This window comes from Helianthus annuus, chromosome 12 (assembly GCF_002127325.2).
Source record: "Helianthus annuus cultivar XRQ/B chromosome 12, HanXRQr2.0-SUNRISE, whole genome shotgun sequence".
NCBI lineage: Eukaryota > Viridiplantae > Streptophyta > Magnoliopsida > Asterales > Asteraceae > Helianthus > Helianthus annuus.
The window spans coordinates 50,289,781-50,361,869 of record NC_035444.2 but is presented as its reverse complement, the minus strand read 5'-3'; the positions used below and the strand labels follow the sequence as shown (position 1 = coordinate 50,361,869).

Genomic DNA, 72,089 nt, shown 5'->3' with positions numbered 1-72,089 from the left:
GATACTGTACCTAGGCGTGTACGAGCCTTGCAGCTTACTATTCAGTCTAGTCTTCCTGATCAGATACGAGATGCTCAGGTAGAAGCATTGAAACCAGAAAATGTCAAGGCTGAAGCCTTACGCGGTTCAAGGCAGCGATTAGAACAAAAGGAAGACGGCGCCTACTATGTAACGGGGCGTATTTGGGTCCCACTATATGGCGGTTTACGAGAACTTGTGATGGATGAAGCGCACAAGTCTCGCTACTCGGTACATCCTGGTTCGGATAAGATGTACCACGATCTTAAAACTACGTATTGGTGGCCAAGCATGAAAGCTCTCATCGCAACGTACGTCAGCAAATGTTTGACCTGTGCAAGGGTCAAAGTTGAATATCAGAAACCATCAGGCCTACTTCTGCAACCTAAGATACCACAGTGGAAATGGGAGGAAATTTCCATGGATTTTGTTACTGGCCTGCCTAGATCCCAGCGTGGGAATGATACCATTTGGATGATCGTGGATCGACTCACAAAGTCTGCTCACTTCCTAGCTATTAAGGAAATGGATAAGTTCTCCACTCTCGCAGACATATATCTTAAGGAAGTTGTTTCAAGGCACGGAGTGCCAACCTCCATTATTTCGGATCGGGATGCACGATTCACTTCAGAACTGTGAAAAGCAATGCACAAATCTTTTGGCTCTCGATTAGATATGAGCACAGCTTATCACCCTCATACGGATGGGCAGTCTGAGCGCACGATTCAAACCTTAGAAGACATGCTTCGGGCATGTGTTATCGATTTTGGTAACAGCTGGGAAAAGCATCTCCCTTTAGTGGAGTTTTCGTACAATAACAGTTACCACACCAGCATTCAAGCCACTCCATTCGAGGCATTGTACGGACGTAAATGCCGGTCACCTCTCTATTGGGCAGAGGTGGGGGATAGTCAAATCACAGGTCTAGAACTTGTAGTTGATGCTACTGAACGAATAGCACAGATACGACAACGCATGGCGGCAGCTCGTGATCGCCAGAAAAGTTACGCTGATAAGCGCAGGAAACCGCTCGAGTTCCAAGTTGGGGATCGAGTGCTACTCAAAGTCTCACCCTGGAAGGGTGTGGTTCGTTTTGGTAAAAGAGGCAAGCTCAATCCGCGGTATGTTGGACCGTTCGAAATCATCGAGAAAATAGGCAAAGTGGCCTACAAACTGAACCTACCAGCTGAACTCGGTGCAGTTCACAATGTTTTCCACGTGTCGAATCTGAAGAAATGTCTGTCAGATGAGACCCTTATAGTTCCTTTGAAGGAACTCACTATCGACGAGCGGTTGCAGTTCGTCGAGGAACCAGTTGAAATCACAGACCGGGATGTTAAGGTCCTCAAGCACACTAGAATACCTCTTGTTCGAGTTCGTTGGAACTCCCGTCGTGGCCCAGAGTTTACCTGGGAACGAGAAGACCAAATGAAACTCAAGTATCCCCAGTTATTCGAAAACCGTGCAACCACTACTGAGGCCGAAGCTACTACTGCAGAATTTCGGGACGAAATTCCAAATCAACGGGGGGATGATGTGACACCCCAGGAAAACCAGTAAACGATACAACTTACCTAGCTTCCTCAGTAACCGCATGCTAAATTTCATAAAGATTTCCTTTAAATTGGGGATAATGTGACAACTCGAGTTTCCGAGATTCCACTTTCGCATTTATTGCACGTTCACTGTTTGCTTAGTTGTTTACTTGCATAATTAGTTTGCTATGAAACTATATACGTTTTGATTCAATAAAGTGTATTGTGTTATGCATGGTTATATGTTAAAGATTTGACAAATACATGAACTTGGTGATGAAACTGTAAATTATATTGTGATGGGTGTTTTATGTAAAAGATAATACTTAGGGATGAGTAGAGTAGTTAGTGAAATTTTAATGACTCTTAACCCTAATCTCCTTCACTAATCATTCACACAATCATCATACGTACTTTCACCATTCCTCTACAATTCTCTCTACAATCATCCTCTTGGCACAAGCTCTCAATTCATCACTCTTGATTCCTCTTTCTATCTAGAATCAATCCAAGGTAATTGTTTAATGATTGTTGTTGTTATTAATTCTTGATTATGTGATTCATGTAAACCCTAGTTCTTCACATAATAGTTCTGTGATTATTGATTGAATTCTGATTATTGTGAAATGATGTTGTTTAGTTGTGTAATCGTTTGCCTGATGTCAAGATACATGACATGTTAGAATTGTGATTGATAATTGGATTACAACAATGGCCAGTGTATGAAATTAGGGTTTTGATCGTAGTATGTAACTGTTCCATTGATCCTGTAAACTGGTTTTGGAATTCACGCTTGACTGATAACTCTGAGTTTTACCCTAGTCCGAACTTTATGAATGATATAAAGGGCCCGAAGTTTGTAAATATGTTTTGTCTGAGTTTTGTAATGAAAGCATTAGATCCGAGTTTGTTATGATGAATACTAGTCCGACTTTCTTGAATAATATATGAGGTCCGAGCTTGAGGTGTTATGTTAGTCCGAGTTTAATTGTAAACATAAAGGTCCGAATTTTTATATAGACAACAAAGAGGTCCGAGTTTTGGTTATGGTATATGTCCGACTTTTATATGGAAGGGATAAGTCCGAATTTTTAAGTGATGTTTAACCTTGTCCGACTTTTGGGTAACACAAGGGAGTCCGACCTTTGTGATGTTATCTTGTCCGAGTTTTGCTTGTTATAGTGTTGTCCGAATTTTTTGTAAGGTTTGTAATTGTCCGACTTTTCTATGTTAAGAGACATGGTCCAACTTTTAAGGGAGTGTTATGTCCGAACTTATGTTGGTTTGGGGTTGTCCGAAGTTTATAAAGGGATAGGCTTGTCCGACTTTTAAAGAGACAAGGGAAGGTCCGAATATTATACACATCACAAGGGGGATCCGACTTTTGTCAAGGGTAGTATGGTCCGACTTTTTGTGACTAGTATAATCAGGGTTTCGTGATTATTAACCTAGTCCGACTTTTTGAGAAGCACAACATGGTCCAACCTTTAGCTAGGGATGTTTGCCTTGTCCGAGTTTTAATGTATGCACACATGATCCGAATTTTAGTAATGTTACATGTTCTGAGTTCTGTAAATGTTTGAAAAGACTAAGTTTATATTGATGCCAAGTTCAGAACCCTGTGTGAGGAACAACACGCTATTGTATGCTACTGTATGTGATTATGTGATACTGTATGTCATGTCACTGCATGTTATTGTACGTATATGCAATCTATGCCATGCTGATCTGTTAGAACATTAAGGAATTGAAAACCCTAATTGAATGTAGATACTTACATCGAGTTTATATGCAATGTACCCTAGGTCGTGTGTAACGGACCTAATCATTTATTTACATTAGAAGCAATAACATACCTAGCAAACCAAGGTGAGTTCACACCCTTACCAAGGCATGGGATTCCCGAGGTTGGGAATGGGATTGAAGGAATATATTTGTACTTACACTGTTACTAGACTATCTACCATCGTCCTCGGATGTGCAGGACACATACGTAAAACCTACGTATACTTGTATTCATCACTGTCCCTAGGTTGCGAAGGACACTCACGTAAAACCTACGTGAACTTATACTTACTACTTCCTCGGTTGTGTCAGGCACTTACGTAAATCCTACGTAAACCCCCGCGTACCCCTGTCCTCGGTTGTGAAGGGCACTTACGTAATACCTACGTAAACTTTGTACGCACTACTGTTCTCGGTGAGAAGAACACTTATGGTTACAAATAGTCTAGTGTATATGCAACATGGGAAGCCCCCACCAATAGAACATACTATCGGCCCAGTAGAGCCACACGTTACAAACGAACTTACTATTACGCACTTACTTTCTGTGAACTCGCTCAACTAGTTGTTGACTCTCTGTTACATGCCTTGCAGGTCGTTAGGTATACATGGAGCTTGCATGGGGAGGCGCGGTCGTTGTGGACAAGGATCGTGATTGCTTTGATTAAACTCTATGACTTTACATACTTTATTTACATTGGGCTTTTACTCAATTGCTTCCGCTAAACTTTGTTATTACACTTATGTTTTGGAACACCTTTCATATGGATTGCTTTGGTTTAAATACAATTACTTTTACTATATACATTGTTCTATATAATTGGTGGCTTGATCCTGGTCAGTCACGCTCCCAAGCGGTGATACTCCGCAGGTGGATTTTGGGGGTGTGACAGTTTTGACTTCTTTGACTATAGTTAGTCTATTTTTATGTGTGTACGTTGGTTGTATTATGTGGAGTAATTATTAAAATCGAAGTAATCGAATGTTTATCACTACGAAACGCTTTACGGCTGTGAATAATAGGAAGTAACAATGCGATAAAGTCAGTTAACCAATAATCAAGTTAATCAAATCATCATCAAACTCGAACCTCGAATTGTGCAACTTTGGTGGTATTATACGTGTGTGTGTGCCTTATGTGTTACTTGTGCGTGTTTACTTTAAGTTATGTGTGGTAATCAATCGAATCGAAACTCAAAACTCAAACGACTCAATCAAAATCGAATCATGATAATTGGTGGAGAAGGGATAGTGCAAGATATAGATGCTTGTATGTTGATATAGTAGTTGGGATTAAAAGTAATTTGAGTAGGAAACTTTATCGTACTCGCATCGTCCTCAATTGAAATCGAAATATCAAAAATCGTCGCACCGAACACTCGAATCAGGCAGCTGAACGATCAGGCTGCCAGCCGATCGAACAGCTAGCCGATCGGACTGCTGTTCGATCGGACAGGCTGTCCGATCGTGCTGCCTGACCGATCGGCTAGCTCTTTCCCCATTTGGCATCCTATAAATACCCCTGTCATTGTCATCTTTTCTACTTTTGGAAACCTCTGTCCGACCAACACGCTTAGCTCATCCTTTCCTTAGATTTCTCTCGATTTCGGTAAAATTTCATCCTAAATCTTGTACTTTCTTGATCTACACACGCGCTCCTACACCTTTCTATCTTTCAAATCTTAACTTTTAACCGTGAAAACATCAAGATTCAAGTGTTCTAGGATGATGTCATCATGGTGCTCTTGAAGAACTTCATGTTTTGGCCTTAATCCACCAAGAATAACTTGGATCTAGCCAATGTCCACATAAACAAACAAAGATCTGTTATAGATCTAAACATATACACGGTGAAAAGGATTGAAAGATGGCTTTCCAACTTTCTTTCAACTCTTTTACACTCAATGCCTTCAAACCGATAGAAACGGAGCTTGAGCCGACTTGCTAATCAACTTGGTGGCTGCATGGTTCCAGATCCGGATTCTATCCACGAGGTTCACCGATTTCGGGTTCAACATTAAACAACCGTCTCAAACAGTTCACTGACCGGGTTGGGTGATTCCTGTCCGATCAGGAGAACCAAGTAAAGACGAGTATATTTTTTCTATTGTTCAACTCGTTCTCAAAATACCTCAATAAAACGACAGAAATCAGAACAGCCAAGTGTTAGACGAACAAGTCGTCCAGGTCAGGATGCTGACCGATCGGACTGCTGTCAGTCCGATCGGACTGCTGTCCGATGACAGTCAGCCGATCGACCGGCCAGCCGATCGGCTAGCACAAGGTCCCACACCTAATTTATTTTGAAGCCTAGTATTGAACGAACTTCTGTTTGATCGGACTACCGCCCGATTGAATTACTCTTTAAATCATGAGATACTATGCTTCAACACTTAATCGATTTTCAACATGTTCAACGCATTTGGAGTGCCACCCGATCGAACAGCCGTCCGATCAGGTGACACCCTGCTAAGGACTTGCTTGCTGAAGTACCTAGCCGATCGGGTTGTCGGCCGATCGAACGACCGTTTGATCGACCGACCTGAAAGGTAAAGATGCTTCAATGTTTTCAAATGCTACAACGAAAACTTCAAAAGACAAACCATCATACACAAACACATCTTACTCAAAGGAAGAAACAATCCACTCGAACAGCCATCCGATCGGCCTACCGACCGACCGGACAGCTGTCCGAACGGTCAAGCCGTCCGACATCCGATCGACCTGTTGTCCGAGACTCCAACACTTGTTTCCGTTTTACGCGTTGCTTATCATTATGCTATCGAACTATTCAGGCTAACCCTACTCTCAAGCGCTCCCTTCAATCCATCAACCGCTGTGAGTATACTCGAACCCCTTTTGCTTTAGCACTTTTGGGTGTTACATACGTTACTTATTCTAAATCACAATCGAACACACTACGCAATTACTTTAAACGCTAACGGTTACCGCATGTATTACGTGACTAAATGAATGCTTGTTGTTATGTTTACACGTGGAATGATGTCTACCTGCCTTAACGGCGATAGTATTATAGTTTGGACTCAGCACCCGTTCACACGGGGGTTAAGGCCAATTACTTGCATGGATTATGGTGGTAATCATGTATTGCGAACTGTCTCGGGCAGTGAACCCGCAGTCGTTGGTAACGATAGATCCATGTCGATTGATGTGGGGTAAAATACACATATTTGTCCCATGTAAATTGTATAATTTTTGTATAGTTTTTATTTGTTCTTTTTAGCTTTTAGTATTATATTATATTGTTTTGTGTTTTGCTAGGTCCTGGTGCAAATGGAGCGAAAACGAGTAATATGGAAATAACCAGCCAGTTGGGTAGAGTGAGATGCCAGAGACCGAATAAAAATTAGCATTTTTTCTTGAGTGAGCCGAGCCCGCTATCTCTAAATCAGCTATTAGAAAACTGCCACACATATATATATATATATATATATTTCTCTTTGGTTGGCTAAGATAATTTATTAGAGAAGGAGCTGGGCCGTGAGAGGTGATTATGTCCAATAGAATAGTGAATTTTGGTGTATTAAAGGGAATTCGCAAAAGGAAAACTACTGCAATTATTAAATCGTTGAAGGGTGTTTCATATTAGAAGAAAGAAACAAAAGGGAATATATGCATACATATGCAGCTAAGGGAGGCCGCTATTTTGCTGGTTGGGCCGAAGCCCATGTTTTGGGGAACGAATTAAAGGAGGCGGCCATATTATTTTAAGGTAGAGGAGTTAAAAGAAAGTCAGACGCGTCGATTAAAAAAGGAGGCTAAGAGCAGATCAGAGAGGAGACGATCGGAGATATCAACTGGGACGAATTGTGAAGCAACTTTTGAAGGTTACGGAATCTACGGGATCGAGCGAGAAGCTTGGAGAGCAAGGAATAAACGGGTTTTTATACTCGATTTCTTTAGTTTTCTATTTTTCTCCGCTCGTTGTCGATGAATTCTTGTTTTAAACCTTGTTTATTTGCTTTTAAAGTTATGATTATTGGCTAACATTTAAGCCACCTAGATTTGATGAATGGATTAAAATGAAGTTTTTACCGTTCTTGTTAATTGCATGAATTTTATGGATTGATTGTGTTTAGTAAAGAGTTTGTTTTATTGATTTGATGTACATGTGTACTTTAACTTGGTTTATTATTGTCATTTGCTTCTTATGATTCTTAGTGACGGTCTATATCACAATACAGAGTTGTTAGGGTTTTGATCTTGGTGAGTGTCTATATCACGTAATAGATCTTAATTCTTTAGGAAGAATCGGCCGATAACCTCTAGAAGTAATTGTTAGTAATTTGCTAGGTTTTAGTGTTCTGCTAGTCCTAATACCTGAAAAGTGAGGGGTTATTGGTAGGTCTTACCCGACGAATTGCTTTAGATAGTTCTTGGAAAAGGTTGTGTCTTAGTTGCCCCGTCAGTTTTATTAGTCTATCAAGTCAAGTTAATTAATTCAAACTACCCTAGATCTATGATTGGAAAAGAGTAGGTCAACATTAGGGTACTTACACAATAATTAGACAATTAGGAAGGCGTCTAATAACTGGTAGGATTAACAGCATAGGTAGTTCCACAGGTTTCTCCTTGAGAAGGGTCGAGGGGCTTAGTTGGTTCTTAATAGGTTTAGTACCTTAAGATCCCGGTTCCATAATTCATGCACTTAACTTAAATGGTAATTCTTTAAAGTCAATCCAGGATTCTAGTCTAGGTGGTCTCGTCTCTCATATAAGAATCGTCTTTGTTTTCTTTCGTATTTAGTCTAGTTTTAGTTAATTAATTAGTTTAAATAGATTTCCTTAGTTTTTTCAGTAACCCCCCCTCCCCAACCAATTAAACAGTTAGAGTCTGTGTCAGTTTAGGTCTAGATAGAGGCTAATTAGCGTAATTAGAGAGTCTCGTGGGTTCGATACTCGGACTTACTGTAGCTATACTGCATTGATCGGTACACTTGCTGGTTGCGTGGTTTAGTTTTAGATCGAGTCTAAGTTTATAAATTTAAAGCTTAGAGTGTCTAGATTAGGTTAATTTAAGTAGTTTTTATTTAACCACTTTTAGCACATCATCGATAATTAACACGCTTCGTTTTCCTCTGTATACGTGTTGGTTATGCTATTATGCTATTATCAAACTTGTATGCTCACCTTTACATTTTATGTATTGAATTTATTTTAACGTATGTGATCGGTGTTTAAGATGCTTATCTTGTAGGAAAGCGAGGCTAGAATAAAGCTCTAGAGCCCAACAAATAGTTGTCGGTAGTGGTCTAGTTATGGGTCTCTAGAAGCAGATAAACAATTGCTGTATTTAAAATCTGAGTTGTCGGAACAGAAACATTTGCCTGGATTTTATCTGTAATAATTGGTTTGCTGTTTGAGATACGGTATGAGACGTATTATTTAATTGAATAGTATTGATAATTGTTATGGAAACTTCTGGACAATTTGTTTCGCTCAGTGCCATGCCCCGATGATTCCGCCATCGGTTGGGGTGTGACACTAGGTCTCTCTGGAGGTCGTCGATCCAAAACCGAGCCGAATCAGGCTTTACAGCAGTGGGCCTTCGGACGGACGTGTTTTCCCCGGAACCCTTGACCGTTAAAAAAACATATATTTCAAATCTTTTGATACGGTCAGCTTTACTCATAGTTCAGCACTTATTATATTTTTATTTCATGCATTAGTCATTAGTGGGTAGTTAAAATTACTTTAATGAAGATGTAACATGTCCGCGTTCAATTCTAAACAAAACCAGATTATGGAATAAAAACATAAGGGAGTAACATAATATGTTTATACGTGGTGGTGCACAAATATAACGTGTGTTACAAAAAGAGTGAGACAACCTGTTACATAATCTTTTTATGTGTTTATGTATTGTTATAGTTAAAGTCAATTTTATAAGTGTTTATATGATTATAATAACTTTCTACTTAAAGTTACTTCTGAATTTAATTATAGTTAAAGTCAATTTTATAAGTGTTTATATGATTACTAGATTAAGCCCCCGTGTTGCAGTGGTTGTCGTAAAACTGTGTCAAATAGTACCAATGGTATACCACTATCAGCGATCACTAACATTGGAAAAGCTCGTAAAAACAAAATAAATAAAAACGGAAAAAAATAAAGGCGAGCAAAAAGCAGACATAAAATATTTGAATCACGCACACTCGTTGCAGAGAAGTTAAACTGAAACATAGAACATAGAAAAAATAACTAAGTCAATCGAGGACTCGTGTGTTGCGAGGAACTTGGCAAATGGAGAAATATTGATTTGTTGTGACGGGCCAAACAGGAAAAAATACACGAAAAAATGTTGAACCATACACGCACGTTGCAGTGCATTAACTCACAAAATTTAGAATGAAACGAAAACTTGGGAATGATGAAAAGTATGGTGGACCAAAATTAAAAAATAAAAAAAGTTGGGATTAAATTGCAAAAGATAAAAAACTTAAGGTTAAAAGTAAAAAGCAAAGATTCTAAATTGCAAAAAAAAAAAAAAAAAAAGTAAAAGTTTTGGGTTAGAAATGAAAAAAGAAAAAAAAAACCTATACATGAGGTAAAACAACATAAATTAAAAAAAAATAAAAATATTATTTTTGTAAAACTTGAATAAACTATTATATTAATAGAGTAAACTCTAGTTAATGGTTAAATACTTATTTATTATCTGCATAGTACACCGATATGATTTCAAATTATTTATTATTCTTTAATTAGTTTAATATTTATGAATTAATTATTTTCATATTAGTTTAAGAGATATTAATAATTTATTAGATATTAGATTTAGATATTTATAATATTATTAAATATTAATTGTATTTATTAATATTAAAATAAAGATAAGGATAAAGATAAAGATAAGTAATATTATATATTGGTTATTAATATTAATATAAATATCAATAAAATTTATGAGATTGAAGGAAAGAATGTCATATGGCATTATTTGTAGTCTTTTATTAATATTTAGATTAGATTATAACTTTCTACTTAAAGTTGTTTCTGAATTTAAAGTGTGTATAAATTAATGGAAAATCACAAAACTAGACATCGAACGAAGTTATTTGCGGAAATGAACATTGGATGCGTCTAGGGTAGACACGTCACTGAAATAAATTGCACTAGATGCGTCTAAGGTAGACTCTTCAGGTAAGCCAATCAAAATTCGATGCGTGTCATTAACCTTACGCGTTTTTTTTTTTTTTTACTTTTCCATCAAGATTTTAAACAGGCATAGTTTTTTCTTACGTTAATATTTAAAAAAAAACACGTACTCTAATTAAAGAGAAATTATTATCTTTATTATGGTGTATTTTTTTAAATACTATCGTATGAAAATATTATGTCCGTCTAAAAATCGTGGTGGAAAAGAAAGAAGGAAACACATAAATTAAGCCATGGTACGTTTTTCGACAAATCAGACATTTTTAGACGCACGCATCATATGTTTATATTAGATGCATCCTCTACACTTTTAGAAGCATCAGACAATTTTAGACGCATCTAGTGTTCATCTTACACAAATCCTCTACATTTATAGATGCATCCTTTACACGTGTCAAATTTTTATTAACTTACCTGAAGAGTCAACCTTAGACGCATCAAGTGTATCTATTTCAGTGATGCGTCTACTACGTTGTACGCATCACACGTTTATTTTCGCATACTCGTTTGATCAATGTATATTTTTGTGATTTTCCCATAAATTAATGTGTGTGTACACACATAAAGTATCATAAATTTATGTCATAGGCCAATCAGGTTGAGTATTGGTGATTGTCACTGCCTATGACATAAATATCTTGAAGATGAGTGAAACTATATCTTATTTCTTACTTGGCGGGAGAATTACCTAATATTCTTCTGGTTGTTTGAGTAAAAATAGCAAGTGAATTGAAAGCTATATTTGTCCAGAAATTAAATACAGAAGTAGAAAATAACAATTATTTAAGAGTTATGAAACGAAATCATAATAGTTATAGTAATCGACTATTTATTTGATGAATGATCAGAGAGGTAAAGTTTGTGTGCTCTCGATTGATGGCGGAGGAATGCGGTGTATTCTCGCCGGAAAAGCATTAGCTCACCTCGAAAACGCTTTGAAAGAGAAATCCGGTGATCCAGATGCAAGAATCGTGAATTATATCGATGTTGCCGCGGGTACCGGTGTCGGAGGTGTTTTCACGGCGATGTTGTTTGGAAGCGAGAATAAGACGGTTCCGATTTTTAAAGCGGAGGACACGTGGCGGTTTTTGGTGAAGGAAGGGAAGCGGTGGTATAATGGTGGTGGTGGTGGTTTGTTAACAAGGATCTTTCGTGGTAGAGGCGGAGGCGGGGGTGGTTTACGGCATGCCACGGTAGCATTTGAAAAGTCAATGAAAGAAGCGTTTGTGGTCAATGGACGGAGTTTGACTTTAAAAGACACGTTGAAGCCGGTCTTAATCCCTTGCTATGACCTCGCCAGCTCGGGCCCATTTGTTTTTTCCCGAGCTGACGCTTTGGAAACGGACAGGTTCGACTTCCGGCTCTGGGAGATCTGTCGTGCCACGTCAGCCGAGCCAGAAGTATTCAAACCTGTTCTCATAAAGTCTGTGGATGGGAAAACCAGATGTATCGCGGTTGACGGGGGGTTAGCAATGTGTAACCCCACCGCAGCCGCGATAACTCACGTGCTACACAACAAGCACGAGTTTCCACACACTCGTGGAGTGGAGGACCTTTTGGTACTTTCACTAGGAAGCTTTCAACCTCTTGAAGGAAAATTAGATTATGAGCAAGTGAAAAGGTGGAAGGCTAGAGGCTGGACTCGACCGATGGCTCGAATTAGTGGTGATTGTTTGGGGGACATGGTGGATGATGCCGTGGCGATGTCGTTCGGTCAGAATCGTTGTAGTAACTATGTTCGTATCCAAGTGTATTCAAACAAAGGTCCGAATGTTGATGCGGATCCTAGTGTTAGCAATTTGATAGAAATTGCTAATGAAATGCTGAAGCAAAAGAATGTTGAATCTGTGATGTTTGGTGGTAAGAAGATAGGAGACCACACCAACTTTGAAAAACTTGAGTGGTTTGCCGGTGAATTGGTGTCGGAACATCGGAGGAGGAGTGGTCGATTTGTTCCCACTATTGCATTCAAGCAAACCACAACATAAATAAACAAAACAAAAAAGGTATGAAACTAAAATTTAACTTTATATATATATAATATATATATATATATATATATATATAGGTAAAGGATCCTGTACAAAGTCCAACTTTTGTAAGAAGTGTGAGAAATAATGTGAGAATGACAAGTGTCCCTAATCTTAATTAATTCAAAAGGGTATATTAGTAATTGTCCATTCTTATCAATTAATTGATTTCCTAGATAATTGCTAAAAAAAATAACCGCTGATGAGTTTTTTTAGGATGGTGATCGTAAATTCTCATCATAAAATCGCCATTAATTCTCAGATCATCTTCTCCGACCATCGTCTGCATCTCCGACCATCGTCACCAATTTCTTTCGTCTCCACAAATCATTCACCGTCATGGTGTTTTTGTATTTATAAAACACCACGCCATGAATAATGTCTCCTGGTAAAACACCATGACTTGAATCATAGATGTTTAAAACACCACACTATGAACAAGGTCTCCAGATAAAACACCATGACTTGAATCCTAGTCATGGTGTTTTAAAATCTGGGAATGTTTTGTATTTGATTGCCCAGATGTAAAAACACTATGACTTGAATCATAGTCATGGTGTTTTAAAATATGGGAATGTTTTTGTATTGATAAAACACCACGCCATGAATAATGTCTCCTGATAAAACACCATGACTTGAATCATAGATGTTTAAAACACCACACTATGAACAAGGTCTCCAGATAAAACACCATGACTTGAATCCTAGTCATGGTGTTTTAAAATCTGGGAATGTTTTGTATTTATAAAACACTACGCCATGAACAATGTCTCCAGATAAAACACCACGCCATCAACAATGTCTCCAGATAAAACACCATTACTTGAATCTGCGATTACGTTTTAAAAATCTGGGAATGTTTTAAAGTATGAAGAAATTCGCTGATTTTTTTTGGAGATTGATGGCGGTTACATATAATTCGCTGATCTTTAGGAGTTTGATGGGTGGTTTTGAAACGGTTACCATATTTGAAATGTTGGAAAAGTCACTATTGCCCTTCAATTTTTACATAAGGTCCTTCTAATTAAAACACAATTTACATTTTATATCCTATTGATCTCAACCATTAGATCAAATATCCAATGGTTTAAAACACTTCTTACCCTTCTTACATTTTAGACACTTTTTACCATATCCCTACCCTATATATATATATATATAGGATAAGGATCATGTGAGAAGTGATAGGCTAGTTGAGAAACTTGAGAAGCATTCTGGACCACACATTTTTCTAAGCCTTTCGTAATATACACATATGTATAGTTTAAAATTGACTATATACATATGTGTATAACTCAATATACATATATGTATATAGTCAATTTTAAACTATACATATGTGTATATTACGAAAGGCTTAAAAAAATGTATGGTCCAGAATGCTTCTCAAGTTTCTCATATAGGGTGGACTTCTCTTAGGATCCCTACCCTATATATATATATATATATATATATATATATATATATATATATATATATATATATATATATATATATATATATATATATATATATGATGAGAATCATTACAGAACACTAACTATTGCGAGAACAAAAAGAACAACACTAAAATACTAAATTTTGGGATTTAAGTTTCATGTTATTTTAAATTTTATGTTTTTATATTCATATGTATATTATATATACTTAAAAAACCATGTTTTTTTATCTACATGTAGCGTACATACATGTTTGTAATTTAACCTATACATAACCTACATATGTGTAGGTTATAGAAAAAGTGAAAATTTTCCATATTTTGTTTTGAATTATGGTGTAAGAAACAATAAATCTTACATTTGCAACATTTTCATTTACTTTTTAGGGTTTTAGAATTAAAAAAAAAATAGGTGATTCATTGTGTTCTGCGAGTTCTCGCAATATTTTGTATTCTGCATAGAACCTTCCCCTATATATATATATATATATATATATATATATATATATATATAGAGGAAGGTGAACGTACATTATGGCTTAACGTACATCACGTACGACAGGTAATTACGCACGTTCATTTTAAAATCACGCACGTTATAACTCAAAAATCCAAAATCACGCATGCTGAAACACAATAATCACGCATATAGAAAACATTAATCGCGCATGTTATAGAACAAATCACGCACGTTGTTGTACGTAAAGTACGTTAAGCCGTAATGTACGAAATATTTTATATATATATATATATATATATATATATATAGGGAAAGGTTAACATACAAAAGTCCTTATCCTACTTCACGTATGCGACGCGCTCAACCATCAGATCTGGGCAATAATCACGCATGGGAGCCCTAATAACGCATGGGAGCAGTTTTTGGGTGATAATCACGCATGGGAGGTGATAATCACGCATGGAGGTGATAATCACGCACGTTATAATGGTGAAAAAAATAATTACGCACGTTATAAATTCTGTCGCGTATGTTAATGTAGATTAAGCCATTTTGTACATTATACTTTCTCTCTCTCTCTCTCTCTCTCTCTATATATATATATATATATATATATATATAGGGTAGGGATCCTAAGAGAAGTCCACCCTATATGAGAAACTTGAGAAGCATTCTGGACCACATATTTTTCTAAGCCTTTCGTAATATACACATATGTATAGTTTAAAATTGACTATATACATATATGTATATTGAGTTATACACATATGTATATAGTCAATTTTAAACTATACATATGTGTATATTACGAAAGGCTTAGAAAAATGTATGGTCCAGAATGCTTCTCAAGTTTCTCAACTAGCCTATCACTTCTCACATGATCCTTATCCTATATAGGGTATATATATATATATATATATATATATATATATATATATATATAGGGGCTGCTAGAATGAAAACCACCCCGAGTTATAAGAACCGCGAGAACTACACCCCACGGAGCGCCGTTCGCCATGAGTTTTTTTTACAAGTAGATGTGTGTATTATAAACACAGCCGTAAAAAATCATGGCGAACGGCGCTCCGTGGGGTGTAGTTTTTTACACCACAAGTTTGGTGTTTTTATTTTTTTTTTCTTTTTTCTTTTTTTTTTCAACAAACTTGTGGTGTAAAAAACTACACCCCACGGAGCGCCGTTCGCCATGATTTTTTACGGCTGTGTTTATAATACACACATCTACTTGTAAAAAAAAATCATGGCGAACGGCGCTCCGTGGGGTGTAGTTCTCGCGGTTCTTACAACTCGAGGTGGTTTTCATTCTAGCGGCTCCCTATATATATATATATAAACCTAAACACGACATGAGTATTTATAGGTTGATACGAACACTACCAGTGTAGTTTAATCTGGAAATAAAATTTAACTATTATTTATATGTTCTTGGAGTAATTATGTTAGACAAGTTTAACACATTTAGTTGGTCAGCCCCTAACTTGCTTAACTAAATTTATAACACCCGTTTAAAGTTTAAACCCCTTATTACATAACTTTTTTGAATTTTTACTTTTTTTTTATTATTTTTGTAATTATCACTACTTAAGTGTTGTTTAATCGTTAAATTCACATTTTCAGAAAAAAAAAAAATTTAAAAATTTTTACTTTGCCACGCAAAACATAAATATGCTGTATTTTAATATACACAGAGTTAATGCATTTGCGAGGTAATCGTACCTTGAAAATATATATTTCACTATTTGGAAACTTTATTTAAAAACATGATTTTACTTGTGAACCAACCAACTAGAGGTCATGTAGATTTGAGATGGTGACAAAGTGTCATATGACTCATATGTGCATGGCTTTAAAATACATAACAAGTGTAATAAAACCGGATGTAACATGTTTGTTAATACATTTGTATCGTTCTTCCTTAATCGAATAATCGGCACCCTTGACCACCTATCACAAGTTCCCTCGACCGCCATCGGACCCTGTCAAGATTCAAAGACCACCACCACCTTTGAGGTCACCTTAACACACAAAACCACTATCAAACACAAAGAAAAGCTAAGATTCTAAGAAAAACACAAAACCCTAATAAAACTTGTTCCAATATTCATTTTGTTTCCATATAATGATTATGATCAGATTACCTAAAAGTCATCGCCTTTTAATAACATAAATTCAATATGAATGAATGCAGGGTGATACAAAGTAGCTAAGCATGAAAAAGCTTGCATCAAGAATCAGCACGTGTTGTCACACCCCCAAAATCTACCCGCGGAATACCACCGCTTGGAGGCGTGACATGACCAGGATCAAGCCACCAATCATATTGAACATGTAAATAAGTAGTAATCGTTATTCAACAATACGAAAGGTGTTTTCAAGACCAACATAATCAAGTGTAGCGGAAGCATAAATGTAAAAACCCAAACATAAGTATCAAGTGTGTAATGTCATAAACGTTTAACAAGCATTCACGATCCATTGCCCACAACGACCTGCTCCTCCTTGTGCAAGCTCCATAAGTACCTAAGATCCTGCAAGGCATGCAGCAGAGAGTCAACAACTAGTTGAGCGAGTTCACAGTGTACAGTTCAGTAATTGTAGTAGTATGAGTAGCATTATGTTCGTTCGTTAAGTCATGTTTCGTATTAGTTTCCATCGCGGCCCTCTCGGCATGTATGCGAAGATTAGGGGAAATATTCCCTAATATTCTAGACTAGGTATGTTTGTATCGCGGCCACCCTGGCATGTATGCGAAGTTTAGAGTATAGTTCGCGGCCTTCCTAGGCATGTGTGCGAAGATTAGTCATAATATCGCGGCCAACCCTGGCGTGTGTGCGAAGATCAGTTCAATTTAGTACCATTAGTCTAGTTGTATCTTATCAATAACCCTTCCTCACCCGAGGACCATATAACTAAGTTCCATGTGCTAGGTAATCACAAATAAATAATCCAACCCATTCCCACCCTGGGAACCCATGCCTTGACTGTGTGAACTCACCTTGGTTTGCTCGGTAAGACCAGTTACTTGTTTAACAGTCGGTCACAAACGTCCGGCGACCCGAATTGCGTTTTGGCTGGGTAAAAGAGCGGTGACGATGGATGCCAGTAGGGTTGGGAGGTGACTGCCGTGAAGTTGGGAGGGAGGTTAGGGTTGGATAATTTTCTATGGTTGGAATATCTATCAATAGACATGCACATACGTATATAACAAAGAGGGTGGATGTGGCGGTTGGGATTTAGCATGGGCCAAGAACTTGGGCACAAATAAAAGGAAACTTGGGCTGTGAGAATCTTTGGGGTGTGGGCTGCTCCACAAAACACAAAAGAGAAGGAGTGGAATTACGTGGAATGTTGGCAGCTTATAGATGCAACATGAAATAATAGGTGTATTATTATTATTTTATATTTCCTTTACTTCTAGTAATAATAAAGTTTAGTGTCAACTTAATTAGTTTGATATATATTAATCAAGTTACGGTAAGGGTCTCATAGGTATCGGGTTACGCGAGTTGTGCCATGGTTCAGATGGTTTGGGCCGGTTCAACGTGATACAGATAAAATGTGATTATTTCATCAATTAGCAACACGTAGGTTTTAATAAAAAAAAAAATGAAACGAACGAGTTTTTATCTCAAAGTTACGGGTTGTCACATCATCCCCAAGTTGAAAGAAATTTCGTCCCGAAATTTAGCACGTAGTCACTGAGGAAGCTAGTTAGGTTGCGTGGTTTCCTGGTTTTTCTTGGGGTGTTACATCATCCCCCTGTTAGTTTGGAATTTCGTCCCGAAATTCCGGAGAACGATAGGAATGAGGTCGATAGAAAAGGTATGATCAACAAAAATAAGATCGCATCCCTAAACTATGTGTGTGGCCTCTAGACTCTTACCGTTTGCTAGTTCTATTATGTGCTTGGTGTTCAAAAGTGGTGGGGTATGATTAAGCATTTGACTAACTTTGAAAGACACGAAACAAGTATCGGCACCCGAATCAAATAAAACAGTAACATAAAAGTCATCAAGTAGGAACTCACCCTGACCAATCACGAAGGCACGTCCCCTAGCACCATTGCCGTCGTTGTTACCCCCATTGTTGTTCCCATTTCCTTAGTTGTTGTTGTTCTGATTTTGATTCAGCTGGGGGCAGTCTCTTTTGAAATGGTCTTCAGCACCACACTGAAAGCATCCCCTGTTGCCTCGCTGTTGCTGCTGCTGCTGCTGCTGGTTTTGTGGAGCTGGTGGTTGCGGTTGCTGGTTCTGGTTTGCTGGCCATGAGCTTCTACAATCTTTGGTGTAAGACCCAGCTTATAAAACCAGATTTATATACATAAAAACCTTGCATTTAATGTCAAAATATTGACTTAACAAAAACTTTCATCATTTTAATCCAAACTAGACACCACAACATGTACAATTCTTACAAAATCATAACCAAGACATTAACTACAATAGTTTACATGGTTTTTAGAACAAAAGATCTTATGCGGAAGCGTTTTGCTAGAGTGTTCGGTTCAGATTGTCATGCTTAATCACCATCCATCACTTGGGTACCTGAAAGCTAACGTGTTTAACAAGCATTAGTATTATTAACCATGGTAGATCACGAAATTGGATTAGATTCGAAAACTTATTCAAAACAAGAAATAAATTTCATCAAACAGGGCTTCACCGTAATTTACGGTGTCACCGTAAATTACGGTGGCTTCTGAACATTTGGGGGCCTACCGTAACCCAGTAGGAATCCACCATAACAGAATTGCAGGTCACCGTAAATTACGGTACCACCGTAATTTACGGTAGACTCTGCACATAACTCCCTTGTTAAAAATGCAGGATTTTGCTGGTTCTTTATGAGTCGAAACAGCATACTTTCGCATAAATCATTAAACGGCTGGGCTAGTTCTTCGTATTTGTATTTCGGTTATCACATTACTCAATTATAACTTAATTGGGCATGTAACGGGAGTTAACATTCACGCTAAATTGCAAGATTTCTAATTGATGTTTCGTACTATGATCATGCATCCAAACCAAAACGTAGCTTCTATAATAATAACAAGGTTTATGAGTTTGTCTATGGTATTCGCTACACGGCCTACACTTCAAATAATATTCGCACAATATAATAAGTCATGCTTCGTGTTTATTTCCAGAACTTGTTTGACCCGTTTAGGTGCTGAAATTAGACACCTTACGGATGCTCAATTTTCATGTTTATAACTTGTTTAAGGCAATAGCCGATTTCATGATATAATGGAAATTCTTGGTACTCATGCTTTCCTTCCTTCCAAGCAACGCATAAGGCTAATAATATGTATAATGTGATGAAACAATAAAATTTCATACCTTTTAGAGCGCGTCTTTTCCTCGTGAACTCCCTCCGGCTTGTCCGCTAGATGAACCGGACTCTTTGCCTAGAATATTCAGTTTTTATAACATGTTTAGAACTCCTTTTTATGACCACAATCACATCATTATGGACCATTATAAATTCTGCGTTTTTATCCAAATTTCACTTTTAAATCCCCACTTAGGCATTTCTACAAACACCTAGGGGGTCAGATTTTTTCTACCTTCATAAACATGTTCATGACTTTACAATTCAACATCAAATTTCACCATAATAGCAATTTTGCATACATTTAGTATCAATATCACAGAAGTTACTTCCTATAATGAAATTTATACTAGGATTACACTCAAAATCCTAATATTCATCATCAACATATAAAACCCATAACTTAACATCCATGGATTCATGGAGTTTTCCTGAATTAGGGCATGATTTCATATATAGTTGTCTAGGTTTTAATCCTAGACACTACATCATCTTTAATCTAACTAATTACTGTCATGCATCAACAAAATTTCAGGTTTGCTTAGATTCATGAGGATTTCAAGTAGTGAATTCTCATAAAATTTTACATACCTCTTAATCCTCTTGCGATGAGGAACATGATTCTAAGCTCGGATTTCGTTTTGGTTATGATTTGAACCTCCAATTGCAAGAAATTGTGATTTTAGGGTTTTGGAACAATGGGGGTCGCCCCTTTCTTGCTTCTGTCGACCAGACACACCAATTTGGTGTGTTTGGTTTAGTTTTGTCATTATTAAAAATTAAACTTTTGATTTTTGGCAAGATTAGTCCCTTAACTACCATTTCTTTTTAAATACTAGGGTTTTAACCAAATGTAGGTTATTTTCAAGACTTGTAAACTTTAACTAGGTTAATGTTTCTACATGATTATTTCTTGTTTATGAAATCCTTAAATTCTTATATAAAGACTTATATTTTCGGGGTGTTACAAGTCCACCCCCCTTAAAAAGGGTTTCGTCCCCGAAACCGAATTACGTATCAAACAATGTCGGGTGTAGACGTCGCATCTCCTCTTCGGGTTCCCAAGTAGTGTCTGACCCTTTTCTATGGTCCCACTTAACCTTGACTTGATTTATCACTTTGTTCCTCAAGCTTTTCTCTTTACGATCTAAAATCGCAATCGGTTTCACTGCATAGTTGAGACTGTTATCCACCTCGATATCATCGTAGTGGACATGAGCGGTCTCGTCGGCCAAACATTTCCGGAGATGTGATACGTGAAATGTGTTATGAATCCCACTCAACTCTTCGGGTAATTCAAGTCGATAAGCTACCTTACCAACTCGTTCAATGATTCTAAATGGCCCAATGAATCTCGGGCTTAACTTTCCCCTTTTTCTGAATCGAATAATACCCTTCCATGGGGAAACCTTTAGCATGACCATATCGCCAACCTGAAACTCAATTGGCCTATTTCTTTTATCTGCGTATGCCTTTTGTCGGTCTTGAGCCGCTTTCAAGTGTGCCCGAACTATGTCGATTTTCGCATTTGTGGCTCGGATTATATCAGTTGGTGCTAGCCCTCGCGGACCCACTTCTCCCCAACATACCGGAGTCCGACACTTTCTGCCATATAATAGCTCGTACGGGGCCATTTTAATGCTCGCGTGATAGCTATTGTTATACGCGAATTCGACCAAGGGTAAATGGACATCCCAACTACCCCCAAAATCAATAATGCAAGCTCGCAGCATATCACCCAATGTTTGTATCGTTCTTTCGCTCTGCCCATCCGTTTGTGGATGATAAGCAGTGCTAAGGAACAATTTAGTTCCCATCTGTTCTTGGAATTCACGCCAGAACTTCGAAGTAAACCGAGTATCTCTGTCTGACACAATGGATATCGGTACCCCATGCCTTGCTATGATTTCATTGGTGTATACCTCCGACATCTTCTCAGATGTATAAGTTTCACGAATCGGAATAAAGTGGGCGCTTTTAGTTAACCTATCCACGATTACCCAAATAGCATCAAAACCACGACTTGTTTTAGGTAGTTTGGTCAATAGGTCCATCGTGATTTGCTCCCATTTCCAAACCGGGATGTCTAATGGTTGAAGTTTACCATATGGTTTTTGGTGTTCTGCCTTGACTTGTAGGCATGTCAAACACTTTTCCACGTATTTCACGGTGTCCCGCTTCATTCCGGGCCACCAATAGTTTTGTTTCAAGTCATGATACATTTTGGTCGCTCCCGGGTGAATGGAATAACGGGATTTATGAGCTTCATCAAGTAGAAGCTTCTTAACCCCACATGTGTTAGGAACCCAGATTCTATTAAAACGAGTCTTTAGGCCGTGACTGCCCACCTCAAGGTCCTTCACTTGACCGATAATTCTTTCCTTTTTCCAGTTTTCCGCCTTTACAGCTTCATTCTGTGCTTCTCGAATTCGTTCTAGTAAACTTGAAGTCACAACCAGTTGCATTGATCTTACCCGTATCGGGGTATAATCTGTTTTGCGGCTCAGCGCATCGGCCACTACATTGGCCTTCCCGGGGTGGTAATGTATTTCGCAATCGAAATCCTTGACGGTTTCTAACCACCGCCTTTGCCGCATGTTTAATTCCTTCTGGTCGAAGAAATATTTCAAGCTTTTATGGTCGGTAAAGATTGTAAACTTTACTCCGTACAAGTAATGTCTCCATATCTTTAAGGCAAACACCACCGCTGCCAATTCTAAGTCGTGAACCGGATATTTATTCTCATGAATCTTCAATTGCCTCGAGGCGTAGGCGATGACCTTGCCTCGTTGCATTAACACACATCCGAGCCCCAATTGAGAAGTGTCCGAGTAAACCACCATGTCTTCAGTCCCTTCCGGTAAGGTCAGTACCGGAGCGTGGGTCAACTTTTCCTTGAGTGTTTGGAAAGCTTCCTCTTGCTTAGTGCCCCACACGAACTTTTCCTCCTTACGAGTTAATTTGGTCAAGGGTAAGGCAATTTTGGAGAAATCCTGTATGAATCTCCGATAATATCCCGCAAGCCCTAAAAAGCTTCGGATTTCCGAGGGATTTCTTGGAGGGCTCCATTTCGACACAGCTTCTATCTTTGACGGATCTACTAGTACTCCATCAGCACTAATGAGATGCCCAAGAAACTGTACCTCCCGTAACCAGAAAGCACACTTCGTGAATTTTGCATACAGCTTCTCTCGTCTGAGTGTGTCTAATATTTCCCGCAGATGACACACGTGCTCGGCTTCACTCTTTGAATATACTAGAATGTCCTCGATAAATACAATTACCGACTTATCTAGCATGGGTTTGCAAACCCGGTTCATGAGGTCCATGAAAGCCGCGGGTGCATTGGTCAATCCGAAGGGCATTACAAGGAATTCATAATGCCCGTACCTCGTACGAAAAGCCGTCTTTGGTACGTCCTCCTCCTTGACTTTCAATTGATGATAACCAGATCGGAGGTCGATTTTGGAGAACCAATTTGCTCCTTGTAGTTGGTCAAATAAATCATCAATTCTTGGAAGTGGGTATCGATTCTTCACCGTGAGTTTGTTTAACTCCCGGTAATCGATACACATGCGCATACTGCCATCTTTCTTTTTCACGAATAAGACTGGTGCGCCCCACGGAGACACACTCGGTCGGATAAATCCTTTGTCAAGAAATTCCTGAATTTGAGACATCAATTCTTGTAACTCCGACGGTGCAAGTCGGTATGGCGCCTTGGCCACGGGTTTCGCGCCCGGAATCAACTCGATTCCGAACTCTACCTCCCGTTCTGGCGGTATCCCCGGTAGTTCTTCCGGAAATACGTCTTCATAATCTCGCACGACCGGTACATCCCCAATTTTGAGGAGTTCCTTTTCCGTTTCGCTTTCATATACCATAAAGGCCTTGCATCCATGTTTCATGAGTTTGCGAGCCTCTAGCATTGTGCATATCACCGGGTTACCTCCCTTTTCTCCATATATCGTAACTTGCTTTCCGCTAGGAGACGTTAGTTTTATTTCCTTTCGGAAACAAACCACCTTTGCGTGGTAACGGGATAGCCAATCCATTCCCACTACCACTTGAAATTCTCCCATCGACATCGGGATCAAGTCTATTGCATATTCCTCGTCATCAATATTCATCGTGCAGTTTTTACATACATCACAGACAATAAAGCTTTTATTATTGCCTATCTCTACCTCTAAAGGCATAGGTAATTTTGTTAGAACAAATGAAGGGTGTCGAATAAACCCATATGAAACAAAGGATTTATTCGCACCAGTATCAAATAACACACGTGCGGGAATTGAATTTATAGTGAATGTACCTGAGACCACGTCAGGTTCGACCTTTGCTTCAGCAGCGGTCAATTGAAAGGATCTTGCTTTGGCTTTTGCGGCTTCACCTTTTGAGTCTTGCCCTTCTTTCTTTCCCGCCAATTCTGGGCACTCTGATCTTTTGTGACCCGTTCGGTAACAGTTATAACAAACGGTCACTTTTTCCGGGCATGATATAGCCATATGTCCCGTTTTTCGACATATAGGACATGGCTTATCCTTGAAGCGACATTCACCTTTATGATTCTTGCCGCAGATTTTGCAACTTGGTGTACCGCTCTTTGCGTCTGATTTCTTTGTCGTTTCATTCGTTCTTGCTTTCTTGGTAGGGCTTGGATTTATATCCTGTGCCCTTCGTTCGCCCCGCTCTATACTCTTTTTCAACTCAATCTCCCTTTCCCGAGCAGCATTGACAATCTCGGTAAGGGTCTCATACTTTGAAGGGGTTATGAACTCCCTATATTCTGCGCTCAGCATATTATGGTAGTAATAAACTTTTTGCTCTTCGTTCGTTATCAGATCATCACAGAACTTCATTTTATCCATAAACACCCCTGTGATCTTGTCTATGGATTCACCCTTGTGTCTGAGTTGCATGAACTCTTCCTTGATCTTGTTTATAACTGCTTTGGGGCTATGGTGTTTAAGAAACGGCGTCTTAAACTCCTCCCACGTCATGGCCTTGGCCGCTTCGCTTCCAATTTCCTTCTTTTTATTATCCCACCAGTCTTTCACTTGACCTCTTAACTGACCCGTGCCATAAGCTACGTAGTCATTCTCATCACAGTGGGTTCTCTCGAATACTCCCTCGATATCGCCTATCCATCGCTGACACACGATTGGATCAACCTCCCCATTATATATAGGTGCTTTGCAAGCTATGAATTCCTTGTATGAACAAGGTTTTCGTTCCCCAGATTTTTCCTTTGCTGGATTTGAATTATCTTCTAGCTTCTTGATTCTCTCTTCTACCACTGATAAAACCGTATTTTGGATTTTATCAATGAAGTTCGACAGACTGTTTTCGATCGCCTTTCCAACTTCTTCGGCAATCACTATTCTCATTTGTTCGGTGACTCTTGGCACCGCATCACCATCACCTCCGCTTGCCATCTTTGATACTGAAATGTTTACATACATTGTTAAACATTTCATTTGTAATACATGTTTTACTTGTTTTGATTTGATCAAGTTCGTAACTTGGCTCAATCATTCTTGTTTCATGCTTTTCTCGTGTTTGAGTGTGCTTACACACTCTTGATTCTATTATTCTTGTTTCATGCTTTTCTTGTGTTTGAGTGTGTTTACACACTCTTTTCCATGTATATTCGTTCGTGAATTATTTCTATACTCCTAAATTTTACTTAAGCAATTACTCTTACCGGATGTTGATCAAGCTTGAACCGAACACTTATTGGCAACCTTAAGCTCTGATACCAACTTGTAAGACCCAGCTTATAAAACCAGATTTATATACATAAAAACCTTGCATTTAATGTCAAAATATTGACTTAACAAAAACTTTCATCATTTTAATCCAAACTAGACACCACAACATGTACAATTCTTACAAAATCATAACCAAGACATTAACTACAATAGTTTACATGGTTTTTAGAACAAAAGATCTTATGCGGAAGCGTTTTGCTAGAGTGTTCGGTTCAGATTGTCATGCTTAATCACCATCCATCACTTGGGTACCTGAAAGCTAACGTGTTTAACAAGCATTAGTATTATTAACCATGGTAGATCACGAAATTGGATTAGATTCGAAAACTTATTCAAAACAAGAAATAAATTTCATCAAACAGGGCTTCACCGTAATTTACGGTGTCACCGTAAATTACGGTGGCTTCTGAACATTTGGGGGCCTACCGTAACCCAGTAGGAATCCACCGTAACAGAATTGCAGGTCACCGTAAATTACGGTACCACCGTAATTTACGGTAGACTCTGCACATAACTCCCTTGTTAAAAATGCAGGATTTTGCTGGTTCTTTATGAGTCGAAACAGCATACTTTCGCATAAATCATTAAACGGCTGGGCTAGTTCTTCGTATTTGTATTTCGGTTATCACATTACTCAATTATAACTTAATTGGGCATGTAACGGGAGTTAACATTCACGCTAAATTGCAAGATTTCTAATTGATGTTTCGTACTATGATCATGCATCCAAACCAAAACGTAGCTTCTATAATAATAACAAGGTTTATGAGTTTGTCTATGGTATTCGCTACACGGCCTACACTTCAAATAATATTCGCACAATATAATAAGTCATGCTTCGTGTTTATTTCCAGAACTTGTTTGACCCGTTTAGGTGCTGAAATTAGACACCTTACGGATGCTCAATTTTCATGTTTATAACTTGTTTAAGGCAATAGCCGATTTCATGATATAATGGAAATTCTTGGTACTCATGCTTTCCTTCCTTCCAAGCAACGCATAAGGCTAATAATATGTATAATGTGATGAAACAATAAAATTTCATACCTTTTAGAGCGCGTCTTTTCCTCGTGAACTCCCTCCGGCTTGTCCGCTAGATGAACCGGACTCTTTGCCTAGAATATTCAGTTTTTATAACATGTTTAGAACTCCTTTTTATGACCACAATCACATCATTATGGACCATTATAAATTCTGCGTTTTTATCCAAATTTCACTTTTAAATCCCCACTTAGGCATTTCTACAAACACCTAGTGGGTCAGATTTTTTCTACCTTCATAAACATGTTCATGACTTTACAATTCAACATCAAATTTCACCATAATAGCAATTTTGCATACATTTAGTATCAATATCACAGAAGTTACTTCCTATAATGAAATTTATACTAGGATTACACTCAAAATCCTAATATTCATCATCAACATATAAAACCCATAACTTAACATCCATGGATTCATGGAGTTTTCCTGAATTAGGGCATGATTTCATATATAGTTGTCTAGGTTTTAATCCTAGACACTACATCATCTTTAATCTAACTAATTACTGTCATGCATCAACAAAATTTCAGGTTTGCTTAGATTCATGAGGATTTCAAGTAGTGAATTCTCATAAAATTTTACATACCTCTTAATCCTCTTGCGATGAGGAACACGATTCTAAGCTCGGATTTCGTTTTGGTTATGATTTGAACCTCCAATTGCAAGAAATTGTGATTTTAGGGTTTTGGAACAATGGGGGTCGCCCCTTTCTTGCTTCTGTCGACCAGACACACCAATTTGGTGTGTTTGGTTTAGTTTTGTCATTATTAAAAATTAAACTTTTGATTTTTGGCAAGATTAGTCCCTTAACTACCATTTCTTTTTAAATACTAGGGTTTTAACCAAATGTAGGTTATTTTCAAGACTTGTAAACTTTAACTAGGTTAATGTTTCTACATGATTATTTCTTGTTTATGAAATCCTTAAATTCTTATATAAAGACTTATATTTTCGGGGTGTTACATTTGGCCTCATGACCCATCTTGAGACATCTTTGACAGCGGCCCTTGCGACACTGACCACTGTGATGTCTGTTGCACCCGTTACACAGTGGGTGAATTCCCCGATATCCACCCTGCCCCTGACTGCCTGATGATTGCTGGCTCGGACTCTGGTAGTCATTAGTCTTGCGCTGCTGTGCTTGAGACTGAACGGAAACTGATCCCTTGCTGGAATCCCCATCCCATTTCCGCTTGTTGTCACTGGGTGTAGTAGGAGTAGTAGCAGCAGTAGTGGTAGCACTGATGCGTTTTGGCAGCTTGTTCTGTTCCACTGCTTGATCGGTGAGTCGATGAGCAAGACGCTGGATGTCTTGGATGTTGTTAAGGTTAGCCGATGTCACGTGGCTCTGAATCTCTGGCGCAAGCCCCTTGAGATACAACTCAATGCGCTTAACTGGAGGGTCCACCATAGTTGGACACAAGACGGCCAGCTCGTTTGACCATTTAGTGTATGCTTCGATTTCTGACCCCGTCATTTTCAGATGATACAGTTCCACCTCCAACTTGTGGATGTCATCACGCGTGCAATATTCTCGTTTGATCAGTTCCTTGAAATCTTCCCAAGGTGTGGCGTTAGCAGCTGCCAACCCTAGGATCTGAACTTGCGCGTTCCACCAGGTTAGCGCAATCCCTTCCAACGTGCCAGTGGCGTACTTGACCCTGCGAGCCTCAGGGCATTCACACATTTCAAATACTGACTCTAGCTTCTCAAACCAATGGAGGAGTCCCACTGCCCCCTTGGTGCCACTGAAGGTGCTTGGACGACAGTCCATGAAGTTCTTGAATGTGCAAACAGGTTGTGGAGCGTTTTGACCTGCTTGTGCAGCTGCAAGTGCCGCAGCTACTTGTTTAGCAATGAGAGCCGTCAACTGGGCTTGAGTCATGTTCACACGTCCAGACATGATCTTTATAGTACAAGTAAAACAAGTGAGAATGGTTCGCGAGTAGTGCGATGACAGAAGAGAGTAAGCACGTAGATGTTCTCAAGCAATAGTGAATAGTAGGCAATGTAATCTAAGCATACCACGAGCAAAGTTCTTTGTAATTCTAGCAAGTAGGTAATAAACATAAACCATATTACCTAAGATGTTGAGTCTTGCACGTGGAGCGAAGCGTCGTTGTGGATCGTTAAGCACTGTACTGGTTATAGTCCGGTTTTAATAAAAACGTTTTTCCCTTATTAAAACCAAGTTCTCTATAACCAATGGCTCTGATACTAATCTGTCACACCCCCAAAATCCACCCGCGGAATACCACCGCTTGGAGGCGTGACATGACCAGGATCAAGCCACCAATTATATTGAACATGTAAATAAGTAGTAATCGTTATTCAACAATATGAAAGGTGTTTTCAAGACCAACATAATCAAGTGTAGCGGAAGCATAAATGTAAAAACCCAAACATAAGTATCAAGTGTGTAATGTCATAAACGTTTAACAAGCATTCACGATCCATTGCCCACAACGACCTGCTCCTCCTTGTGCAAGCTCCATAAGTACCTAAGATCCTGCAAGGCATGCAGCAGAGAGTCAACAACTAGTTGAGCGAGTTCACAGTGTACAGTTCAGTAATTGTAGTAGTATGAGTAGCATTATGTTCGTTCGTTAAGTCATGTTTCGTATTAGTTTCCATCGCGGCCCTCTCGGTATGTATGCGAAGATTAGGGGAAATATTCCCTAATATTCTAGACTAGGTATGTTTGTATCGCGGCCACCCTGGCATGTATACGAAGTTTAGAGTATAGTTCGCGGCCTTCCTAGGCATGTGTGCGAAGATTAGTCATAATATCGCGGCCAACCCTGGCGTGTGTGCGAAGATCAGTTCAATTTAGTACCATTAGTCTAGTTGTATCTTATCAATAACCCTTCCTCACCCGAGGACCATATAACTAAGTTCCATGTGCTAGGTAATCACAAATAAATAATCAACCCATTCCCACCCTGGGAACCCATGCCTTGACTGTGTGAACTCACCTTGGTTTGCTTGGTAAGACCAGTTACTTGTTTAACAGTCGGTCACAAACGTCCGGCGACCCGAATTGCGTTTTGGCTGGGTAAAAGAGCGGTGACGATGGCTGCCAGTAGGGTTGGGAGGTGACTGCCGTGAAGTTGGGAGGGAGGTTAGGGTTGGATAATTTTCTATGGTTGGAATATCTATCAATAGACATGCACATATGTATATAACAAAGAGGGTGGATGTGACGGTTGGGATTTAGCATGGGCCAAGAACTTGGGCACAAATAAAAGGAAACTTGGGCTGTGAGAATCTTTGGGGTGTGGGCTGCTCCACAAAACACAAAAGAGAAGGAATGGAATTACGTGGAATGTTGGCAGCTTATAGATGCAACATGAAATAATAGGTGTATTATTATTATTATTTTATATTTCCTTTACTACTAGTAATAATAAAGTTTAGTGTCAACTTAATTAGTTTGATATATATTAATCAAGTTACGGTACGGGTCTCATAGGTATCGGGTTACGCGAGTTGTGCCATGGTTCAGATGGTTTGGGCCGGTTCAACGTGATACAGATAAAATGTGATTATTTCATCAATTAGCAACACGTAGGTTTTAATAAAAAAAATGAAACGAACGAGTTTTTATCTCAAAGTTACGGGTTGTCACACGTGTTTCTCCCGTTCACTTTCGATACTTTTGGCGCTCTTGCCCCTGACGTGGTGCGGTTCCTCAAGCGGGTTCAGCAGGTGGTAAGCAGTAACACCGCGCATGTTAAGGGGCAGAATTTTATGTTTAGCAGGATAGGGTTTGCTATTCAAAAGTTGGTAGCGGCGCAACTTGTTGCTCGTCTACATGTCATTAGTCTGTAATCGTCTATGTTTTTGAATTTATTAATAATTTTAATAAAAATATAAGGGTAGAGAGGTAAATAATAGAAAAGTAAATGTTGTTTCAAGTATAGCATTCATGTGGTGCTATCAATTGTCTCCTTTTTGAATTGTCTAGGTAGAAATAAAAGTACTAAAGGGCAAAACTAGAACATATTGTAAACAACTCTACTTTGTGAAAGTTTGTGATGGAAGAATTGCACGTTTGAGATCATTTTGGGAACTGCTTTTGGAAATAACTATAGCATATGTGATGCAATTTGAGAAACATCTTAAAAGATGTCTAGTAATTTGACAAATCCGTAACACTCGTAATAACGTACGCGTTAAAATCGAAGGCGTTTCGTTAACCGGAAACTATTGCGTTTAACGTGTTTGCTAACTGATAAGGCAGCAATGGCCCTATCTTACTGTCTATAGATCTTGTCCAAGTAATTTTGTGCCCCTGGAATTGTTTACGGCACGCCCATTCATGTTTAACCGTTGATGCACTGTTAACCGGAAGTCCTTCCGTTTAACCTGTTTTCTATACACTGAGGCCCCAATATTATTCTGTTAAATTCTAGCAACATCAAGGGGAACAAGTCACCACTCAGGGACCTACACCGGTACAAACTAATCCAGGACTTTCTGCCGGCGCTAACACTATCCGAGCTTGCACTGCCGCTCGAAGAAAGATGCATGTGAGACCCTCTCAAGTTCTTTCATTTTCTTTGTAATTACCACATGCTATAAAGGTTTAATTCACATAGTTAAAGAAATCGAAATGAGACATACAAATAAAGACACAAAATAGCATTTTAAAAGCTAATACACGAATATAAGCAAAGTCCCTAATCATCATCCGTGACCTGTGTAGCCGGCCTAGTCTTCCCCTGGGCACTTGTTTCTTCAGGTGCTGCTGGTTATTGTCTTCCCCTAGTTGGCACATTATCAGTTATGTTTAACCCATAACTTTCGTCGCCAGGCACTTGGATTTGATTTCCCCTTTCTTTGTAGTTTACAAATACTCCTCAAATAGTCGAATGAATCATCTTAAGGCATATACCTCTTGGTTGAAGTTGTGGGGGTGGAATGGGGAACATGTGGGTTAAATGGTTGAAGAATCATCCAAGGGTTGATCAGGTGGCGGATGAGGGTTGCGATGAAGACTCTTGATCGACGAAGATAAGTTATTGGAGTGCGTAACTATTGGCGTGAAACTAGGGAGTTTTAGGTTGCGGGGAAGATACCGCATAGTCCCACCACTCTAACTGTGATGAGTGGCAAGTTTTACATCAATGGACTCGTATCGTCGTTCTAATCAAAAGCCCTAAAAAATCTGTTTATAATTTGGAAAAAAGCTTAACTTCGTTAAGTTTTTTTAACAGGGGACCATTGTAGGAAAAATAAGTGAAAGGTGGGACTGGTGGGGGGAATATTCTATGGTGAGATTATTAATGGCCAATAAGGTCTAGGTAGGATTATTACAAGCCATTTTCCCTATTCTAAATCTACATTATATTATGTGTGTATTATTATCTCTCATTTCTTTTCTCAAACGAGCCGTTTGCGCCACAGGCAACAAGCGAGCCCTTTGCGCCTTGGGTGCCTACATTGTCATTTTACTCTATATATGCAGTAACTGAAAAGGTTTTTTTGTTTTTTTTTTTTTTCACATAAAGGAAGATTATTCAAGATTTTATAATATGCAAGTATAAATTCAACATGGAAACAAGGCACAATTCTGTAATCTATTTATCAACAACATATAAGATTGTTCCAAGATCAAACTCTTTTCAATGATAAAATGCGCAGGTCGCAAGTCAATGTAACGCGTTCTTTCGAATGCTCAAACAATCATCAACAAACACCCAAGCAGCATCACCTTGGAAGGATCTCAAGATCAAACCTGGAAAGAATCAAGAAAAACCAAATGATTCTTTGATCTCTACAACCTCGAATGAACACCTTTTTTTTGTGTTCGAATGCCATTTGAGCTGACCTGATGAACCCACGACGAGATTAGATGATGGGCGATTGCATAAGGTCCAGGGACAAACATCGGCGCGAGTTCTCCACTTTCAACGTTAAAATCCGAAGCAAGGTTTTGACCTTTTTCGACCCCTTTACACATTTGATCCACTTTGTATGCTGATGTTTTCTGTGCTTTTTCATATTCGGAAAATGTCAACGCGTTCTTCACGTCTTCTCTACTGTGCCACTTGGCATCTTTATAAATTGAAAATATTCAGAAAGGGTATTTTTGGGATTTGGCATATCTTTCCATGGATTATATCACAATAAAAACATGCATTTTGACAGAGCATTAGAGATTATAGATCAAAGGTTACCTTCTAATTCACTCTTGTCCACATTTATTTCAAGTGATGTCGCGTACGCAAAAAACCCGATCATTAATTGACATGGCATGCTACTAGGTCCAACTACAAATGAATTAAACAAACATAAGTTGTATTTACCGATTATGACCGTTAAGTCATAAATACTTGATAAATTTATTATATGACGGAAAAAAAAATATACACCAAAAGGGAAATCAGGGTATATAAGAGCATTCACATTCTATCCATCAAAATATGTGAGGGGGTGTTTTTATATTATAAAGGGTATAAAAAGTGGTTGTGAGTGGAGGAGAGAGAAAATGTTACTGTTCATCTGTATATTTGAGGAGACACTGTTCACCCACTATAATTTTTTTAATATATATTGAAAGTGATTGTGAGTGAAGGAGAGAGAAAAATGTAATGATAATATTATTTAATTGAAAAGGAGAGAGAAAAATTATTTGTTTTTAGTGGAAATATATTGATATAGGAGTTGTTTTTTAGTGGAATGTATATATAACCTTATTAGTTATTATAAATCAGAAAAAAATATATACGTAAAAGGAAATTTAGGGCTCACCGGGCCATGGTTGAGAACTATGGTAGACTACTTCACCAACTTCGATGCCGGTTTCCTCCCATGTTTCTCTCCTCACAGCCTCTTCCAAGCTTTCACCTGGCTATAAGAATGAATGAACTTCGACTTTTGACGCCAAATAGACTAATTTGATAACAGATTGGTTGTATTTTTGAGGAAAAAAGATGGCAATGCGATCAATAATATCGAGTACAAAAAAAAAACAGTATTCTAAAAGTGGTTTCTAAACTGCAAGTAATTAATAAATTTAAACCATACTTCTAGAAATCCGGCAAGGCAACTCCACATTCTAGGCACAAATCTTGATTGTTTACTAAGCAGTGCACGGTCATTTTCTTTATCAATAACCAACATAATTACAACCTGTTGCAGGAACAAAATGGTCAACAAACGGACAATAACTATAATAAAAACTAACCCAAAAGTAGATAGCGAAAGAAGATAGTTGAAAGCTCAATTAGCATACCGGATCAACTCGAGGGTATACCCTTTTCTTGCAAGAATCTTTTATGCATTGCTTTTTTCTCCCGGCTTCAGCAGGAACCAACATTTCACCGCAAGATCCACAAAACCGAGACGTGTTATGCCATTCCAATAACGCTCTGGCCTACATCAACGTCCCAAAAAATTATAACATAAAGTTTTTGGTGGCACAAGATGAATTTCCATTAAAGTAAATTTATAAGCAGGTGCTAGCTCTCTAAAGCATTGATCTTTCATGGTCCATAATTTGATTTTAAATATTATTCAAATTATCACTTTAGGGAACTAAAAAGAATACCAATCTTGATGCTGGAATCATTACCATTCACATCCGAAAAGTATCAAAGAGAGTAACTTCATTCTTAGCTATTTCGAGTAACTTTAACTAACTCTTCAACACATTCATAGCCAATATCTTTCGATTAGATCGCTTTAATTCATTAGTCAAATAACGTCATGGCGACGGTCGAATCATTACCATTTACAACCTAAATGTATCAAAGATTTCTTGAATGCACAATTAGAGGTTCAAAGTATAATCAAAATATTCATCAAAAAAAAAACAAAAAACCCTTACATGACCAGCAATAGCAAGATCACTCATAGCAGAATCATCTGCCCAATCAGTAGCCACCATCAAAGTCCTCAACTCCACAAAAGAAAACTCTTTACTCCCCAATTTCTCAACCAAACTCACCCCTTCAGAAACATCAACTGCCCAATAAACAACACTATCTTCTTCTTCTTCCTTACTCTTGCAACCCAAATACACCAACAAATCATGAGTCAACTTCACCTCACTACCCTCCAAAACATCCTTAAAATCCCCAAAACTCAACCACCCCAGATGCCATTTCTTGACCAAATCACCAGTTGACCCTGCTAAAGGTCTACCCTTTATGAAAGGTAGCACCTTGAACTTAGGGGGAGATGGATCTTGGAAATGGGTCTGACCCGAAAGGAGAAGCTTCAGGGTTTGAAAGGCTGAAGTGGGTGAAAACGGGTCGGATGATTTGGGGGTTTTGGATCTTATTGGGTTGCCTGCAAAGACTGGAGATTTGAGGGTTATGGACATTGTGGTGGAGAACAAGTAATTAGGGGTTCTTGAAATTAGGGGTTTTAGATATGAAATTGATTTGGATACAAGAGTGGGCATGAGTCTCTGGTTGTTCCCATTTGCTAGCTTTCTTTGCAAGAAAAATCTTCAGTGAGAGTATAATCACATAATGTAGTGTGACACGTGGACATGGTAAGGTTTTTTTATTTTTTATTTTATGGCTATAATATATAGAAATTATTATTTGAAAAGAGTGTAAAGAAGGTTTTGTAAAGTTTGATCATTGTTTCAGTTTTACATGATCATGAAATTTTTTTTTGTAAAGTTTGATTTATTAACTTTACTAATTTAGGATAGGTTGATCCTCAACATAATCGTTTTGCGTTCAAGAAAAATAAAACATGCCTGAATAAAAAGTTACCATCACATATTAATCGTTGTTGGTGCTATCACATTTCACATCTTAGTTAGTAGTCTTTTCTGTCGCCTCTATGGCATCACCAGCTAGTCGTCGTTGTTGACGCCACCATCACCATTCATTATAGTCGTTAACCCAACCTCCATCCTCTCTGCCACCAAACATCACCAACTTCGCCTTCTTGACACCACCACCTATGCCACTATTTGGCTCCCCGTCACCGTTACTATAAAAAACAAATATAGTGGGTGAAGGAAGCGATTTATCATGTACATTAAAGATGACTATTTTAACGCGAGCCCATTTTGACTAGTTACCGGCCACTCATACACATAATAAAACTCCATGCATATATAATCCAAAGAACCAAATCCAAATTAAAAATTTTGACGACATAATTTTGGAAAAGTTCTCTTCCCAAAATGAGAATGTCAAAATGAGAATGTCTAAGACGACATATGTGTATACTTACTTTACCACATATCAGTCGTTGTTGGCACTATCATCTGTCGCCACTGCCTTCATTACCATCTTCATCGCCACCACCTACATCGACACCAACTACCAGTCATTGTCAATATCACCACCTACACCACACTCGTTGCCACCACCACTATCGCCTCTGCCACCGTTGCTAGCTCCACCGCCTCGCCATCGACACATACCACCGCCTATCAGTCACCATCAACACGTACCTTATGTTTGATTAACACGTACCCCTGCTGACAATGTCAGCGTAAAAACAAATATAGTGGATGAACATGCTTTGACCCAAATCAATAGTAACGTTTTAACGTGAATCTACATTGATCAGTTACACAAACCTAACCACAGATTTTACTACATACATATAATAAAACTCGTTCATTCATGCGAAAACCATTAAAACGACCAAATCCAAAGTAAACTTTCACGACATAATTTTAAAAAGATTCTATCCCCCAAATGAGAATGTCTAAGGCGACAACAATGGCAAGATACATGCATATGAGTTTCACCCATTTTGGGAAGAATGGTCTAAAAAAAGTAAAAGCCACATAAAATCTTAAGGAAACACCAAATACTAAAGATATCACTCAGTTTTTTTTTGGTAACAAAGGTTTTCAGGTTCCTTGTTAATCCAAGTTATCTTCTTCTTCTTCATCAATCCAGTCTCCATAGATGCCACCCAACTTCTTACCCGCTAGTTTCAAGAACCCCCTTCCTAGACGCGGTGGTGTGACAGGAACAACAGAGGCTGAACTAGTAGCTGGTGGTTCAGTGGTGATGGGACCAGGAACCGCGTTGGCTGCAGTCGAGCTTCCTACATAGGGGTGCATACAGATAATAAAAGACAAGAAAACTATAAAATTCATCAGAGCACCCCTATGTAGGAAGCTCTGATAAAAAAAAAACAGAACATGTTAATAAGATGTATAAAGAACGATCACTTATCGAATAAATGCATTCCTTTAGGCAAAGAGTAGACTCAAAATGAAAATTTTCACTAGCATAAATAAACTGATTTTTTTAGAAATATTTACATGAGGTTTACTCTTGAAACATTTTATATATGGGGTTGTTGCCCACATAAAAGACAGACATCTCCAACAATTTTTTTTTTTTATTTTTTCTTTCAGTTTTCATTTAACATTTTCTAATAACATGTAGCATCTAATATTTTTGAACAATCTAAATACACAGATATGTAACATATTTTCGTCTAAGTTTCAATATAAATTTTACTGAAAACCGAATTGAATTCAAAATAACATATTTTTTGGTTTTGCAAAGTTTTTTTCCTTGTGAAATCCATGAAAAAAAATATCTTGAAATCCATGAAAAAAAAATCCAAAAAAAATATCTTGAATCCATACACAAGTGAAATGATGTATACCTGCAAGCCCATGAGTCTTCACAGAATCTTGACCTACAATAGTTTGACGTTGACCATGGTCAACCACAGTCTCAACCTTGATCCCAGAACTCCCTCCATTGTCATTGGTTGGTTGAAACTTAAACTTATCAGGACTTTCATGCAGAAAAGTACATTTTTCTCCATAAGGGCATATTTCCCTATTATAGAAGTTTCTACAAATCCTCATTTTTTTAATGATTTTCTCATCATCTTTCCAAATCCCTGGACTTCTGTTATCATTCGCAAGCTCTTGCCAGTTTGGTGGCGGCTCGCGTAAATCTTTCGGGCCGTGCGCGAAAGTGCAGCTGTCACCATTAGGACAGTCTCCTTCTGCAAACCTCTGGCACATTCGAGTCTTGTAGAATATGTAGGTCGTTCTTCTATTATTCACATATGGTGGCTCATGAGGGTTCATGTTGACCTCACCAGGTCTGGTCAATAATCATAGAATTTTTGGTTAAGGTGTGTGACATAAAATGATAATGAAATTAAAATAAAATAACACACCAAGAAGAAAACACACACATTGAATTAATTACGGGTTATAAATTAACAACTTAACAAGTATTAAACCATTACATTTAATTCATATGAATTTTTGGGCGTTTTTTTTTTTTTTTTTGGTATTTTATTTACAATTGCTACATGTCGGATAATAAAAGACAAGAAATAAGAGAAACATTAATAAGCTAATAATAAAAAAACATACATATGCTTATAAACAAGAAATTTATAAAATTCATTTTTTATAGGTTGAATTCATGAGTCTTAATCCAAAAATTCACCAAAAATGACCACACACCAAGAAGAAATTAACACACACAATGAGTTATTACGTGTAATAAATTACCAAATGTTAAACCATTTTATTCAAATCACATGAATTTTTAGGGTTAAAATTCTTTTTTTTTAATTTTATTTATAGTTGTTGCATAAAGAAAGTAAAAGACAAGAAACAAGAGAAACATTAACTGGCGAATAATTAAGAAAGTAGACTTTTGGTCATTAAAAAAAAGAAACATAGACTTGCATACGAACCAGAAAATTATAAAAGTCAAGAGTTTTGAATCTAAAAAATCATCAAAAAATGAACACACACCAAGAAAACATTAACACACACAGTGAATTGATTACATGTAATAAATTATCAAGTGTTAAACCACTTTATTCAAATCACATGAATATTTAGGAATAAAACTGTCTTTCTTATTCTTTTTTGAAAAATTTATTTGCAATTGTTGCATACTGAATATAAAAGACAGAAAACAAGAGTAATATTAGGTGACAAACGATCTCTAGATCAAGTGGTGGAGGCTTTGCATTTCTCTTGAGAGATACAAGTTCGACTCTCACTTGGTGCAGAGTGAGGCACTGGTGGGCAATGATAGGAGACCCAGGGAAACCTGGGTTGGATCCTTGAGCCAAACGGGTTTTGCCGGTAATTTTACCATCGTGCCTACAGGTGGGTCGGTTACCGGGTTTTCCCCGGAATTGGTGGTGGACTCGGGTTACTCTCAGAGTACTCCGTTTATCCAGTGGGTGCCCCGAGAGTGCTCGGGATTGAGTTTGTTGGTCGTTAAAAAAAATATTAAGTGACAAATAATTAAGAAACATATACCAAGTTTTGAATTTAAAGATTCATAAAAAAATGAACACATACCAAGTAAGAAGAAATTAGCACACACGGATTGAAGACGCCGATAGCTAGGCTGCTTAAACTTTAAGATGTTTTTATTTTAATGAAACAATTTTATATTTGTAATTGTTGAACTTATTACCTATTTTGAGTGAGTGACAATTGACGATGATTACATTTAGTTTTGACATCTTTGTATTAAATTTTAATTTGAAAATTGAAACTCAGCAAAACCGATCTGCTCGGTTGTAATTTAACTAAACGAGTTTGAGCAAGTTTTTCTACTTGTTTCCATAAATTCAAATAGAGCAGAGTCACTTGGTTTCAATTCATGCTGAGTTCGAGTAGATGTTTGCTCGGTTTAGCTCAACTCGTGAACAACTCTATACATGGTGAACTAATTACGTGTCATAAATTACCAAATATTAAACCATTTAATTCAACTCACATAAATTTCTGGGATATTTTTTTTGAGAATTTTATTAAAAACATTTGCATGCATACAGATAATAAAAGACAAGAAAACTATAAAATTCAAGATATTTTTTCATGATAAATTCAAGAGTAATTTAAAAATTTATCAGAAATTATGACTAATTAAGATATATAGGTGAAGCCAACCTGAGATCAATTGTGCTCATCAAAGCATATTCAGATGTTTGAAAATACAAATTTACCCAATTCAAAATCGGTTTGTTTTTTAAATGCTTCAAGATTTTATGTAAATAAAGTTAAACATGAATATATATTTTGTCCACAAATAACTTAAAAATGGTAGTGAAGGTGATAACTACATATCCTTCATCGACATATAAATCAAAATATATAAATTCAAGACTGTATATAAAATTAAATCATAATTTGAGTAAGATTCTAAAACCCAACTAATGATTTCTCTAAAAAGGTAAAATTCTAACCTGCGAAAAATGTTGATGATCTAAGAACTTTCACAAGAACAATAAGGAAAATTGTGAGAACTCTAGAGGTGTTTAAATTTGTGAGAAATATTATTAACTTTGTATATATATATATATATATATATATATATATATATATATATATATATATATAGGATTAGGTTCAAGAGTGAACACTAGTGTAACTTGCGAACTAAGTGAACTAATCTTGGCCATACACATGTGTAGATCAATGGCCAGGATTTGATGTTGAAATACACTAGTGTATTTTATGATTTGATGATGAGATCCTAGCCGTACACGTGTGTAGATCAATGGCCAGGATTTGTTCACTCAGTTCGCAAATACACTAGTGTTCACTCTAGAACCGCACCCTATATATATATATATATTAATCACATAAAAACAAATGTAAGTAAGAAAAACATATTTAATGCTTTTACATGAAAGGATTAAATCCATGTGAGTATGATAATTATTACATGATGAATGTAGACAACACCGGAGGTTTTATCGGTGGACTAAACCCTAAAACCGTCTTCGGTAACAGCTAAGCTTCCACGGAGGAATCATGTTTATCATGGGTTATTAATTTATTATCTTAAATTTTATTGTAAAATTTTGAAATAAATAAATGAATTACCTAAAGTGATACGTAAAAAGAGCATCAAGTTATAGTTAGTGGCACACTTACGATTTTTTTTCTATGGGTCAATTTTTATTTTTATTTTTTCAAAATTTTCATACAAAACGTTAAAATTTTTAGATCGATCCTCGTTTGGGTTGGGTCAAAGAGATGTTTGAAATAGATTTAAAAAAAAAACAGGAAAAACAGACTATAAAATGATTGAACCCATGACCTCGTGTTGGTAAAGAGAGAGATTTACCACTACATCAGCTTTCCTTTTCATTCTATGGTGTCCACCTAATTGTATTTATGGGTCCTTTTACAATTTAATATACAGAATCTGCTAACTTTTTAAAAAACATTGGGGTCCGGAGATCCCGACCCACTCTATGGATATAACGTAAAACACAATGAGTATAGAACTAAAAACACAATGGAAAACAGACTAAAAACACAATTAATGATAGCAGATAAAAAACGCAATTGATGACAACAGATAAAAGACACAATGGGTAGCAGACTAAAAAAACAATAGACAACAGACTAAAAATACAATGGAAAACATACTAAAATCACAATGAACAACACACTAAAACACATTAAACAACATATTAAAACACAACACAATGGACAATTGATATGCACAAAATACAACATATAAATCATATCAAATTAGGTATAAAAACAACCTTTTTTTTTAGTACTAATGTTGGAAAAAGTGTGTTTCTTTGTTACTTTTGATTTTCAGGATTAAAAAGCTTAAATGGACAAAAGAAACAAATTAACGGCGAAAACCAACATAAATACGAGGAAAAAAGTTGGCACACTATACCGACCCTCCAAGCTTCACCCCAAAGACAAAATAACAAGACCAGAACCCAAGCACGGGGTCGTGCCAACCGGGCATGGGTCGTGCCTCTACTCAAGATTCCCAAAGAATAAAGACAAACATAAAACGACAAGGGACACGGGGCCGTGTCCCCTAAGCACGGGTAGTGGTCAACTCTCAGATTCGCAAATCTGGGTTCGTACAACAAGTACAAAAGACACGGGGTCGTGTCGTTGACACACGGGGCTGTGTGTGCAGAAGAACTGACATTAGGATTAAATGAAGACAGAAAAGTGAAGGACACGGGGTCGTGCCTTGTGGGCACGGGGCCATGAAGCTACTGTTTTAAGCTATAAAATGAGGTGTTTGGCTCATTTGCAAACCATCCCTTGGCAAACCCCTTCTCTCACACTTGCCACCGCTCCACCACCACAATACCACCATCATCCACCACTTTTATCCATCATCCATCCTTAGAGTATGTGTGTAGTCTCAGGATCAAAGATCGATAGTAGGAGTTTTTGTCAAACAAAGGCCATGCTTGGCTAATCTCTTACATCACTTGGTGAAGACAAAATCATTTATGTATTACTTTTGATTTCCTAGCTTTGGTAACTTTTTATTTGGGTTTGTATTACTGATTTTAATAACTAGTTTTTTTATATTGAAGGTGAACTTCACTTAATCATTTCTTCATGTTTTGTTGATTCACTCATTCGTGTCTTTACGGTCTGTTTAAAGTGCATTAACTGCCTAGAAGGGGGTTGGAAGGGTGGTTGAGTAAAGTTCTTGACTTGTTCAGTGTATAGATCCTGCGATGACCTGATTCAAGCTTAGTAGGACTTCCCTTGAGGCAGATAGCATCAAATCGGGGGAAGTAAGAATGGTTTGTAATCCCTTATAAATTAACTAATATTAAAACTTTAAACCGACCTTGCGAGATTGTATCCCTGCTGACTCAGACCAATATGACTGAGGGTAGCGTTGCCTCCAAAAGGGGGACATGCCACTTTTTGCATTAATAACTTGCTTAATTATCTTTCAATAATCCAGCTTTGCGGGACTGTATCCATGTTGACTCAGACCAATATGGCTGAGGGTAGCGTTGCCTCCAAAAGAGTGACATGCCACAATATCTAAGATAATCTCTTAAAAAACCCAAAGCGAGGAAATCATCAAAGGATACATAAATGATGAGTCGGATCCAAGTGATTCTATCTTGTCTATCTGTTTTATTTATTTTATTTCTTTATTTTTATTATTTAAAAACAAAAACAAAAATTTTCTCCATATTTGGTTAGATTAGACGTCGACGATATTCCGGTATTAGAAGCCCTTGTGTCCTTGGAAGACCTCGGTATCTTACCATCACTATACTACGCCAACGATTGGTGCACTTGCCCTAGCGTGTTATAGAGAGTGATAGTTTTATATCGTGTTCTATAAATTTAAAGCTTGATTCAAGGGTAAAAAGGTACTTAAAATACATTAAAAATCTGTACACTGTCCGGCACGTCAACAATAGATTAAAACAAAATGGATATCAGACTATACACAATTACCAAAACCTATAACTCAATGCACAGAAAACCCACCTAGCTGAAAAACACAATAATAAGAAACAATAACACAATGTATTGAAAACCAAAATATAACACCATTTTTATTGTGTCATACATTGTGTTTTAGGTTTTGATAAAAATGATATAGACAAATTCCAAATTAACATTGTATTATAAGTTTTAATAATAACACAATGTATAGAAACCCTAGTAAAAACGTAATGACCAAAACCCAGCTGAAAGACACAATGACAAGAACCTTTAACACAATGCAAAGAAAAGCTAGTAAAAATGAAAAAAAAAATTAATTTTTATGTAACAATATTATACATATATCAAAGATAAAAAAACGCTCGTTATTATAGTCATTTTTTTAAATGTCGTATGAAAAAAGTATGGACGTTTTAAATAGATTGGAGGGGGGGGGGGGGAATTGACATGGGTTTTTGCATGTTGAGAGAGAAAGTCAATAAATGTATGATTCTTTACGCCCTTTCATTATTTTCTTTTTTCTAAAACTAATCTCACCCCTCCAAATCTAAGATCAATGAACTAGAATCCTTCTTACAATTCTTATTTATTTTACCCTTTGTATTTGATCCTAATCCATAAAAAGAATATTATGATTTTATATAAGTAAATTTGATTTATTATTATGTGAGTTATTTGAATAGGAAGTATATTACCAAAATATACTTATAACTTATAAGTGTATTTGCATATTATATATTTTCTATTTTCTATTTTTAAGATGCTTATTTTTGTAATAATGACTAAGATAAGAGATCATGTATAAGAGAGAAATTCATACAAAGTGTAGGAGAGAATTATGGCTCTATATGTGTCTTTCTCAATTTAAGAACGGAATGGTATAATGGTTTTTCTCACGTGAACTAGTCTTCCCCTTGATTTTCAAACGACTGTAACCTTTTCATGCGTTAATATTTAAAAACAAAATACACCGTATTAACGAACATTTCATTCCCTTTAATTAGAGCAAACTATCGTTATAGTTTTCTTAAAAAAATTTAACAGGATATGTGATTACACATTCAATGTAAACCATTACGTGATTACACATTCAACATATTCATTACGTGATTACACATTCAATATAAATCCATTACATGATTACACATTCAATAATAAAAACTTAATTCTTTATGCTTTAATACGTGATTACACATTCGATATGATTTGTTATAATTGATGTTATTACAATTTACGCGATTACACATTCAATAATAAGAACGTAACTGTTTATGCTTTAATACGTTATTAAATCTCTAATATAAGGTATTACGTGGTTATTATAGGTTGATTGGCTAATGTTTTGTATTACATTTATACTTAGTACGTGATTAGACCTGCAAAATTTCGATGACAAGAATCATCGTTATTCATCGTCCACAACTCTAGCAATCATCAAACGAATCGGACAAATCTTTCGCAGCATCACTCAAATCAGCAATCGATTTTTCATCATTTAATCGATTTAGAAATTTGTTATCTTGCTTTAAGAAGTTTTGTTTTGCAAAGGTCTGATGATAAACTGAATCCTCAATTCGTTTCCAAAGAGCAGATGAAGATGATGTACCTCTTGCAAGGTGAGTCAACGATAGTGACAGTTGTGCGGTGATAAAATCCGAGACATAATCTTCATTTTTGTTCCACATATCTCGTTCTACAGAATCAAGCTGTGGAGGATCGATTTCTGAATTCAAGTATTGAAGTAATCCAAGTGTCTGTAGAATTGTAAGCAATTGATGCTTCCAATTAAAAAAATTGTCATAATCAAGCTTGAAAGTCATGAAATTTGTTATGCTCGAACCAAATATGGTAGTCATAGATGTTAGAGAAGAAGAGATCGATTGGTGAGGAAGAAGATCAAAGAAGAAGAAATATTTCCGGAATAGATAGATCAGAAAGAAGAAAAGGTTCGGAAACTTCACCAGAAAAAGTCACCAGTGATCGGAATAGTTGAGTTCATCAATGAAGACGGTCACTAGAGATCACAGGTATGCTCTGATACCATGAAAACATTCATGATAATCACAAATCAACTGCTCATCTCATAGAATGTAAATGTGTGAAAAAACTAACTGATACGATGCATATGCTGTATATATACATAAAGATATAGGAGAGGGAAAGAGCTAACTAACACACATCAAGTCAAACATAACCAACTCAACTGCATAGCGATATACTCTAATACATAGAAAAAAAATCAATATATGATACATAATTAGATACAAGAACATAAGCAATTTCTCTTGAAGCAGGTTTCCCTTTTTCTTTTAATCTAGTGGTAACAATGTTATTTAAAAAAAGGTAACCATGAATGCTACACGCAAGGTTCCAAAGCTGACACAAGCAAATAGGAAAAGAAGAATACATATCTTTTAGCTTATTACAACACCTTATCATGATCAGGTTTTGTTACAACTCATCTAGGTCAACCTTTTCATTAACAAAGGATTATGTTTGTGTCTTCTCTTGCATTAATAATTCCTATAACAATTACATAGATAAATTGAGATCTTCTTGACATATAGATATACAAATAGTTAAACTCATAAATTATCAATAAAAAATCAAAATCATTCATCATCTATTTTGAGATGATCAATATCAAACATGCATAACCAAAAGAATTGAAGCAATATCTATAATAAATATTACAATTAATTTTGAAGTTAAGACCAAAACTACAAAATCATTACAAACCCTAATATAGTACATAGTGCTAGCGTTTAGATGGTGCCCGAGTATAAGAGAAATAGAGTCCACATGCGACGATCGATGAAATAAATTCCACACATAAAAGAAAACGATAGCGATAAGTCGTATTATTACAACAACATTAGAAGCAAAATAAAGTTGCTGTGGAGGGCACCTGCGGAGACTGCGGTTGTTGCTGACTTCCTTCAAAGTTGCGGTCCTACGCGGCAGTGCGGTGTATGATGACCATACCAGTTGCAATTTGTGCAATAGCGACAATTTGCTTCTGGTGGGTCATGATACGTGCACGTGAAACACAGGGGATGAGGCCCATTGTAAGCACGTTTCGGTTGAACTGGGACTGATCGGAGAGGTTCGGGTTGCGGCAGCCCAGTTGTTGAAGAGTCCGGACTCATGGTCTTTCGTTTGCGGCTAGGTTGAGCTTTCTGAGATGATGCAGTGTCGTTGTCGGATTCGCCTGATGATTTAACGGAGTCATTATCGGAGCAATCCTTAGAAGAACCTTCAGAGGAGTGGTCGGATGAACCATCGACCGATTCGCCAGAGGAATCGTCGGATGAGTTGATGATGATTGCTTGATGAGCTTCTTTGACAGGCTTCTTGGAGAAGAACCCGTCCAAGACTCGTTTGCTGTTGATTTCTGCGGCTAAACGTTAGGCTTCTTCGATGGTAGCAGGTCTTGCAGCTTCGACAAAATCACCCACACCCTCAGGTAAGCCGCGGAGGTACTTCGCTATGGCTTTCCTTGGAGTGTCAACTTGACTTGGGCAGATTGCACTAAGCTGCTTGAACCTTGCTGTATAGCCAGCATTGTCACCTTCGGTTTGCTTAATTTCCCAAAATTCGTTTTCTAGCTTCTAGACTTCGTGAGGAGGACAATATTCTTCCTTCATGAGTTCCTTCAGCTCGTCCCAAGAGAGGGCGTAAGCTGCGGAGATCCCACATTTGTTGCGTTCGGCGGTCCACCAGTTGAGTGCTCGCGGTTGAAATACTCTGGTAGCACAAGTAGTACGGAAACTATCGGGACACCCACTTTGTCGAAGGGTGACTTCGATAGAATCGAACCACTGGAGCAGTTGGGTCACACCTCCTTCACCTGTGATTTCCATCGGGTCACAGGCTTTGAAGTGTTTGTAGAGGAAAGTAGATTGTGGCGCTTCCGTCTTAGAGCCCTTCGCGGCTCGAGCGTTGCTGAGAGAGTGCACTTGAGCGACAATTTGAGGAATGAGCTTGACCACTTCCTTGGTCACAAGCGAGGCAATCCTCTTATCGGCGCTTCGTTTGGCTCTCCTCCTAGCTATTCGTCTCGAGATAGAGTTGTTGGAAGGCATCTAGACAGAGAGAGAGAGATTTGGAATGAGATTCGATCATAATGATTTTGGGTTTACGATGCGATTGAGCGCGATCGAAGCTTGTAATGTGCAATATGTATATAGATTTCACATAGGAACCTCATAGGAGACACAAAACTTCCTAGATTCTCACACAAAGTTTTGATTGTACTTAGACATAGATAGTTGTAGTTTATACTTACACACATTCATTACGGTTTAGAATGCGCGAGGGCGCATTGAGAGAGAGAGAGAGTATGCGAGAGGAATTTGGACAATTCAGACATTAGTTTTGTTGCGAACATTCAGTCTTCGTTTTGGATTGCGATGGTTGTGCGAGTTGTGCGTTTTGTAAAATAGGAAGCGAAAATTGATAAATCGGGGAAATAAACACATATAACGCAACTAAGTGCATCAAATCGTAACATCCGACGAGTCGGAGGCTTTATAAAGTACTCGGAGTGCCCTGGGTGTTTAGGCGTCGACTATCCAAGGTAACCCAATCGCACCCAACAAGTTTGTGTACACGGGTTGACCTTGAAGACTTATGCTTCCACTAGGACGCAACTCATGGCATTCATCCTCCTAGTCATCGTGTGACTCAAGTCATTGTGATGGTCGAGTCCCTGGTGAGAGCTTTTGAAAAATATGTTAGGGAGTGGAACGGCTCATTAAGGTACGGGTTTCACCCCTGACTTAACGGTTTCGTTCCCAGTTGTGGTTGTGCTCATCGAATTAATCCGAGAGCTCCACTAGAATTTCGAAATGGAGGCTTTCGTCGAGGTATGGATGTCACTCCTAACTCAACGAAAGATTCTCGTGCTAGAAAAATGCGCTGAGTGAGCAATCCTATCGAGAGTTACTGGTTTTCACACCTGGTCTCGACTGGATTGCTCGGTTGTGAGATGCGAGTATTTTCGAAAACATGTGTATTGTGTCCGCCTTAGGAAATGCTAAGTAGTATTCCAGCCTTAGGAAAGGCTTCTTCGTGTGAAGTTGTAGTATGCGGGGTTCACACAAAGTCATAGTTATTGCAATTTCGATCAGAAGCATCAGGTAGGCGCAATACAAACCCCACTGGGTTCGTACGAGGCAGCCTGTGGGTGCTTAGACTATAGACTAGGTCATTCTCTAAGACGTCGACCCGGACTAGGTCGAGTCTTTCCTAATTCCCTATAGTTATGACTCTGATACCAATCTGTCACACCCCAACCGATGGCGGAATCATCGGGGCGCGGCACTAGGCGAATCAGATTGCTCAAGAGAATCCATAACAACTATATTGCGATAATATTTATTACATTCGTTATCCCATACTAACAAATAATACGATCACATAAGTCATCACATATTTCTTGTCCTCTCGAACAATTCCAATCCGACAACCTAGACCTAGCTCGATTTGATGAACACTTCAACTAACCTGCAACATACGTTAAAATATTGTCAATACAAAAGTACTGGCGAGTATACAGGTTTGATATGTAGTAGTATAATAGATTAAAAGTGCTGAGAATTTCCACATGCATAAACGTAATACACGACATATATACTCACAAAACTGATACTACCAGCTAAGTCCTCGATGCTCGATTCTTCGATGGCATAACTAGACCCCGTGGGGCGCAATAGTACTATACTAGTCGTGGTGGGACGTCACGAGTATAAGTCCTAGTATACATGCAACTAGCATCACGTAATTCTATGCAAACAGTTATTCGCAAGTGATAAATTGACAAATTGAATTATTCGTTTGATAAGTTCGATTTATAAGGAACGTATGTTACACTCAAAATTCGATAAGAGGGGTCAAGTATACTTACAGTGCGTATTTGGTTGGATTGACGGGATATTGCCTGAGAATGCCCTGATTTCAGACTGATCATATGAGTATCGAATTACGCGTTAATTGGTATCGGAATACACGAAATTGGACGAAGTTAGATCAAAAGTTGGCCCATTCGGATAGGCTGTTCGATCGAATGGTCAGCTCGATCGAGTGGGCTGCCCGATCGGCCAGCCCGTCCGATCGGCTAGCCTGGCTGATCGGCTGGACCGCTCGATCGGCCAGCCTGTCCAGCTGTTTTTCGACGATTTTCGCGTGTTTTTCGGTGGTTTTGGTTGAGACGTTTTGCTGTAACGTGTTGAACAAATGAAATCCCATCAATTCCGACTTGTTCTAACGGCCGAGAATCACCCCGTTCCATCAGAATCGGCCGTTCTTGGCGGTTTTTCCGTGTTTAACCCGAAATTGGTCGTCTCATCGTTAAGAATCAGATCTTTGACCAACACGACACTAAGAATGAGTAGAAGGTCGGTATAAGCTCTGGTTCTACCGTTTTTAAGTATAGACAAGTATAGATCTGATGTGAAAACCTTGATTATTCTTGCGGAATTTCTTAGATCTGAGTTGTTCTTGGTGAAATGAGGCCAACACTTGAAGTTCATAGGAACTTCATGTTGACATCACTCTAGAACATCTCAAATCCATAACTTCTTGATTGGGAAACATAGATTTAGACGAGACTTATGTAAAAATCGTATGGAAACCATTCGGATCTGGGTTGCTCTTCATGGGATGACATCACCTTTGAGGAACTCCATGGTGACATCACCCTAGAACACTCCAAATCCGTTGATTTCACGGTTAAAAGTTGAGATTTGAAAGGTAGAAAGGTGAAGAAATGCATATAGATCAAGGAAGTACAAGATTCGAGTTAAAAACTTACAAGAATCGCGAGAAATCGAGAGATTAAGGGGCTGGAACGTCTTGGTCGAGTAGCAACAGCAACAACAAGTGTTTGGGGGTGAAAAGCGGGGTATTTATAGGCAAGGAAGGAGGGAAAAGGAGGAAAAGTGGGCCGGATCGGTTGGCCCGTTCGGTCGGCCGGCCCAACCGATAGGCTGGCCTGTCCGATCGGGCGGCCCAGCCGATCGGCTGGTCCGTTCGATTGGGTGGCCCAGCCGGTTGGCTGTCCTGTTGTCACGGCCCCCGACCCGGTTTGACCCGTTTCAGGAGTCGCGGGACAGAAATCTTGCGGTATTTAAATTTTAGGCGACAACGGAAGTCTTTTTAAAACAGGATCTTTTAATAATTCAAATTGCCCGTTTTATTACTGAGGGATAAAATACCCTATTTTATAATAATGTGATTTCTCCGGGAAATCTTTATTTTCAAAACATGTTTCTTTTATTTATTTACAATGAGCCACTTTTCTAAGCTGGTAGTGCTTTCTGGCACTTTTCTTTGCTCACAACAGATCACCTGAAACATGTTTGAAAAAGGTTTTGTCAGCGGGGAAATACTGAGTGAGTTCATTCAGTTTTTAGGAAATGACCCATAGTTATAAATTACAGCATAAGAGCGATTACAATGGTTCCTATCTTATCTTTATCTGGCCTTCTGTCACAATGGTGACAAGTCACAATGGTGACGATGGTCATACCACTATTAGGTCAATGAACTCTAATAGTGACGTTCCTCCCTAGTAGGTTAATGAACCTGACTGGGAGAAAATTAGTAATGTGCACAATACCCCACTAACCAATAAATCAAGATATCCATGACTTAGTCCCTGTAATTATAACACTTTGAAAATAATTTGAGGTATTCTAAAACAGTTGATTAAAAGAGAATGACTCACATTGCAGATTTAACGAGCAGAGTATAAGCCTTGCTGATTTGCCTGTGATTAACCTAATTTAAATAATAATGCACACACACAACCGGGTTAGTGATCAATACAGCATTTACGATAACTCACGAGATCAAATTCTCACAACGAACGACAAAGTGCGATACTTAAACATCCATCGATTTAACGACGAACGAAAAAGTATAACCCTATGTGGGCGGCACTTAAACATCCATTGGATATATTGATCAGTCGGAAAATGAATCGTAATAGCGATTGAGTTATTACCCTGATTGTGGCAGCACTTCGTGATCGGTGTGTGTTGTGAACGATATTCGCTATAACTCGATGGTTACAGAGAATTTGGATGTCGTTTCAGTGTCAGAATTCAAGTCCCAAGGCCCTCTATTTATACCCAAAATTTGCATCTCCCGCGTGTCGCGGAAGAATTCGTGGCACCTCCCGCGTATCGCCTGGGGTGTCATTTTTAGGGTAGGGTAGGTACGTGTCCAACTAGCTCAGGTGAGTCGACAGTTTCGATAAATTCAATTTAGACAGCGATTTTTGATGATAATTATCAATTAGGGTTTACCCCCCTGAGTTTTAGGGGTCCTAATCCTGTTTCCGATTGTTCTAAAAATTTTAGGATTTATGCGGAATTACTTGGGTTTCTCAATTAGGGTTTCCTTAATAGATAATTAACACACTAAGTATTAATTTTAGTGAGAGTTGTTACATCCTCCCCACCTTAAGAAAAATCTCGTCCTCGAGATTTACTGAAATAGATGAGGGTATTTTCGCTTCATCTCTGATTCCAGTTCCCAAGTGTACTCTGGTCCTCTTCTGGATTCCCAGTTGACTTTTACTAGCACTAGTCATTTGTGTTTTGAAAAACTTAATCTTCCGGTCTTCTATTTGTAAGGGTTTCTCTACGAATTTCAGTTTTTCATTTATCTCTATATCTTGAAGAGGTACTACCAGGGATTCGTCTGTGAGACATTTCTTGTGATTAGATACATGAAACACATCATGTACTCCTGCTAACTCTTCTGGTAGTTGTAAACGATAAGCTATTGGTCCTATTCGTTGGTTTACTGGAAATGGTTCTACGTATTTTAGACTTAGCTTCTCTTCTTACCGAATTTATAAATTCCTTTCCAAGAAAATACTTTCAATAGCATTTTGTCTCCAACCTGAACTCCTATGGCTCTTGTTTATTATTTGTATACTCTTCTAACCGTCTTCAGCCTTTCCTTCGTGATACTAAATATCACAGTCGTAGTCACCGAGGATTTCCTTTTCCTCATGTTTAATTCTTGTTGCTCAAATATGTATCTTAAATTCTTATGACCCGAATGGATAGTAAACTTACTTCTTAAGGGCAAAATTATGGCTACTAATTCTAAGTCATGAGTGGTATAGCTTTCTTCGTGCTTTTTCAGTTGCCCTGATGCATACACAATTACCTTTTTGTGTTGCATTACCACACATCTAAATCTTAGCTTTGATGTATTACCATATACTTTAAAATCTTCTGTTCCTTCTAGTATGGCTAGGATTGGAATATTTGTTAATTTATGCTAGAGGCTTCTTTTTGTTTAGGTTCTTATTTAGAATTAACTGTTTTAGCTTAGTTAAGGATATATCTATCTAAGAGAATCCTTAATAAACTGCTTATAGTATCTGGCTAAATTTACAAGATTCCTAATTTCCATTTAGGGATTGCGAAATCTTCCATTTTAGTGATTTGCTGCTATCTTAGCAGGATCTAAGTGAATACCTTCATGATTCATCATGTGACCTTACGTAGTTTATTTCCTGTAATCATAAATACTTCTCCGGCGGGTGCCTGGATTTTCTATAAAGTTCTTATTACAGAGAATTTGAGCATGGTTGGCTTACTAACCAATCCATTTCTAACACAACATCAAACTCGGCTAATTTCATAGGAATTAGATTAGCGAAGAATTATATGACCTGAGAGTTCTATATTTTCCTTTTTGCCTATTTCGACTGTAAAGATTTGCCTAAGTTTGATTAATGATAAGTTAAGAGTTTGACAGAATGAAGTATTTATAAAACTTTGGTTTGCACAAGAGTCAGATAATACTTTTTGTGTAAACGTTGTAACCTAGGACGTACCGGCTATTACATCTGGAATGAGCTCTGCTTCCTGAGCAGTCAATTGAAAGGCTCTCGCATTCCTTTTTGCTTCTTCTGCAGGTTTGGCTTTAGTGTCAGATGGTTTGTTTAGTTTTGGACAATTTGGCCTAAGATGTCCAGTTTCTCCACAGTTGTAACAGACTGAAAATTTCTTCCTCCTGCAGTCTTCTTCCTGATGCCCCGGAATTTTGCAAAAATTGCAGTATCCTTTGCATCTTCCAAAATGCTTTCTTTTGCAAAATTGCAAAATGGACTAGTGGAAGATTGCCCATTCCCTCCTTTCTTAAATCGTTATGGTTACCCGAATGGATCACCTGGGTAATCTTTTGGGCTACTTCCTTCCTTCTATTTTCTTCTCTTGTCCGTACTAGTTCGTCAGTCAGAGTATTGGCTAAATCCACCGCATCATCAATCGTGAGAGGTTTCGCAGCCTTGACGATGTTACGGATTTCAGAAATCAATCCCCAAATATATCGAGAAATAAGTACCGGCTCTGGCGAAGCCAGGGTTGGTACTACTCGAGCATACTCGAAAAATGTCGTAGTATACTTTCGACAATCTACATCCACCATCCGGTGGGTTAGAAACTTGTTTGTCATTTGTTCCTTTTCATATTCGGGACAGAATTTTCTTTCTACCAAGCTCTTAAATTCTTCCCAGTTCATAGCATATGCCATCCTTCTTCCTTTTGATTGTAACACCGTATTCCACCATTCTAGCGCCCCTTCTTTAAAAAGATTTGACGTGTACATGACCTGATCATCCTGAGCACATTTACTTATGGCAATTACTGCCTCAGTTTTCTCTAACCAACGTAGTGCCGTAGTCACTCCTTCATTGCCTGCAAACTCAGATGGTTTACAAGCAAGAAATTCCTTGTAAGTGCAACCAGGCGTTGCAACTTTCATTTTCTTAGGGAGCGGCGCTTGTTGTGGTTCATTGTCATGATTAACATGATCATTGCCTCCGTTTACGCTATTACTGAAGTTATTTTCAGAAATACGTTTGCTAGGAACGGGTTGTTGTGGTTCTATTGGATTTTTAACAGCAGCAACGATTGCTGGAATAGCGTTGGCTATCCCTTGAGCTATCATTGTTGGAATAGCGTTGGCTATCCCTTGAGCAACGATATTTTCTATATCCTGCCTAGTCATATATTGATCCCCCGGTTGTTGCTCAGAATCATTAACTGGTTCATTATTTGCGTTTTCCATCTGATAATTAATGTATATATATATAAATATATAATTTATTAGTATCAACAATTATACCAAAAATTATCATATAAATTTCACAATATACATATAACTAAATTATCGATTTCTTGATTCCTATTTGTATATTTTATAGGAGACATCAATACACACTTTTACCTTGTGATGATTTTACAGATTGATTTTTGCTATTACTATTATACAAGCACAGTTCCATAGATCCCCTATCCTTTGGATGATATTCTAGTAATGGTGTTCCCTCTCATCGTATTTCCAGGAGATCTGTCCTCCAATTTCTTGGATCCTATTTCCATTGTCCATTAGTTCTTCACCAAGGCGAAGTTTAGCTGTATTTACTTATTGGTGGATTTGGTAAAGCTTTTGAATTGGACTGAGGAAAAAGCTTATAGGGATGGTTTTGTAACTGTATTTCGTTAATCAACCATTCGTCTATTTGCGAGTGGATTGAAGGGTTTGGAATAGCTGGTTCTAAGTTCATTGGTAGTTGTGTTTCAAGAGAGCGATTAAAAATATTTTCATTAACAGACTTAATAGTATTATAGTTTGCCATTATAAAATCTAACTCTTCCTGAGATGGTAACTTTTCAATTTGTCTAGAACTTTCCCCAATTTCTATTTCCTTGGGCTTGGGTTTCTCGAGAAGTAAAGCATCAAATTCTATAGGTTCCTCTATATTTGGTATATATCTATTGAAATCTCTGGAAACCTCTACTCTTACTGGATAGAGTTTTAAATTCTGAAGGGCCTCAGACAAGTTACTCATGCTGTTTAGCAAAATAGACATAGTCAGAATTCATAAAATTTATAGAAAACTTTTTTAAATATTAGTTCCTACTGGGTACTATTAAAATAACTGAAATTTACATCACACGAGGTTTTATTTGTAAATTTTATGATTTTCTTGATAAGACTTCTAGACTATAGATAATAAAGGTACTAATACTTGAGTCAAATTATTAACAATTTGCATTACTTGCTACATTGACTAGCATATAAAGATTTGCTCATACTGTACATAATTAGTCAGATAAATAAACAAATAATCACAAAATAGCAATTAATGGAAATTAAGTATTTTCTAAATACTTAATTGGCTTAAATCAGTGGCTTGAGAAGTGGCTCTGATACCACCTTATTTCTGTCACGGCCCCCGACCCGGTTTGACCCGTTTCAGGAGCCGCGGGACAGAAATCCTGCGGTATTTAAATTTTAGGCGACAGCGGAAGTCTTTTTAAAACAGGATCTTTTAATAATTCAAACTGCCCGTTTTATAACTGAGGGATAAAATACCCTATTTTATAATAATGTGATTTCTCCGGGAAATCTTTATTTTCAAAACATGTTTCTTTTATTTATTTACAATGAGCCACTTTTCTAAGCTGGTAGTGCTTTCTGGCACTTTTCTTTGCTCACAACAGATCACCTGAAACATGTTTGAAAAAGGTTTTGTCAGCGGGGAAATACTGAGTGAGTTCATTCAGTTTTTAGGAAATGACCCATAGTTATAAATTACAGCATAAGAGCGATTACAATGGTTCCTATCTTATCTTTATCTGGCCTTCTGTCACAATGGTGACAAGTCACAATGGTGACGATGGTCATACCACCATTAGGTCAATGAACTCTAATAGTGACGTTCCTCCCTAGTAGGTCAATGAACCTGACTGGGAGAAAATTAGTAATGTGCACAATACCCCACTAACCAATAAATCAAGATATCCATGACTTAGTCCCTGTAATTATAACACTTTGAAAATAATTTGAGGTATTGTAAAACAGTTGATAAAAAGAGAATGAGTCACATTGCAGATTTAACGAGCAGAGTATAAGCCTTGCTGAGTTGCCTGTGATTAACCTAATTTAAATAATAATGCACACACACAACCGGGTTAGTGATCAATACAGCATTTACGATAACTCACGAGATCAAATTCTCACAACGAACGACAAAGTGCGATACTTAAACATCCATCGATTTAACGACGAATGACAAAGTATAACCCTATGTGGGCGGCACTTAAACATCCATTGGATATATTGATCAGTCGGAAAATGAATCGTAATAGCGATTGAGTTATTACCCTGATTGTGGCAGCACTTCGTGATCGGTGTGTGTTGTGAACGATATTCGCTATAACTCGATGGTTACAGAGAATTTGGACGTCGTTTCAGTGTCAGAATTCAAGTCCCAAGGCCCTCTATTTATACCCAAAATTTGCATCTCCCGCGTGTCGCGGAAGAATTCGTGGCACCTCCCGCGTATCGCCTGGGGTGTCATTTTTAGGGTAGGGTAGGTACGTGTCCAACTAGCTCAGGTGAGTCGACAGTTTCGATAAATTCAATTTAGACAGCGATTTTTGATGATAATTATCAGTTAGGGTTTACCCCCTGAGTTTTAGGGGTCCTAATCCTGTTTCCGATTGTTCTAAAAATTTTAGGATTTATACGGAATTACTTGGGTTTCTCAATTAGGGTTTCCTTAATAGATAATTAACACACTAAGTATTAATTTTAGTGAGAGTTGTTACACCTGTCCGATCGGCCGGCCCAGCCGATCGGCTGGCCCGTTCGACCGGGCGGCCCAGCCGATCGGCTGGCCCGTCCGATCGACTGGCCCAGCCGTTTGGCTGGCCCGTTCGTACGGAAGCCTTTAGTCCTCGTTTTTGGTGCGTTTTCGACTGTTTGGGTCATATTTTCATATATTCATATTACCATTTAATTACTTATCATAAATACTCACAAAAGGGTCGTATATACGTATCTATATAACCAATATTCGGTGCGATGATCGAGTTACGCGTGCCTTCGAGTGCGGTCTTCGATGTGATGTGCCACAATGATTATCGGGGCACTACTTGCTCGTGTTGCCGTCATCGTCACGATGGCTGGAGACATGGTCCTCACCCGATAATCTTTGTTAGCGTTGCTTGTTTACGTTTTGACACCTCACGGTTTTCGAGGAGGGTAGATTAAGCCCTCACTCAACATCATCGTGAGTGTTATAATTTATGAAAATAGGTTTGTAATAGTGATAAAATATGCGTAATTATTCGATTATACTTCGATGTAGCGATGTACCTGATATTGTTACATTATGATCCGAATCTCTAGTGCTAGGCGTAACGAGTGTATCGAGTGGTAACAACGCACGAAAGTGCAGGTTATTACATTATTAAACAATGAAAGCACGCCAATACAATAATCCTAACCCTCTATTTATACTAAAACTCATTCTAGTCCCAACCCGACTCGAACTTTATTTAATTAAATAAACTAACGAAGTAGATAAATCTATCTAATTTAAACTAACAATTATCCCCAAAATAATTCACCAAAAGTTATCTGTAACCTATTTTATATCTTTATCGTCTTTTAGTTCAAAAGTAACTTCTTGATTCTCCCCCTTAATCTTGACTTGGACCCACTTAATATCCACACCATTATCGACAACTTCAATCACTTGATCAATCTCAATATCTATCTTCCCGAGTCACGAGAACCTCTCCGTTCTGGACCATCGATCAAAGAAAAAAACCAACCTCCCCGCTTCTACCTTTTTTTTTCTTTCCTTGCTAGACACGACAAGATTCAAAGCCTCCCCGCTTTGACGAATCTTCTTCCATCCGTCTATACGCATATTCATATCGACTATTTCTGCCAATAAGAACAACCTACACCGGTTTCCGTTCTCCGTTCTTATTCTTGGCTGGAAGGACAGGGTCTTGATATTACCTGGATTCAAAATTGGCCATGTTATGAAGTTTATCACCATATAACCAAACTGAACTGATCATCTATCACTTCCGGCATCCCAACGGTACTCCCCGTGACACCCGCTGACCTGAGTTCGCTTTAATATATGTAAAACAGTTTGAGCCCTTCTTTGATCGTAGTTTTTTCACGCTGTCTGACTCCTCCTTGATATGCCTCCCCGCAAATATCAATCCATCAACAAAGACAACAACAACCTGTTGTTCTGTCCCTCGGTCTTCAAGCGAATCCCTTAGCCTGCTCGCTCCTTCGTTTTTATCCGCGACACGCCCGTTGGTTTTTCCGCCACAAAACGACTCTCAAACCAGTCAAGCTCTGATACCAATTGTTGGAAATCAGGCCCTGAAACAATCTTGTTCTACACTTTTATTATTAAACAATAGGAGCACACCAATACAATAATCATAACCCTCTATTTATACTAAAACTCATTTTAGTCGTAACCGAACTCTATTTAATTAAATAAACTAACCAACTAGATAAACCTTTCTAATTTAAATTAACAATTATCCTTAAAATAATTTACCAAAAGTTATTATAACTCATTTTTATCTTTGTCTTCTAGTTCAAGATTAACTTCTTGACGATGAGATGGCCAAGTTTGGACGAAGAAGTCGGTTCTATACAAAAGGAACTCCCTGCCTTCTAATGAAGACATTTATTCCGTTGATGGCTTGGAGTTCATTGCATCTACAGACGTGGATTGCAAGAAATTTTCATCCGGTAATGTTTTCCAAAAGTCATAATTTCAAGTTTCAACTAACGAGTAACAACCCCTTAATTATTTAGCTTTGGTAGACTTTGTTTGACATTAGTTAATTGACTGTATTCAAATATTTATTAAAAAGTTTAAACACACGGAAAAAAAGAAAATAAATATGAGAAATTCCAACACATGTATAAAACTTTTACATTTTGTGGTGGTGGCGGTTGGGGTTGGGGTATAATTATATCAAGTTTGGTTATCGTATTCCAAATCAAAATAAGTTGTTTTGTCCAAAAACTAAGATCTAGTTAAGAACAAATGGGTGTCGGAGACAAAGTAATCTCAAAGATTTTCATAATCAATATCCTGTAACAACGCGTGGGTTAAATTAACTCGTTCAAATACAACATGTGTTTTGAAGGAAATATGCTAAACACGAGCCTCGATCAATAACTCTTTTCTTCTTTACTATTTTCTGCTTTTTATTTCTCTTTTAATATTTATTTATCTACACTAGTTTTCAATTTTCATTACATCTATTTCCCTTTGTTGTACATGCAGTTACATTATATATTTAAAATGCGTACATTTTTACCATAATGGGATTTACACAACTTCAGGTATGCAACGAGTCATTGTGGATTGAATTCGAGCATGGAAAGTATGACTATATATGGGTATGCCATTAGCAGCATGGTCGATGCATTCGAACTAGCCATGGAATGCTATGCTTATAACTAAAGTTTTAAAAGTCGGAACATATGCAAGGGAATGGATGCAAAGGAGACGTCCTCCTCGGTGGTTGAAGAGGCAGTTGACCTTGGTTGTAGTCTCCAACAATCGATGGCCGATGGTGGTGTTGGATTTGTTTGTGGCACTTGTGACGAGATAGATTATTTGTTATGACATTATATGTGTATAGGATTGAAAGTTGAAAATAAAATATTTCATAACAATATATATATATGTATACATCTTTAATTCGTTATCATTGGTCCATGACATTTCGTTTGGGATGGGTAAGTAAATCATAAATCATAAGGGCTACGTTTTATTTCTGTTGCTGTTTTTTAATCAATTATAAAAAAAAAAAAAAAGAAGAAACAAAAAAAACTTTCGCCATCCGTGGGACTCGAACCCACGACCACGTGGTTAAAAGCCACGCGCTCTACCAACTGAGCTAGAACGGCTAGATGTTATAAGTTACCAATATAAAATATATCATCTCTAATCATCTAAAATTTAAGTCCAAAACCAAAATAAATAGTGCCCTTTGTTTAAGAATTTACCTAAATCCATGGCCCAGTTTTTTTTTTTTTTTTTTTTAAACTTTTTTGGAACTACCCATGGCCCATTTGATAAGTCAATAGTCATTTTATGTCATATGTTAGGGAGTTGATAAAAAATAATATTTTTTCATAACGAACACAAGAATTTGTAGATTTAATTCTAATACAAGTTAGGAAATATGGTGAGCACGTACGTTTGTGCACATTCATCTGATCCCGAAGCAGCGCCTTTTGTCATAACCACGACTAACCTAAATCGTATATATATCCTAGTTACTTGGTTATAGTTTTTCTCACATAAATTGAACTGATGTTCCCACCAAAGTTTAGTCCTTTCTCAACATTGTTTTTCTCACTTAGGTTGTTTGTCATGTAATAAACTTTTTCTATCTTGTATGACAAATTAAAACTTTACTGTTCTCTATTTTTTTGTTATGGCATATGATTTTATCAAAACAAAAGTGTGATCTAACTGGATGGGAAGGGGGGAAACACGCTTGTGTAGGTCTAACTGGAGTCTCCCCCCTTGTCGGGCTCAAGGAAAAGGGCTTTGTCGTAGGGCAAGCGGTGCTCAAGGCAGAGGCGAGCAAAGTGGCAAAACATGAGAAAGTCTGCCTGGAGAATTATCATGTGTTTGTCCCGTTTGCGTTTGATACCTTTGGTGGTCTCCCTCCTGACGTTGTGCGACTTTTGAATCGGGTTCAAATAGTTGTTAATAGTAATTCTTCGTCGCTAAAGGTTTCAAACTTTGTATTTAGTAGAATTGCTTTTTCTATTCAAAAGGGGGTGGCGGCGCAACTTGTTGCCCGACTACCTGCCATTGCTTTGTAATTGCCCTTTTTTGTGTGGAATGATATGGTTTGCTGATTAACTACGTAACCATAGACTATTATTCCCTTAACCATTGATTCTTTTCACTTCTTTGTGCTCCTCATCGGCTCGGTCCGTCACGCTATTGGTACGATATTGACACTTCGTATAGCAATCAAAAGTGATATGTCCTAAAGTATTTTTGGTACATATTTTTACATCTATCAAAAACAATAAAAACAAACTCAGATCGTCACGATACCATTACCGTACTGGCACTCACTATAGCCTACAGTACCAAAAAAGTACTCTACTGTGAATACAACTCTATTTTCAACGAATTATATGTCGTTACGTCAAGAAAACCATAAAATCAAATACAACACCGGTGTTATTCGAACGGCACCGATTCGGTTTATCCCGGTAAAGGATAAAATAAATCAGCTATACTTGACCATTTCAAATAGAACGTTTGTTGAATCGTACATTAAAATAAGCATGTTGCAACTGTATGTTCTAAGTTTTATAATACGAACAAAATGTGGCATAGCTTTGATAATATGTACGTTTGTGCTTTGATTACTTGTATAATACTGCTTACTGCTCACAGATCGGTTTTGAAAAGATTACATTAAGACGTAGATAAAAACTGACACGTCGCCTTTGCATACTCGAATTTTATAAAACATTTTCATCATAAAAGTTATATGAGAAAAACTATGTATGCAAAAAAAAATAGTTATAATAGGAGTAATAAAAAATTTGAAACACATAAAAATTAATATAACAATGTTTATGTCCCGGTTTAATACAAGTAATGGATTGGGGATGGTGAGATGGTGAGGATCCCTTTCCATTTTCGAAGATGAAAAGGATGGAATTGAAAAATTGTGATGTGACGCTGATGTGATTTAAAGATGATAAAAATACATTCTCTTCTCCCTATCCTGATAAATAACGCCAAATGGTTTCAAATCTAGTTGCATAGAGCGAGGTACACAATCAGGGCCGGCTTCACTATATGATCTACCCAAGCTAGGGCTTGCCCCCCCCCCCTAAAAAATAGTTCCCCTATATATATTAGCAACTAGGCTATTACTCGTGTTAAACACGGTTTAAAAAATATTTATATTTGTTGAAATTTAAGATCGTGTAAAAAACAAATACATTGGAAAAAAACTTAATTAAAATCACTGTGAATTATAGCATGAGGTTTGTGGTGGTGAAGATAAGTCATATCTCCGCAAATCATAAAAAATGTTATCTGACGTTAAACTTCAAAAAATTAAGGTCAATTTTTCAATAAACTAGTGATCTGGTTTAGTATATTCTTAGTTGTCAATAAACCACTTATTGATAACGTGTCAATCCGTAATTTCTTTAGAGGGTCAGTGGAAAACGTCGCAGATATTCTGTTTTGGCTTGACCCTTGGCTGTTCGATAAGCCCTGAAGGTTAAATTTTCGAATCTCTTTCGGTTAGAGGTGGTTAAAATTGCGGTGTTCGTGATCGTTTAGAGGGCGACAGTCTCTGGTTGTGGAGGCATGACCTAGTCTCCACCGATGAGCTCAACGAGTTGGACCATCTCGGTCTCGCTTTCTAACAGGAGGATGATTGTCAAGAGCCTTATTGTGAGCAAGGGTGTCTTTAGTAACCGATACGTCATGCGTTTGTGTAAATGGGTCCTGCTTAGGTGCAACATTTTCGCTTGGCGAGCTGAGTTGAACAAAATACCCACAGTGGATACTCTTACGAAGAGGGGGATTCAGATTGCTGATAGTTCTTGTTCGTTTTGTAGCTCCGGAGAGGATTCGGTGGAACATTTATTCACGTCTTGTCTTGTGCTTTTGCTTCTGTTCTTTGGCATAAGATCACTTTATGGTGTCGTTGTTGAATCAGTTCTGTTTAAACATAATGGAAAACATGAAAACATACCTGTCACCGCAGACAGTGCAGTGGAGAATCCAGTGAGGGAAGAAGCCATAGAGTTCGACATCTTTGTCAGTGTGATCTGGTTCCTCCTTAGGGTGCAAGCTAATGATGGTGATGATGAAACCAAAAGGGTATCGGCTATGGAGAAGAGGTCGATTATGATGTTAGGATAATTAGGTCATGTGTCTAAATGTGTGAAGAAACACTGGTTAAATGACCGGAATCAGATAAACAAGGAGGTTGGGTTCTGCATAAAAAAGGTTGGTTTCTTCTCGTTCGGTTCAGGGGGACAGATCTTCTTCTCTTCTCGATAGCTACAAAACAACCACCGTTAGACTCGCCACGGGGAGAATGGGGGTTCTCTCCGTGACCACCCTCCGGTGTGAGAATAAGTATCGGTATATGAAGAAGAAGAAGTATAAGTGAAGTGAATATAACTTGGAAATTATACCTGAATTATCCTTCTATTTATAGCCGAAGTTTGGGCGGGAAAACCTATTATGAAATGTTGACGGAAAATGCTATCTCCGTAAGCAGTTATTTTTCCCTTCGTTAATCTCTTAATCGAATGCGAGAGCACACGGATCGCAATCTTTGATCAACGGCTGGGGTATTGCCACGTGGAAAGTGGGCAAGTGAAGATCTCTCTTCAATTCCGTGCCATCATCGTGACTTCAAGGGAGCCTGGGATGATGGCACGTGGCCAGACGGTTATAACCGTCTGGTGGTGCACGATTGAGCCTTCTGAAAGATTACAGCTGTAATCCAGTGTGGCTTCTTACTGTATGGCAACTATCTGGACCTGAGATAGTACAAGAAACAACCGATAAGATCATTCAAGTCAAAGAACGACTAAAAGCAGCACGTGATCGACAGAAGAGTTACGCTGATAACAGACGTAAGCCATTAGAATTCCAGATAGGTGATAAGGTATTGTTAAAAGTCTCTCCTTGGAAAGGAGTGGTAAGATTCATCAAACGAGGAAAACTAAGTCCCAGATATGTTGGACCTTTTGAAATTATTAGAAAAATACGACCTGTAGCTTATCAGCTACAACTGCCAGAGGAAATGGCAGAAATACAATATGTATTTCATTTATCTAATCTCAAGAAATGCCTAGCTGATGAATCACTCGTAGTGCCTCTTAAGGATATAGAGGTAGATGAACAACTCAAGTTTGTAGAGAGGCCTCTACAGATTGAAGACAGGAAAGTCAAGAACCTCAAGCATAAGAGATTAGTTCTGGTCAAAGTGAAGTGGGACTCCAAAAGAGGACCTGAATATACATGGGAGCTTGAATCGGAAATGCAAAAGAAATATCCGCACTTGTTCTAGTAGATCTCGAGGACGAGCTCTAAAACAAGGTAGGGAGAATGTAACAATTCTAAATATAATGACACCCTAATATATTTAAAATATCCCGATATGTCCCAAAATATACCCATATGTGAAAACTGAGCCTGAAATACAATATAGCATTAAAAATAAATTAAAAATAAGAAATATTAAGTTGAGGCGGGCCGCGTAGAACCCACCTCAACTCCTACGCGGGCGGTATAAAGGTCAAGACCTGATTTCGTTGATTTATAAGTTTAGGCGGGCCGCGTAAGACCCCCATTAAGTTAACGCGAGCCGCGAGAGTCCCAAAATGTGGCGCAGCCTGGTGCGGCTGTCACGGCCCTCAGCCCGGTTTGACCCGGTTCAAGAGCCGCGAGGCAAGAAATCTGCGGTATCTAGTTTAGGCGACGGCGGAAGTCTTTTAATACAAGATCTTTTAATACTGAAAATGCCCGTTTAATATATATTATAGAAAGTGTTAGGGATAAAATCCCATAATTTACAATAAAGTGATTTCACCGGGAAATCGTTATTTCTCAAAACATGTTTCTTTATTTATTTGTATCGAGCCACTTCTCTGAGCTTGTAGTGCTTCACGGCACTTTTCTTGGATCACAACAGATCACCTGAAACATGTTTGAAAAAGGTTTTGTCAGCGGGGAAATACTGAGTGAATGATTCGTTTTACTAAAAACTTTATGTTTGTTATAATCTACAGTATTAAGAGCAATTACAATGTTTCTGATATCAAACCAACTACCCACGGTACTTTACCACTCGACCCATTGGCCCACATGTCCAATGGTGTCTGTGATTATGGTCATATCACCCAATGGCTGCCCCAATGGTTACGATTATCAAGTAATGCATACAAAACCCCACATACCGGCTGTAATATGGTGATTACAAAGACTTAATCCCTGTAATTATAACTTTGAAAAATAACTTGGAGTTTTGTAAAACAATTGATAAAAAGAGAATGACTCACATTGCAGTTTTAACGAGCAAGATATAAGCCTACTGATTAGCCTTGATTAAACCTAAATTAACACAATGCACACACAAACGGGTTAGTAACTAATACAGCAGTTACGTCAATTCACGAGATTAAACCCTCACAACGATTAACAAGTGCAATACTTAATAATTCAACGGATTCACGACGAATAACAGAGCATAGTCCGAATTCGAACAACACTCAAATATTCGGGTCGAAATCACGACGAATAATCAAAGTACAAGCTCAATTTGAGCAGCACTCGGACAATCGTTGGATAGTTATAATCGATCGGACGTTGAATCGTAATAGCGATCGAGTTATTACCCTGATTGCGGCAGCACTTCGTGATTCGTGTGTGTTTTAGAACTGATTCTACACTAATTCGACATACACAGAAGCTTTGGACGTCGTTTTAAAGGCAGAATGCAAGTGCCAAGGTCGGCTATTTATACACAAATTTGGACACGCTTACGGACCGTAAGCCACTTCCCTTACGGTCCGTAAGGGAAGCAATCTATTTATAGGCCGCCTAGGGTTGGGACTAGCTTTGCTGAGTTGCCACTTTTCACAAATCAGATTTAAACAACGGTTTATGTAGATAATCGTTCAACTAGGGTTTTACCCCCCTTGAGTTTTTGGGGCCCTGATCCTGATTCCGATTGTTCTGAAATTTTAGGGTTAATGCAGAATTACTTGGGTGTCTCAGTTAGGGTTTCCTTTATAGATAATTACCATCCTAATTATGGATTTTAGTGAGAGTTGTTACATCCTCCCCACCTTAAGAAAAATCTCGTCCTCGAGATTTACTGGAATGGATGAGGATATTTTCGCTTCATTTCTGATTCCAGCTCCCAAGTGTATTCTGGTCCTCTCTTTGAATTCCATTTGACCTTGACCAGCACTAGTCGTTTGTTTTTGAGAAACTTGACTTTTCTATCTTCGATCTGTAATGGTTTCTCTACGAACTTCAACTTTTCGTTTACCTCTACATCTTGAAGAGGTACTACCAGGGATTCATCTGATAAACATTTCTTGAGATTGGATACATGGAATACATCATGTACTCCAGATAATTCTTCTGGTAGTTGTAGACGATAAGCAACTGGTCCTATTCGTTAGACTACCGAAAATGGTCCTACGTATCTTGGACTCAGCTTTCCTTTCTTACCGAATCGTACTACTCCTTTCCAAGGAGAAACACTCAAGAGTACTTTATCTCCGACTTGAAATTCTAACGGCTTACGGCGATTGTCTGCATAGCTCTTTTGACGATCTCGAGCTGTTTTCAATCTTTCCTTGATCTGAGTTATCTTGTCAGTAGTTTCTTGTACAATATCAGGACCTGATAATTGACTTTCTCCTATCTCTGCCCAACAGACTGGGGTTCTGCACTTACGTCCATACAGAGCCTCGAATGGAGCAGTTTCAATGCTTAAATGATAGCTATTGTTATAGGAGAATTCAATTAAAGGTAGGTGACTATCCCAGTTTCCACCAAAATCTATCACACATGCTCGAAGCATGTCTTCCAAAGTTTGTATCGTCCTTTCACTTTGCCCGTCTGTTTGTGGATGATATGCAGTACTTAGATTTAGTCGAGTTCCCATTGCTTTCTGAAAACTAGTCCAGAAATAGGAAGTAAAACGACTATCTCTATCTGATACAATGGAGAGTGGAACTCCATGTAAGGATACCACTTCGTCTACGTACAACTTGGCCAACCTTTCCATGCTAAAGGTTTCTTTCATTGGTAGGAAATGAGCTAATTTGGTTAATTGGTCCACAATTACCCAAATCGCATCATTACCTTTTCTGGTTTTTGGGTAACTTAGTAACAAAATCCATTGTTATGAGTTCCCATTTCCATACAGGCATTTCCAATTGCTGTAGTAGTCCGGAAGGTTTCTGATGTTCGGCTTTTACTTGTGAACATGTTAGACACTTAGACACGTATTCGGCTATATCCTTTTTCATTCCTATCCACCAGAAATTATTCCTTAAATCTTGGTACATCTTATTGTTTCCTGGGTGCATAGTATACCTAGACTTATGGGCTTCTTCTAAAATCTTATTTCTTAGTTCTCCCTGCTTAGGTACCCAAATTCGTTTCTTGTGGAATCTCCAAATTCCATCATTTCCTTGTTCTAGTTCTTTCACATAACCTTTCATTCCTTCAGTATCATCCTTGATTGCTGTTTCCTGAACTTCCTTGATTTGTTCCATTAAATCTACTTGTAGATTTAATCTAAGAGCACGGACTTGTTTTTGCTTCTCATGATATTTACGACTTAAGGCATCTGCGACTACATTCGCCTTTCCTTCGTGATATTGAATATCACAGTCGTAATCGCTTAGGATTTCCATCCACCTCCTTTCAATTCTTTTTGCCCAAATATGTATCTTAAGCTTTTATGATCTGTATAAACAGTAAACTTACTTCCATACAGATAGTGTCTCCAAATCTTAAGGGCAAAAATTATAGCTCCTAATTCTAAATCATGAGTCGTATAATTCTCTTCGTGCTTTTTCAATTGCCTAGAGGCATACGCAATTACCTTCTTGCGTTGCATCAATACACATCCAAATCCTAATTTTGAAGCATCACAATATACTTCAAAATCTTATGTTCCCTCGGGTAAAGCTAAGATTGGTGCATTTGTCAATCGGTGTTTTAAAATCTTAAAAGCTTCTTCTTGTCTAGGTCCCCATTCAAACTTAACAGTTTTACAGGTCAACTTAGTTAAAGGTACAACTATCTTAGAAAAATCCTTAATAAATCTTCTGTAGTATCCAGCTAAGCCTAGAAAACTTCTAATTTCCATAGCTGTTTGTGGGACTTTCCATTTCGTAATTGCTTCTATCTTAGCAGGATCTACATGAATTCCTTCGTGATTGACCACATGACCTAAGAATTGCACTTCTTATAGCCAAAATTCACATTTTGAAAATTTGGCATAGAGCTTTTCTTTTCTTAACAAAATTAAGAGTGCGTGTAAGTGCTCACAATGTTCCTTTTGACTTTTGGAGTAAATAAGTATATCGTCGATGAAAACGATCACAAATTTATCCAAGTATGGTTTACAGATTCGATTCATCATGTCCATAAATGCTGCTGGGGCATTCGTTAGTTCAAAGGGCATGACTGTAAACTCATAATGACCATACCTAGTTCTGAAAGCAGTTTTAGGTATGTCTTCTTCTTGTACTTTCAGCTAGTGATATCCGGATCTTAAATTTATCTTAGAAAAATACATAGCTCCTTGAAGTTGATCAAAAAGATCGTCAATCCTAGGTAATGGGTATCGGTTCTTAATTGTAACCTTATTCAATTCCCTATAATCGATACACATTCTCATTGATCCGTCTTTCTTTTTCACAAACAACACTGGTGCTCCCCAAGGGGATGAACTAGGTTGTATAAATCCTTTGCTTAGTAATTCATCTAATTGCTTTTTCAATTCTAGTATTTCGGTGGGTGCTAATCGATAAGGTGCTTTAGCTATTGGTGTGGTTCCTGGAATTAAATGAATTCTAAATTCTACTTCTCTATCAGATGGTAATCCAGGTAATTCTTCTGTAAAAACATCTGGGTATTCTGAGACTACCGGGATGTCCTGAAGTTCCTTACCTTTAGCGTTAATGATTACGGAAATCATATACACCATTTGTTGTTTTCTCGAATAACTAGCCAATTTCATTACTGAGATGAATTTCAGTGGCTTTCGGGGTCTATCTCCTGTAATCAAAATCACTTCTCCTGTGGGGGTTCGAATTTCTACGGAATTCTTATCACATAGGATTCGAGCATGGTTGGCTATCAACCAATCCATTCCTAATACCACATCGAATCCGGCTAAGGTCATAGGTAACAGATTTGCAGAAAACTTATGGCCTAACAGTTCTATCTTTACTTCTTGCAAAACTTTATCTATGTTAACAGAATTTCCTTCTACTGTTTCGACCGTAAAAATCTGCCTAAAGGTGGTTAAAGGTAATTTAAGAGGTTGGCAGAATGAAGTATTAATAAAACTTTGGTTTGCACCAGAGTCAAATAATACTTTTGCAAACACGTCGTGAACTAGGAACGTACCAGCTATTACGTCTGGGATGAGTTCGGCTTCTTGAGTGGTCAGCTGAAATGCTCGTGCATTTTTCTTAGTAGTTCCTTCAGCTGATTTTCCTTTGTTGTCTGCGGTTTTAACCAGTTTAGGACATTCTGTTTTGTAATGTCTTGTTTCTCCACAGTTATAACAAACTATGCTTTTCTTTTTACAGTTTTCTTTACTATGGCCTACAGATTTGCAGAAATTACAAGTTACATTACATCTTCCAAAATGTTTTCTTCTGCAATTCCTGCAAAATGGCGGGGTCGAAGATTGCCTTGCTCCTCTTCTTTTGAAACTGGTATTATTACCCATACGAACTCCTTGGGTAATTTTCTGAACCAAGTCCTTCTTTCTATTTTCATCTCAAGTGCGTACCAATTCATCAGTTAGGGTATTAGCTAATTCCACAGCATCGTCAATAGTACGAGGTCTCGCAGCTTTAACGATGTTACGGATTTCACTAATTAATCCCCAAATGTAATGGGAAATAAGTACCGGTTCTGGCGAAGCCAGTGTTGGTACTACCCTAGCGTATTCAAAGAATGTCGAAGTATAACCACGACAATCTACTCCCGTCATACGATGATTCAGGAACTTATTTGCCATTTGATCTTTTTCATATTCGGGGCAGAATTTTCTTTCCACAAGACTCTTAAATTCTTCCCAGCTCATGGCATAGTCTATTCTTCTTCCTTTTGCCTGTAATACTGCGTTCCACCATTCTAGTGCCCCTTCTTTAAACAGATTTGAAGCATACATGACCTGATCTTCTTCGGCACATTTGCTTATTGCAATTACTGCTTCGGTTTTCTCTAACCAACGCAGTGTTGCAGTTGCCCTTTCGTTACCTGCAAATTCAGTGGGTTTGCAAGCAAGAAATTCTTTGTAAGTGCAACCAGGCGTTGCAGTTTTCATTTTCTTAGGAAGTGGGGCTTGTCGTGGATTTATCATGATGATCATGATTGCTTCCTCCATTTACACTATGGCTAAAATTGTCTTCCTGAGTACGTTTACTAGGAATGATTTGTTGCGATTCAACAGGTTTCCTAGCAGCAGCCATGATTGCTTGAATAGCATTGGCTATCCCTTGAGTAATGATATTTTCAATATCTTGCCTAGTCATATACTGATTTTCTTGATTTTGCTCAGATTGATTTTCGTCATTGACTGGCTCATTATTAACGTTTTCCATCTGATGATTTTTATAGATATAAACTTATTAGTATCAAGTAGTTGCAAATTCAGTAAAACAATTGCACTGAATCACATAATCTTATCGCAACACATTTATAGCCAAAATTGTCGATTTCTCGACTTCTATTTTGTGTTTTTATATTGTATATGCATCCATACACACTGTATCTTACAAGGTTTTATTGCCCATTTTACAAAGTTCTATTTTACTACTAATGCTATTATACAACATACTTCCCTCGACTCCACTATTCTGTTGGTTAAATGACGGTTCTAGTAACGATGCTCCCTCTCATCGTACTTCCAGGATAGTTGTTCCCCCATTTCCCTGATCCTATTTCCTGTTCCTATCAGCTCTTCTCCGAATTGTCGAAGTTCGGCTAAGTTTTCATCGCTCATGGGAGGATTGAGGATAGGTTCTGGATTGAATTGAGGAAGGAAGGTGTAGGGACTATTAACTATGCTTTGGAATTTCCAGTCATTTGTCCACCATTCTTCCATTTCGCCGAATGGTCGAGTGTGGATTAAAGGATCCGGAATAGCTGGTTCTAAGTTTAAGGGAAATTGAACTGTGGCCGGGTAAGGGTACAGATTCTTACGGATAAAACTTATGACATCACAGTTTGCCAGTAGACGATCTATTTCGTCTTGAAACGTGATTCCTTCAGGTTGTTTCGAGCTCTCTCCGATCTCGATTCCCTTTTTCTTAATGTCTACCTCTGGCTGTTTAGAACTCTCTCCCGTCACTATTTCTTTCCCTTTACTCACAGGATTTTCTATTTTAGGGAGTCTCCTATTTGTTGGTTTCCTTCTGCGCACTTTCCTCCATCCTACATATCTTCTTCTCTTTTTAGGTTTTGCTTTTTCCAGCGGTGGAGCTTGGAATTCCAGGGGTTCCTCTATGTCAGCAATGTAACCAGTAAAGTCGTGGGAGACTTCAATTGGTACTGGGTAGAGGTTGAGATTCTGGAATGCTTCCGATATCTCATTCATGCTGTATAGCATATATGCAAAATGCACAAAAATGCTAAGTTAAAACTTTGGAACAAAGTTTTACAAATAAACACTGAAGTTTTATTGCATATTGATTTATACAAAAGATAACAGGAAAGAAACACACTAGGATTTATTTATTTACTGGATAGTGATTTTCTACTAGACCCGACTTATTGGAAATTTAGAGGTTTGCATTTTCTGCTACGGTAGCTAGCATATAAAGATTTGCCCATTTTTCGTTTAGTTTATCTTCCCAAGGTGTATTATTGCCTAATTCCTGAATTTCTGGATTAAACCTCACTTTCTTGATTTGGGGTTTCTGAATTTTCCTAATAATCAAATTTCTTTTCTCTGGGGTAAGAGGATTTTCATATTGTGCTTTTCGGACAAAAATTCCTTCTTCTAGGGTTGTTGGGTGTTTGGAGGAAGAGGTTCCTTTTTCCTGGGGTGCAGTATCTAATTTGTGGTAGATAGCAGAAAGCTTTTGTTTACCCATACTGTATCTAACAAATAATCAGTTAATAAAACACATAATCACAGAATGACAACTAATAGAATTAAGTATTTTGTCAAATACTTAATTTATTTAAATCAGTAATAGGCTTAAATCAGTGGCTCGATCAGTGGCTCTGATACCACCTTTTTCCTGTCATGGCCCTTGGCCCGGTTTGACCCGGTTCAAGAGCCGCGGGGCAGGAAATCTGCGGTATCTAATTTAGGCGACAACGGAAGTCTTTTAATACAAGATCTTTTAATACTGAAAATGCTCGTTTAATATATATTACAGAAAGTGTTAGGGATAAAATCCCATAATTTACAATAAAGTGATTTCACCGGGAAATCGTTATTTCTCAAAACATGTTTCTTTATTTATTTATATCGAGCCACTTCTCTGAGCTTGTAGTGCTTCACGGCACTTTTCTTGGATCACAACAGATCACCTGAAACATGTTTGAAAAAGGTTTTGTCAGCGGGGAAATACTGACCATTCGTTTTACTGAAAACTTTATGTTTGTTATAATCTACA

The 72,089-nt window shown here is 37.8% G+C and overlaps 2 protein-coding genes, 1 long non-coding RNA gene and 1 other non-coding gene across 5 annotated transcripts; 1 reads left to right on the top strand and 3 right to left on the bottom strand.

Moving 5' to 3' along the window:
• Nucleotides 1-11,352: 11,352 nt before the first annotated feature.
• LOC110896671 (patatin-like protein 6) lies at nucleotides 11,353-12,550 on the top strand. The gene has a single exon (XM_022143876.2). It carries the CDS (start codon nucleotides 11,353-11,355, stop codon nucleotides 12,502-12,504), a length of 1,152 nt encoding a protein of 383 aa, XP_021999568.1. The 3' UTR covers nucleotides 12,505-12,550.
• Nucleotides 12,551-32,123: 19,573 nt separating this feature from the next.
• LOC110894834 (nudix hydrolase 19, chloroplastic) lies at nucleotides 32,124-35,066 on the bottom strand. 2 transcript variants are annotated; one of them, XM_022142066.2, is made up of 7 exons: nucleotides 34,446-35,065; nucleotides 33,852-33,992; nucleotides 33,644-33,748; nucleotides 33,368-33,467; nucleotides 32,794-32,886; nucleotides 32,445-32,671; nucleotides 32,124-32,351 (listed from the first exon to the last, which is right to left on the bottom strand). In XM_022142066.2, the coding sequence occupies exons 1-7, from the start codon at nucleotides 35,022-35,024 to the stop codon at nucleotides 32,346-32,348; spliced, it is 1,251 nt and encodes a 416-aa protein (XP_021997758.1). In that variant the 5' UTR covers nucleotides 35,025-35,065; the 3' UTR covers nucleotides 32,124-32,345. The 2 variants fall into 2 exon arrangements, with proteins under 2 accessions (XP_021997758.1, XP_021997757.1); XM_022142065.2 differs by having other exon boundaries at nucleotides 32,124-32,671; nucleotides 34,446-35,066.
• A 1,173-nt stretch (nucleotides 35,067-36,239) lies between these two features.
• LOC110896672 lies at nucleotides 36,240-37,380 on the bottom strand. Its single transcript, XR_002568076.1, has 2 exons — nucleotides 37,220-37,380; nucleotides 36,240-36,646 (listed from the first exon to the last, which is right to left on the bottom strand). It is a non-coding gene; the product is annotated as an uncharacterized LOC110896672 (long non-coding RNA).
• Nucleotides 37,381-59,515: 22,135 nt separating this feature from the next.
• Nucleotides 59,516-59,588, bottom strand: TRNAK-UUU. The gene has a single exon. It is a non-coding gene; the product is annotated as a tRNA-Lys (tRNA).
• Between the last annotated feature and the right edge of the window lie 12,501 nt (nucleotides 59,589-72,089).

Excerpts from the sequence above, each read along its gene's own strand:
- LOC110894834 (XM_022142065.2), bottom strand. The coding sequence starts at position 35,024 with ATGCCCACTCTTGTATCCAAATCAATTTCATATCTAAAACCCCTAATT. Across the intron at positions 33,468-33,643 it reads GCCTTGCCGGATTTCTAGAA|CCAGGTGAAAGCTTGGAAGA; the intron begins GTATGGTTTAAA and ends TCATTCTTATAG. Across the intron at positions 32,672-32,793 it reads GGACAAGAGTGAATTAGAAG|ATGCCAAGTGGCACAGTAGA; the intron begins GTAACCTTTGAT and ends CAATTTATAAAG.
- LOC110896671 (XM_022143876.2), top strand. The coding sequence starts at position 11,353 with ATGAATGATCAGAGAGGTAAAGTTTGTGTGCTCTCGATTGATGGCGGA.